The 65,308-nt window shown below is 35.7% G+C and overlaps 1 protein-coding gene across 1 annotated transcript; it reads left to right on the forward strand.

Moving 5' to 3' along the window:
• The first annotated feature begins 27,575 nt into the window (after positions 1 to 27,575).
• Positions 27,576 to 45,592, forward strand: Spaca1 (sperm acrosome associated 1). Its single transcript, XM_015498129.2, has 8 exons — positions 27,576 to 27,695; positions 27,786 to 27,909; positions 33,314 to 33,370; positions 38,348 to 38,449; positions 39,177 to 39,283; positions 40,076 to 40,211; positions 44,521 to 44,641; positions 45,206 to 45,592. The coding sequence occupies exons 1-8, from the start codon at positions 27,576 to 27,578 to the stop codon at positions 45,360 to 45,362; spliced, it is 924 nt and encodes a 307-aa protein (XP_015353615.1). The 3' UTR covers positions 45,363 to 45,592.
• The last annotated feature ends 19,716 nt before the right edge of the window (positions 45,593 to 65,308 follow it).

Below are 65,308 nucleotides of genomic sequence, written 5' to 3' on the forward strand. Positions count from 1 at the left end.
GAATCTTAAAATGGCTACCCATCCTCTTGCCCTGCCCTCAGGGGCGAGCAGTTCACTTACCCTCAGTCGCTCCCTGTGCGAGCCACCAAATGCCGCAGTCTGGCTGGGCACAATCAGGAGCCACTTGTCAAAAGAAACTAACTTTATTTTTAGAACCACACACGCCAAACAAAACAGCCTCTCAGGAAAAACCCTCAGAGCCCCAACTGCCACCACCGGCTTTCCACAAGCCTCTCTCTCCAACCCAAGCCTCTCTCTCCAACCCACAATCCTCCTGCTCTTGAGGCCAATTGGCTGGGTCACGTGGGCGGAGCCAAAAAATTCCCCCAATGAGCAGCTCCGTGGTCTGAAAGGGCAGGGAAACAGCCCAATGAGCATCACCGCAGAGGAGCCAATCAGCTAGATGTTGCTGGGGCCACTGTGAGCCAATCATCAGCCGGCAGCTGGAAGTTTGCTGGGGCCCCTTGGGCTGTGGCTCTCAACACTATCATGATGAAAGGAATGGACAAGGAGAGTCCTACTTTGAAGTTTCAGATTATGCCCTGACCATTTTTGAGCCTGATGCTTCTTGTTCTCCTAATGGCTGCCTTAGGCTAACTTGGTTGGTGAACTCTGGGTGGCAGCCTGGCCAAAAGGTGACTTGGAAAATTAAAACTTAATTCAGTTTTATACCTCTGGATTCTCTTGTTGGATTGATATGGTCCTAGATTGTAAGGATAATGACCACTTGGACAAAGTTGCTGCATGCTGAGTCCCCATGTAGGGAGGAGGACTCACAGGCCAAAATGGGGAACATGAATAGATGTCAGATCTCTGTTTTTACAAAATGTGTTTTTACTCCGTGCACATGGTCCCTATCAGATGAAAGACCTAGGTAACAGTAGTGGATGATTAGAGAAAAGATATTATAGGTATTGAAATGGAACACACCGATTTTGACAATGCAGAACAATCACCTCAGAACCTATGGAAGAAATAATTTAGATGGGAGATGCAGGTGGATAGGGATGGCAATAATGGTCTTTGTCTATCAGAACCACCTTAAAAGCCTTACTCATGAAGGAAAACAGTTGGCATATTTCTCCAAACTGTTGCAAACATCCCTCTTTTAAATAATTTCAAGCATAATTCATTTAAAACTTTCTGATAAATCTACCAGACACAGTAGAGGGTGGCCCCAGCTTCTATACTTCCTCTACAACCCTCCCATCTCTAGATCTCTGCTCACATTTTCAGTCCTTCTATGAAGAAGGTAAGTGCCACATGACTTGTGATTTACACAGACAAGACAGGGTGGACTGACTTCTCTCAACTAGTCCTTCCAAAAATAATGACTAGTGTAAATACTTCCAATCAAACTGGATGCCCTAAGACCTGCAAGCTGGCCTAGAAGCCACATTGGAAGCACTGTCTATCTGTGCTCCTCTTTAATGAAGGAATCCAGCATTAATGTCTTTTTTTCCCCCAGAAAACACAGTGACTTGCACTTTTTTAATCATAAGGGACCTTCAATTATTTGAGAAAACACTACTTTGGCCCTGGAAGGCATTAAGGCCAGCCTCAACTCTCTACCTATGGTTGCTAAGAATTGCCATGGTTACTAAATTTCCTCTCTGTGGGCCAGGGTAAAATCTGTGCAATTGCTAATAGATCCTGCTGTATCTGGATTAATGCTTCAGGTCACATATAAAATGCATATGGAAATGGAAATATCAATGCAGAAACCTGAAACAACTTTGTTTTCTAAGGTAGACCCTGACTAATGGTTTGTGAGACTTTTTACCTGGTTAGGTCTGTGAAATTAGAGGCATGGTTGAGATAAATGCTATTAAATTAGCCTCATTTTTTTGTTTGGAGTATTGCTGATAGTAGCCTTAATTTAATACTGTATGAAACAAATCAGATGGGTTTGATCTCAGACCTTGTTGTTCAGATTATTCTGAATGGTTGATAGAGCATTACATTCACGGGAAAATCCTTCAGAATCCCAAACACTATAGCAATGATGATAGGATACTGTTGGGAAACAATTCTCCAAAGTTCTCGCAAGTTTCTGTATGTCTTTTAAAGCAAAGATGCTAATAGCCCTTTTGTTCTAGACTATCTTCGTAAGCATGTCTGCATAGCAAACAACCTTGAATAATAAAGGAATTATTTTGTCTGGAACAGAGGATAAGCTTATATACAGGTTAGTTCACTAAAAATAATCTCCCTCTAGAGAAATGGTTAGGTCTATTTTCTTACTTGAATATGAAGAAGCTGAATCCAATATAAAAGAATCAGCTTCCCAAATTTCTGGGTTCCCTGGCTATGACATAACTCACTGTGTGTGCAATATCTATCTGGACCATCCTTTTCACCTCTGGAACTTGCCAAACAAGAAATACTGATAGAAACATAAAGCTCATGCTGCTTGTTGCACTTTGAGTAACAAGGTCCTTTGTCTCTGACCCGGAATTCTGCGTCTTCTATCAGCATCATGAGACCACCTGCCAATCTAAATTCTTCATTTGCAAGTAAGATAGAATCTCATGGTTCTTGATGCTGGAAGAGGAGTAATGACATTTGAATGAAGACGAGTATAATAAGAATGAATCAGAGATAAAAAGGGAGACAAAAATGAATTCAAAGTCCCAAGGCAGGAATGATCTGGGAAGGTCTGAGGAAAGGTTGAAAGCCATTGCAACTAGAGGACAGTGAGTAAGAAGGAAGTGGAGTGGGGTGAAATTACACTGGAGAGGTGGGCAATGGCTGGGTCATATGGAGCACTGTAGGCTCTGATAAAGTAAGCTGTTCTTTCTAAGGTTTTTTACTAACATCTGAGTCCAGCTCGCTAATAAGTTAACCACACTGAATCTCATTTTAGATTTATTGCCCTCTAACCCATTTATCTATTTTGTCAGAATTGCAAATGTGACTACATCACTCTCTTGTTTAAAGCCTTTCATTTGTTGCTCAGCTCATGTAGGATAAAGTTCAGACTGATCAACCCCAGAGCTTTATTGCACCAAGTCATTTCTCATCTGTATGCTCTTCATGTGCTTCTGTGTAGGGACAGAACACTCCTTCAACATAATTCTGAGAAACTCATCCTCATCTTACAAAGCCCATTGCAAGCATGTCTTTATGATGAGACTTTCTCTAACAACATCAAGCAGATGTGGCATTCCTTCCTTTGATTACCCTCTGTACCTATGACAATTTTTACCACATAGCAGTTGTTTGATGGACACGTGTTTGACGAATGAATGAATGAACCATGTTCCAAGATTTTAATGTAGTTTTTCATTATATAAATATAGCTTTTACCTTGAGATTACAATCCAGCAGCATTAATACTTCTTTAAAATCAGTTTATTTGGGTATAGTTTACATAAAGTGAAATAATTTAAGTATATATGCTTTGATGAATTATCACCACAATCAAGATATAGATGCTGCAGGGTGTGGTAGTGAATGCTTGTAATCCCAGTGGCTCTGGAGACTAAGGCAGGAGGATCACAAGTTCAAAGCGAGCCTCAGCAACTTAGCAAGGCCCTAAGCAACTTAGTGGGACCCTGTCTCTAAATAAAATAAAGGGCTGGTGAATGTGACTTAGTGGTTAAGTGCCCCTGGGTTAAATCCCTGGTACCAAAATAAAAGGAAAAAAAAAAAAAGACACAGAACTTTCCTAATCTCTCCCAAAGTTCCTGGGGCTGTGTTGCCACATTGAACCTCTTAATTTACCACTACCACCTCCAATCTAGAAAACTACGGATCTGCTCTTGTTCTTGTTGAATAGCTTTGACAATTCTGGAAAGGTATAAAATGAATCATCAGTACTTTTATGTATCCGGCTTCTTTTGTATAGTAAAATGTTCTTGAGATTCATCTATGTTGTTGAGTTGCAGTAGTTTTCATTTTTTTCCCTGCTGCATAGGATTTCATTGTGGGTATATACTATAATTTGATTACTAATTCACCTGTTGATAGACCCTTGGATTATTTGTGGATGTTTTTGAGATTATGAGCTATAGATATTCATGTTCTTTCAAGGTTCATACCACTTCCTTTTGAGTACCTTAAAAAAGTAAGGCATTTTATGAGAATGCATTTCTATTGCTCATTTAATGCACTAATGTTTACTAATGTGCATTGACCATAATACTTTAGTCAGTCACATACCTGTGGCTCTGAATGCTTCTTAAGTTCTGTGGTTTTATATCCCTGGCTTGAGTGAAATTCCAAACAACACAGTAGAGTGAAAGCATCAGATTAGCTCCCTGGGCTAATTATGTGCCATGGCCTACCCCAACATTATTGCCTATTTTCTACTGATATATCAGAGAAGGCAATGTGTTTAGCTACAATAGGTTTCCCTGCTTCCTTGCAGCTGGGGTTGTGACCATGTGATTAACCCTAGAAAGAAAAGTTGTCAACAATGCCTTGTGGGAAATAAAAGAAGAAAATTTTTTTTTCCTTTCTTCCTCTCTCCCCTCCCTCCCTCCCTTCCTTCCTTCTTTACTTCTTCCCTTCCTCCTCCCTTTTCAGAATGTTTATGCTTAACCAAAGCTAACTGTCACTTTATACTTAAAGATTTGGTAGATGTTATAATATCATTGTCCTTTACTCATTCCTTTTACTTTTCTTTCTCTCTCCTCCTTTCCTTTCCCTTATGTATTAGTCAGGGTTCTCCAGAAAACCTGAACCAGTAGAATAAATATAGATACACAGAGATTTATTATAAGAGACGGACTCACACAATCACAGAGGCTAAGAAGTTCCACAATCTAACATCTGCAAGCTGAAGGCCAGAAGAGCCCGTGGTGGTGTTCTAGTCCAGGTCTGAAGGCCTGAAAACCAGGGGCACCAATGTCTGAGGGCAGAAGAAGACATACCCAGTTCAAGCACAGAAAGAATTCACCCTTCCTCTTCCTTTTTGTTCTATGGGGGCTCTCAACTGATTGAATGATGCCTAACCACATTGGTGAGAATGGTCTTTATTCTACCAATTCAAATACTAACCTCTTCTGGAAAAATAGTCACAATCAAAAATTATGTTTTATGAGCTATCTGGGCATCTTGTGACCCATCCAAGTTGACTCATCAGACCTTCCTCCTTTTCCTTTCTCTCTCTTTTCTCATCTTTCTTCCTTTTGCCCCCAGGATAATAGCTTTATATTTTATGTATAAGTTCATAATTATACATAGGTAAACTACAGTTAGTCTTAAATGACTTGAAATTGAAAGGCATTGCAGCATGGTACAGTTGTTTCATTTTGACATAGGGTCTTCCTTAAACTTCCATTCTCTAACATTTGACTTCATTTGCTTTAAATAATCTACTGTTCCATGGTTCTGATTTTCCATTGCCTCCTACACATCTGTTTGGATTGATATTCTGCTGTTCGTCATGCAAGCTTGATTTCACTCTGAAAATGATTTCCTTTTGATGGATGCTCTGGTTGTTCAGGCAAGCATGGTCTTGTGTTTTTAACATTCTCTTCAGCTGGTCTCAGCATTCCAACAGTCATCCCTCAGGGTCTCAGTCGTTTACTTATGTTAGCTCCACACTTCTTTGTAATTAAGTGCCCAAAATGCTGTATTCCTTGGGTTAATCAATATCAGGGCTTGCACGCTGTAGCCGGTAGGCCAAATCTAGGCCCTGGCTTCTTTTTGTATGGCCAGTGAGCAGAGACTTCTTTCCCCTCACTTTTTAGGTATTATAAAAGCAAACAAAACACAAAGAAGACTATGTGACAGACACTGTATGTTGCCAACAAAACCTAAAATATTTACCATCTGGTTCTTTATTGAAAAAAAACTTACCTAAGCCTGATTTATATTAATAAGTTGTTTCTATGTGATACCATGTCATGCAAAACATCAAGCTGTATGTCCTCCTAATTTAGAGATTCTTTGGTATGATTTGACTATAAGAGTAAGCTATGAAGACTATGCAAACTATACCTTAGAGAGATCCCAGGGGAAATCTGAAAAGATAGTTAGGAATCTCCCAAAGTAGCTGCAACTGAGATTCAGTGAGAGACTGTTTATGATCGAGTGAAATGTACCTGACATACAATGGTTGCCACTAGGAGTCCCAAATTGAAAATAACAAGGACTAATGCTCCAAACTACAGGAAAATGGAGCTGCTTCTCATCTTGCCTTCTCTATAGCAAACTGTAGGGGAGCAGCACCAACGATTTATTTATCTGATGACAGGAAACAATTTGTCCAAGTGAACACAGAGGTGGTTAGCTGGCATTAAATAACCCTTTCCCTCACTCATGCCATTCACTGTTTATATTTCTCATTACATGGCAGAACAGAAAAGCCCTAGTTACTAGTTTCATACATGATGACATGCAATTGTCCCTCTAATCTACCCTCTCCTTCAGCCTTTTTTTGTCACTCTATCCAATTCATGAATTTTGAATCTTATGCCACTCATTTACTCATGTGTCTTTGCATAAGTAGGTCGCCATCAAGGACACTTCTCCACTAATTCTGTATATTGCAATTCTCTTTCAAGCCCCACTTTGGCTAAAAAACCTTTCCAGATCCCCTAAGACTTCCTTCATCTGGGTCTCAGAGTCCCAGTGGTCCTGGGCTTGTTTATTGGCTCAGGATTCTTTCATCATGCAGGTACAGAAAAGAATTCACCAGTTATGCTACATAACTGGGGTTTTGATTTTTGGTGGCTATTTTCCAGTCCCTGGCCCCACAGGGACAACCTTCCTCAGGCCTTGCCTGAATAGGTGGAGAGTGTTCCTGACTCCTTTTCTCTAGAAGAGGCAGCTCTGACCTTCATGCCCAGTGCCCAGTTTGATTTCCAGCCTCCTGTGGAGCCCAGGCTTCCTGCTCTTGAATCAGCAGTGCCAAAGGCTTCCATCCTGTTCACCCTCTAGGCCAACACGGTGTCACGCCATCACTGCATGTTGCCCTGCTCTGGCTTTAACCTCCTGTACTTTTTGCCTTTCTTTTGTGGTTAGCTGGTATTAAAATGGTATTGTGCTATCGTCCTATTTTCTCCAGTGTTTCTATGTTTTAGGAGTTGGGTGAAAGGGCAGTGGTGCTGAGAGGGAACCTGCTCATGCCAGCTCATTCTGCCATGTTGCTTGACAGTTATAGGACAGAATAAAGTTCTGTTTAATTATAGAAGTTGGGGGCTGGAGATGTGGCTCAAACGGTAGCGCACTTGCCTGGCATGCGTGCGGCCCGGGTTCGATCCTCAGCACCACATACAAACAAAGATGTTATGTCTGCCGAGAACTAAAAAATAAATATTAAAAAATTCTCTCTCTCTCTCTCTCTCTCTCTCTCTCTCTTTAAAAAAAATTATAGAAGTTGTCATAATTACTAATTCCACTTACTTTAAGCAAATAGTCCTGGATTCACCTACTATGTAATATCACTACTTCTCTAACATGTATATACCTTGGATTTTTGCACAAGGTTGTTTCAGAATTTTTCCAACTACAGAAATATATTCTGGTGAGGAAAAGCTCAGTTGTCAAGAGATGCCTGGGAGAAAATAAATGAGACCAAGGAAAAATTTTGACTAATGAAAATAAGAGTTAATTTTCAGTCATTTGAGCACGTGGCACTTTGCAATAGTACAGATCACCAGGAATATACCAAGTAAGAGTCAACTGTGTGCCAAATAATGTTTAAATTTAAATTATAATTTAGCATTCTGAATACATACTTTTAGCACCTTTCATATTACTAAAATGATCATTAAAACTAGTTAAAAGAAAGAATTATTTACACTGGGAATAGTTAGCATTTTAAAGGCCAAATATGATTTTACAGTCAATGGACTAATTCATGTAATTTCAGTCAAGGTCACAATGGAGGAAGAACTTAGGACACATAGGTAGAAGCCATTTATATCAGGGTATTATTTTATTTCTAAATGTGGATATTTGAAATATCATGGCAACTGGGCCAATGATTGGTAAAGCTCATCTTTTAGTTATCTAACATATTTATATATACATATATTTGAATATGAAATAATAAGTCTATCCTCAGCCTCCCAGAATCCCTGAATCCATTTCTAATAATATTCATGACTGGGAAAACACGGTTAAATATTTTTGACGACAGGATATGTTTACTGGCAATTTCAGGGAGAAGGGATTAGAGTACTGCACGATATCAGCAAGGGATATAAAAGGGGAACTAAAGACTAAAGAGAAATGAAAGAATCCCTTACTTTAATTCTATGTCATGGATCCATGTGGTTTCATAGTCAAATTAAAACGCATCTGTCAAGTACAGCCCTGTCTTTTTCACACATGTGAAACCAGACTCAGGAAAGGTGAAATGACTTGTTCAGGGACCCGCAGATGGAAGCAGAGAAGCAGCTAGAACCCAGGCCTCTCCTCACCCAGCTCCTCAGAAAAAGTATACTGATTATTGGGATAACTTGAAGAGCCCTGTGCAACAGCGCTTGAAGATAATGGGCTCTCTTGGAATAAATGTTTATATCTAGGCATAATAAGCACTACCTGTGAGTGTGTGGCTTTGTTACAGACGGAAGCAGACACATAATTGGTATACACACACACACATACACATCTTTTTATATATATCTTTGTTTTCCCTCTAGATTTTGATTCAAAACCATCTGAATTGTTTCTAATTATTCTGTAATGGAGGAAATTGCAACTCATTTCTCATATTTTGTGCAGGGTGCGTGTAGTACTGAGATAGTATTTATATGGGTAAGTTGGGAATTATGATGGGAAGACCAAGATGAATAGGATAATGAAAGGAGAGAGCTATTTAATTTTCTTAGGTAAACTTTGGGAGTATAACATGGAAAAAAAGCAGAGTGCAGATTTCAAGAGACAGCTGGGATCCTGGCACCCGGGTGCATTCAGCACTGCACTTCTTTCCAGATTGGCAGACACAGTCTCTGCATTTGACATTGTTGTTATTGTTTAGTATCTAGCATAGTCTTTGGCTGGGAAGAAGTCACAGGGAACTTGTTGGTTGATTGACTAATTCTTCACAGTCCAGAACTGCCCAGTTGTAAGGCGTTGCTGGAAGATTTATTCTACAGTTGAGCAAATAAACAACAGTGGGGGTATAGCATTAGACTCACAAATTGCATAGAATATCTCAGATACTTTCTACAGTTCTAACATTGATCTATTAGTATTCTTAAAACATTACTATGGCAACAGTCCCCATTCAGTGGGGGAAAGAAATGCATTATCTATGCAAAGAAAGATGTAAGAAAAGAGTATTTCAGATAATGCTTTTTATACCTTGCAGACAGATGTGCACTGACCTCTCAGCATTATTTTTGCAGAGGACAATGTGTGGAAAATAAAAATCTGTTGAGAGTTACTCACTGACTCTGGAAGATATCATCTATTCAAATACTATGCCAGATAAAATAGCATCTCCTTGATTTAAGACTTTCCACAAAAATGAATACTTTAATCATACTTGGAGTCAATCAGGTTACCATTTGAAAAAACAATGTAAAAAAAGAATATTTTTAGCCAGTAGCTGAAATTGCTGCATAGGTTACATTACTAAGATGTGGTTGTAGGTGTTCATGAATTTGTTCATGTGGCATTTACAGAGCAAATATTTACGGAGCATAGTCTAAGAGAAAGAAGGCTGCTTGTTGTCAATTCTATCAGCAAGAGTTACTAGAGTTTATAGATGCTTTTAAAACATTTACAACCAGATTGTGCTTTTATTGCTCAACAAGCCAAGCCTCTGCGAAGCATGACCTTACTCAACAACATTTCATTTCTTTGCTTTTTTCCCCACAGAATCGAGAAATGATAGGTAAGTTAACTACTGTTTATTATCTGTATTTCAAAAAATGAGAAAACTAAGGAAACTAGACTATATAGCACAAGTTGCAGTGAAAACTGGGCATTTTCCAGAAGTTGTTTCAACTTGATGGCCAAACCTGACAGAAAATTTTATATGAATACTAATATATGTATATTAGTATTCATATATACATACACTTATACGTGTGTTTGTGTATATATGTATATATGTAAAGTGTCCATATAAATACACTTATATGTATATATATGTAAGATGTACACATATACACACTTATATGTGTGTATATATGTACATATACATATATTAATTACATATATACACATGTAGATATATGAATTATATATGTGTACACAAGCATATCAGCATATGAATAATCTGGACTCATTAGATAAATGGATTACTCAAATTTGTTAGTTAAATATGGTTCTTGAACCATCAGCATCAGCATTACCTGGGAGGTTATTAGAAATGAATAATCTCAGGTTCACCTCAAATCTACCAGATTAAAGTCTATCTTTTAACAAGATCCCCAGATAATTCATATGTAATTCAAGTTTGAGAAGCATTACTTTAACAGATTTCAACCAGCCAAGTTGACACAATTTGCCAAAGGAGGGAATAGCTGTTTCAATCATCTATGTGATTTTTAAAAAGTGATTATTTGGAAGGTAGAGGAAGGAATGGTCAGGATGTTGAATTATCTGGATAAGTACCTCAATTCTCAGATTTTTTTTTTCCAGCATAGGAACTTTCATGATGACTGCACAAGAGTAATCACTCATGTCTCTTAAGTCCCTGACAAATTGGGAAAGACAAAAGACAGCTCATTATTTAGATATAAATTACTTACTATATATAAACAACACTAGAAATTTAAAACTTAAAAATAAAATCTTAAATCCCATCATATGGCTTTCAACTTCAATGCCCCACCATTGAAATGGTCAAACGTTTAAATAGTTCTGTTTGTACACTGATTCATTTATTCCAAGTTAAGGAGTGAGGATGGACAAAGCTGTGGAAGTTAGATGGGAAGCATGTGATGTTTGAAGCTTTTATATTCATTCTTTTTTTGGAAAGTGCCATATTGAGCTCACTATAATCATAATTAACTAGTAACAATAATTCCAACTACAATCAAACTTCCTAATCATGATTTGTAGTAGCTGCATCAAATCTCATTGTGTTGCTGCACAAATATTATTTAATCATTTTGCTATTATATAGATATTTAGGTTGTTTTCATGTTTTGCCATTATAAATAATGTTGCAATAAATATTTTTGCACAATAGTTTAATCTATTAAATTCATTTCTATAGCAAAATTTACCAATTAACAGAATTATGGCATTGAAGTAGAGGGAATTGTTTTCACAGTGCACATATAAATATATGAAAAATTATGGATAAGGTGTTTCAGATTAATTCTGAATCTTACATTAAGAGCATTCTGGTTTCATCACATCTTGCAATATAAATGATTATTTCCAAATTTATTAATTCATCAGAATATAGCTTATGACTTTTACATAATGAAAAATAATTGACACTATAATTAAAATGCACTTTTTCAAAGCAAAATTTCCCAAGAGATCTTCTGTTGCCTAGTTTGCAACTTGGCAGCTGAGGTACTGAGACATTGCATTCCATGGTCTTCTGAGTAGGGCTGGAGTTAACTAAAGCTTCTAGATGGTCACTCTCCACCATGAATAGGTCAGTAAATTTTGGAGCAGGCTTAGAATCACTATTTTCACTACTTTGGCTTTCTTTTTTGAAAAAAAGATTCATTAAAATTTGTAGGCTAGGGATGAAGGAACAGGAAAACATTTATTGATAGGCACTGAGTTACAGTTAGATAGGAGCAAGATGTTTTGATGTACTATTGTACAGTAGGATGTCTACAGATAACAAAAATGTCCTGAGTGTTTCAAAAAACAGGAAAAAGGATTATGAATGCTTGCATTATAAAGACATGATAAATGTTTGAAGAGATAGATGTGTTTAACCAAATCTGATTTAAACATTGTACAATGTATACATGTATTGAATCACATGACATCCCATTAATATGTACAATTTTTGCTTTTTTAATATATCACTGGAAAAATAAATTTAAATTATTTTAAAAAGTTTAGGGTTTAGAAAATACTCTGTTTGAAAGTGTAAGGCTATATACATGTCACTGTGGCCAAATCCATTGACTATATACCACTCATGCTAACTCCTAATGAAATCTGTGGACTCTGAGAAACAATGATGTGTCAATGCAGATTCATCAATTGTAATAAATGCACTCTAGTGGGGGATGCTATACATGTGTGGGGTATAATACATATTAGAAATATGTGTACCTATTGCTCAATTTTGCTGTAAGCCTAAAATTAATCCTAACACACTTCTTTTAAAAATTAATATACTTAATATTTAGATTTACAGAAAAATTGAGCCAAAAGAACAGAGTTCCCACATAGTCCATTAACCCCAATCCACTGCCTTGTTTCCACTATTATTAATATTAACATGTTTCATTTGTGTGGTGCATACTTAATGGATCAGATAGAAACAAGGGAAGGATGTCTGCTCTTACTGCCCCTACACAACATGGTTCTAGAAATCTTAGTACAATAAGATAAGAAAATAAATGGTATACATACATTGAAGGAAGATATAAAACTATCTTTGTTCGTATAAAAAACATGATTGTGTATGTAGAAAATTTCAAATAATCAACAACTACAATAAGCCCTGGAACACAAAAGTCATTATAGAGAAAGTTGAATGATACAAGGTTAATATATAGAACAGTGCTTCCTTATATACAAGCAATGAAAAATTAAAATTTAATATAAAAACAATGTAATTTGTATTAGCAGTAAGAAAAAAGCAATAAATATAAATTTAATGAAATATATATGAGATCTATATGAAGAAAACCATATAAGACTGATGAAAGAACTCAATGAATATCTAAATACATGGAAAGATTCCATTTATATAGACAGAAAAACTTGGTGTTTTCAAGATGTCAATGGTTCTCAAATTTATATGTAGATTCAATGCAATCCCAATAGGAATCCCTGCAAATTACTTCATAGATATTGATAAGTGATTTTATAGTTACATGTAAAGACAACAGACTCAGAATAGCTAACAAAGTATTTAAAGGAAAATAACAGTCAGGGACTGATACTACCTGAAATTAAGATTTAATATAAAGCTACAGTAATCAAGGCACTATGAAAAAACAGACAAATAATTCAATAGAACAGAAAAAAGAGCCCATAAATAGACTCAAGCAAGTATAGTTAACTGATCTTTGACAGAGAGGCAAAGACAATCTAATAGAGAAAAAAAAAAGTCTTTTGAACAAATGCTCATCTATATGCCAAAAAAAAAATCTAGACTCAGGCCTTTTGTATTTCACAAATATTAATTAAAAATAGATGATAGACCCAAATGTAGAATGCAAACCTACAAAACTCCTATAAGATAAAATTGGAGAAAATCTAGGATCTTGGCTTTGGTGATGATTTCTTAGACATGATATGATAGCAAAAGAAAGAAAGAAAGAAAATACCCTGATAAGGTAGGTTTCATTAAAATTAAAAACTTCTGGCCTCCAAAAGATATTACTAAGAAAATGGAAAGATAAGACATAGACTATGAGAAAATATTTTCAAAACACATATCTGATAAAGAACTGTATTGAAAGAACTCAACAAAAAACTTAAAACTCAACAATAGGAAACAAACAACTTAAAAATGGGCAAAAGTTCTGAACAGACACCTCATCAAAGAATATTTGCAGATGGCAAATGAACATATGAAAAGATGATCAACAACATATCATTAGCTAATTACAAATTAAAACAACAATGATATACTACAATACACATTAAATTCAAAATACTGGAACACCAAATGTTGGTAAGGATGTGGAGTAACAGAAACTCTCAACCATTGTTGGCAGAAGTGAAAAATAACATGGCCATTTTGGAAAATAGTTTGGCAATATTTACAAAGCTAAATATACTCTTATTATATGATTAAGAAGTTGTATTCCTCAAAAAAGTTTAAAACTATGTATCACAAAAACCTGCACACAAATGTTCACAGCATGTTCCTCATAATGGCCAAAATTTGAAATCATCCAATATAGATGAATGGATGAACTGTCATACATCCATGCACTGAAATATTACTCAGCAATAAAAAGAAATGAACTATCAAGCTATGAAAAAATGTGTAGAAAATTTGTAAGTCAGAGAAGCCAATCTGAAACCATATACACTATGTGGTTACATCTATATGATACTCTGGAAAAGGCAAAAATGTGGAGATGGTAAAAGACCACTGGTTTCCAGGGACTCAGGAGAGGATGGCAAGGGAAGGATCAATAAGTAGAGCATAGGTGATTTTTGGGACAGTAAATTTATTTTGTATAATACTATAATGTTGGATACATGGGATCATTAGTACAAGACAGAGTGAATTTGAATGTGAACTATAGACTTTAGTTAATAGTAATATACCCATAGTAGCTCATCAGTTGTAAAAAATTGATCACACTAATGCAAGATGTTAATAATAGGGGTGTTAAGGTTTAGATATAAGAGGTCCCCCAAAAGCTCATGTGTGAGACAATGCAAGAAAGTTTAGAGGTGCAATGACTGGGTTATGACAGCCTTGACCTAATCAGTGCATTAATCCACCTTAATGCATTAACTGGATGGTAACTGTAGAGTGTGGTTGGAGAGGCAGGTCACTGCGGGCGTGCCCATGGAATAGACATGTTGTTCCTGGTTAGCAGAGGTCTCTCTGCTTCCTTATTTGCATATACTGCATATAGTTCCTTATTTGCATAAATTGCTTTCCTCTGTCACAACCTTCTACCATGATATTTTGCCTTACTTGGACACAGAGCAATGGATTTAGCTGTCCATGGACTGAGACTTCGAAAACAGTGAGTACCAAATCAATGTTTCTTCCTCTAAAACTGTTCTTGTCAGGTCTTTTGGTCACAGTGGCAAAAAACAAATAAACAAAAAACACCTGACTCAAACAAGGGGGAGCTGGAAGGGTGGGACAGGGTTTATAGAGTATATGGAAACTCTGTGTACTGTTTGCTTAAAAATCACAGTACATTCCTAGCATATAAAAGGCCCTGAGTTTGATCTCCAGCACCAAACAAACAAACAAAATAACAACTAAACCCTTTAAAAGTTAATATACTTTATTTGGGGAGTAGTTTCAGATTTACAGAAACGTTGAATGAAAGGTACAGATTTTTTCCATCTATTTCCGATCCCTTGGGAAGGTCATCTAATGTTTATTAATGGTATCTAATAATAATCTCTAGTTATAGTATCTATTAGCTACTTCCTCCTAAAACCTAGAAGGAAAATATTCTACCTACTCTACCTACTAGTATATTAATGATAAATGTTCAGAAAGATTCTAATCACTGAATCAAAAGTTGTATTTGAGGTGTAGAAAATGTGGATTTAGAGCAACTGCAAAACTTGGTCCTTAAAAGAATGTTCCAGTGTCTTGTCCATGAGCTCTAACCTCATCATTTCATAATACACAAAGTTAGACTAACTCTCTATCCGTGCTATTCAACTGGATCTTTCTGAAGATCTGAATTTTCTAGATTTTCATTTATGAAAACAGGAGCACAGGAAAAGAGCCATTACATTGAATACCACTGAATACCCATATGGAGACTTTGGCTTATGTCAAAGATGGAAGAAAAGGAACTGGTTTTACCCTGCATGGCTAGCAACTTGCCCTCCTGCCCTTCCTCCCCCCCTCAAAAAAAAAAAAAGCAAGAAAAGAAGGTATGTAATAACAGTTTGCAGTGAAGTACACTGATCTCTAAGAAGCAGAAAACAAATTAGGTGCACCTATAAATGCCCCCACATATTCCCTTATAGTATCCAGGTTTTGTAGGGAAAGTAAAGCCAGGAAACATATGGTAGATTTTCTGAGTTGAGGGGACAGAGTTGACATTATGTGATGATAAACATATCCACCCACCAAGAAGATATAGCAATATTAAATGTGTATGGATTAAACAACAGAGTTGTAAAATACGTGAGGTAAAAACTTAAAGAACTAAAAGGAGAAATAGATAATCTTAAGTTTGAGCCTTCAACATTACTTTCTTAGCAATAGATAGAATCACTAGAGTAAAACACAAGCAAGCATATAAAAGAACTCAACAGCACCATCAACCAATAGTATTTAATTGATATCTATTAAATATGCAACCCAGCAACAGCAGAATACAGTTTCTTTCCAAGTGTCAGTGGAACATGTACAAAGGCATATCATATTCTGGGCCATAATACAAATCTTAACAAATTTAAGAAAACTGAAATCATGAAGAATGTGTTCTCTGACCACAATGGACTCAGACTGTAACTCAATAACAGAACTAGGAGAAAATTCTTCAAACCCATGAAAACTAAACAGACCCTGATCCATGAGTCAAAGAGGAAATCTCAAAGGAAATAAAAATACTTTGAACTAAATGAAATGGAAAATACAACATGTCAAAATTTAAGGGACACACCTTAAGTATCTCTGAAAGGGATATTTATAGCACTAAATACACTAGGAAAGACAAAGTCTCAAAATCAAGAATCTAAGCTCCCACCTTAAGGACACAGAAGGAAAAAGAGTAAAATAAATGCAAAGCAAGCTGAAGGAAAGAAATAATCAAGAGTGGAATTCAAAGAAACTGAAAACAGAAAATTAATGAAACAAAAATCACACTCTGAAAAGATTTTAAAAATTGAGAAATCTCCAGCAAGGCTGACAAAAAAGAAGACACAAATTATCAATATCAGCAATGAAAGGGGATGTCACTACAAATGCTGCAGATATCAAAAGATAATAAAGATATGCTACAAAAGAACTCTATATCCATAAAATTAACAACATACAAAATGGACCAATCCCTCAAAAAATGTGAACTATCATAAAGCACCCATCATGGGATAGAGCATTTGAATAGCTCTATAATTACTTAGGAAATTCTCTATGAAATTTAAAAGTTTTTCCAAAAGACATATTCAGGTCCAAATGATTTCACTGGAGAATTCTAACAAATATTTGAAGAATTAACACCAATTCTACATCATCCCTTCCAAAAAACAGAGAAGGGAAACACTTCCCAACACATTTCAAAGGCCCGAGAAGGACCTGTAAAGAGGCTAAAAATACAAGTTGCAATGTGGGAGAAAATATTTGCCAACCGCAAGTCTGATAAAGGACTAGTACTTAGCATATAAAAAATAACCACCAGAATGAGTAAAAATAAAAAAAATACTTGGTAAGGATGTGGAGAAACTGGATCACTTATACATTGATGATAGGAATGTAAAATGGTACAGCTACTCTAGAAAAGAGTTTGGCAGTTTCTTTAAAAACTAAAGATGCACTTATCACATAAGCCAGTTGTTGTGCTCCTAACATTTATCTGGGATGAATTAAAATGTATGTTCACTCAAAAATCTGTATATGTTCACAGCGACTTTACTTCTAACGACTGGAAATTGATACAAATCAAATGTGCTTCAACATGTGGATGTTAAACAAACTCTACTACATTCATACTATGGAATACTACTCAGCAATAAAAATAAAAAAAAAAACTATGGATACACACATTACACCGAGAACGGTACAGAGTTAAACAAAAGAAAAAGAAAAACTAATCCCAAAAGGTTACATACTATATGATTCCATTAATACAGCATTCTTGAATTGACAAAGTAATAGCTATGGACAATAGATTGGTGGTTGCCAGGGTTTGAGAAAGAGGCTGAAGCAGCAAAGAAGTGGGTGTGGCTATAAAAGGGTAACAAGAGGGGTTCCTGAGTAACGCAAAAGCTCTGTATCTTGGTTATTCCGGTGTCAAGATCCTGGATGACTCCTTCTTTCCTGCCTCCCTTCTTCCCTCCTTTTCTTTATTTGTGTCACAAGTGATTTAACCGAGGCATATTCTAGTGCTGAATTACATTCCCTGTCATTTTTTTTTTTTTGAGATAGGGGTCTCACTAAATTGATTAGGGTGGCTTTAAATTTGTCATCCTCCTGCATCAGCCTCTGAAGTCACTAGGATTACAGGTATGCACCACCATATACAGCCTGTATGATACACTATTATATTTTTCCATGATGATACCATTGGGGAAAACCAGGTAAAGGGCACAGAAGACTTCTCTGTACTACTTCTTACAACTATATCTACAGTTGTCTCAAAATAAAAAGTTTAACTTAATAAATAACAACTACGTGTTGCTTACCAAACCATAAAGGAAGCTGGATTGGTTATTCTAATCCAAGATATTAGATTTCAGAGAAAGGATTATTATCAAGGATAAAAAAGGTTATTTAAGAAGACAGAAGTTTCATGGGCTGGGGATGTGGCTCAAGCAGTAACGCGCTCGCCTGGCATGCGCGGGGCACTGGGTTCGATCCTCAGCACCACATAAAAATAAAATAAAGATGTTGTGTCCACTGAAAACTGAAAAATAAATACTAAAAAATTCTCTCTCTCTCTCTTAAAAAAATTCTTAAAAAAAAGAAGACAGAAGGTTCATTAATCTTGAGAACATAAAAATCCTGAATATTTATGCCCCTAATAACAGAGTTTCAAGATACATGAAGTAAAAATTGATAGAGCTGGAAGGAGCAAAAGACAAATCCACAATTATAGTTAGAGATTTCAGTACCCTTAGTTCAAAAATTGATAGAACAAGGGAAAATACAATCAATAAGATACAGTTGACTTAATGAATTTTATCAACCAACTTGACCTAACTGGTATTTATAGAACCTTTCGCCCAACAAGAGCAAAATTATATTGTTTTCAAGGCACATGGAATACTTACCAATTTAAGCCATGTTCTAGGCCATAAAATAAATTTCAATAGATTTAAAAGAAAACAACTTATATAAAGTACATTTTGTGACAATAATACAATTAAATTAGAAATTTAATGATCAAGAAAATTCCCAAATACTCGGAAAATAAATGCTATATTTTTAAACAATCTGAATCAAAGAAGAAATCAAAATGAAAATTAGAAATTATTTTGTGCAGGTGGAAAATGAAATCACATATATCAGAAACTGTGGGCTGGAGCTAGAGCAATATTTAGGTTGAAATTTATAATATTGAATGACCACATTTAAAAAATAAGAAGATCTCAAGTCATGACTTCATCTTTTAAGGCATTAGAAAAAGAAGAGAAAGTTAAGTCTAAAGTAGGTAGAAAAAAGTCAGAATGGCAATTATAAAGAATACAAGTAACAATAAATGTTGGCGAGGATGTGGGGATAAAGATACTCTCATACATTGTTGGTGGGGCTGCAAAACGGTGCAACCACTATGGAAAGCAATATGGAGATTCCTTATAACATTTGGAATGGAATGACCATTTGACCCAGTTATCCCCACTCCTCCGTACATATACCCAAAGAACTTAAAAATGGCATACTACAGTGATGCAGCCATGTTTATAGTAACTTAATTAACAATAGCCAAGCTATGGAAAAAACCTAGGTATCCTTCAATATCCTTCAATGGATGAATGGATAAAGACACAATGGAACATTATTCAGCCATAAAGAAGAATGAAATTAAGGCATTTGCTGGAGACTATCATGCTAAGTGAAATAAGCCAAACCCACAAAAACCAAAGGCCAAATATTCTCTCTGATTTGTGGATGCTAATCCAAAACAAGGGAGGTTGGTGAGGGGAAAAATAGAAATCCATTGGATTAGACAAAGGGAAATGAAGGAAAGGGAGGGGGTATGAGAATAGCAAATATAGGAGAATTAATCAGTCGTAACTTTCCTAGCCTTGTATTTGTATACATGACCAGGGTAACTCCACATCACATACAACTACAAGGGTGAAATCCTAAATTGAATATGTTACATGCTATATATGTATAATCTGCCAAAATACATTCTACTGTCATGCATAACAAAAAGAACAAATAAAAAAAAAGTAGGTTGAAGGAAGAAAATAAAAATTAAAGCAGATATCAATGAGCTAGAAAACATAAAAGCAATAAAGTTATTGAAATCACAAACTGGTTCTTTGAGAGGATATCTATAACACTGATAAACTTACAGCTAGTCTAGGAGAAAATGCAAAAATTACCAATATTAGAAATAAGAAAGGTGACTTCACTATGGATATTACATATATTAAATGGATAATAAGGAAATATTATGGACACTGTTTTCCCTGTGCCTCTTACAATTTCCCTGAAGTGGACAAATCCTATGGAAAATGCAAACTATCAAAGCTCACTCTAGAAGAAAGAGATACCTGAACAGCATTATATCTATTAAAGAAATGGCATTTATAATTAAAACTCTTCCCATGAAGGAAAATCCAGGACAATAATTCATAGGTAAAATTTTACCAAACACTTAAAGAAGTAATAATGTCAATTCTACACAAACTTTTCCAAAACACAAGAAAAAGTAACCCTCAACTAATTCTGTGAGGCCAGCATTGCAGTGATACCTAAACCAGACAAAGATATTACAAGAAAAGAAAACTACAAACCAATATTCTTTATGGATACAGATATGAAAATTCTACACAAAATATTCAGCTGAATACAACAGCATGTAATACATCAGAACTAAGTGGATTTTTCCCCTTAGGAATGTAAAGTTGAGTTAGCATCAGAAAATCAACCAATAAAATGTATCACATTATTGATGTTTGACAGAATCCAACATCTATTTCCCATTATTTATTTTTTTCCTAGCAAACTAGGAATGAAACAGAACTCCTCAATCAGATAAAGGGCAACTACAAAATACCTAAAGTTAATATACTTAATGGTGAAAGAATGACTGCTTTCCCTCTTAGATAAGAAAAAAAGACAGTGCGCCCTCACCCACCCACCAGGGAGTTTTGGTCATTGTTGTAAATAAAGAAAAATAAATACAACAGCATCCTCACTGAAAGAGAAGTAAAAACTATCTTTATTCACAGATGACACTGATTATCTATGGAGACAATTAAAAAGTTATCAAAAAAATCTATTAGAGCTAATAAATATTTTTAACAAAATTGCAGGATACACTTTATACAAAAGTTTACCCTGTTTTATATAGTAGCAACAAATAATCAGATATTTGTATAAAAACAATACCAATGATCAAACTACTATGTGTGAACTACTTAGGGGATAATTTTGACAAAAGCTGTAAAGGATCTGTGTGCTAAAAATGACAAAATTTGCTGAGAAGTATTAAATAATACCTAAAGGTATTTACCTTTGAGTCCAAACACTTGCTAGTACAGGTAAGTCTATTGTTCCTGAATTAACCTATAAATTCCATGCAAACCCCTTCAAAATGTCAGGAGACTTTCTTTTTTCTTTTCTTTTCTTTTTCTTTTTTTTTTTTTTGTCAGAACTGACATATGGACTCTGAGACTCATGTGGAAATGCAAAGACTTAGAATCGCCAAAATAATTTTGAGAATCAGAGCAAAGATGGGACGTAAACTACCTGATTTCAAGATATATAATAAAGCTACATGAATAAAAACAATAAAATAAAAGAATAAAATTAGATTAATGGGACAGAATAGAGTCCTGAAACAGACACAAATATCTGAACAATTGATTTGTGTTAATGGTGCAAGGGCAAGTCAGTGGAGAAATTATTCTTCAACAAATGCTGGGACAGCTAAATATCCATGTCTAAAAATTAACCTCAATCCATATCTCTGCCCATATACAAAAATTAACTCAACAGGGATCATAAACCTAAATATAAATCCCCAAATTTCTAGAAGGAAACATGAGAAAATCTTAACAACCTCGCAAGTATCTTGTAGATAGGACAAAAAACCCAAGCCGACCCATAAAAGAACAAATGGATAAAGTGGACTAAAAAAGAAATGTAAAATCTTTGCTCTAGAAAAGACAACATTAGAAGAAAAAAGAACCAAAATACAGATGGAGACAATTAAAAATGGGCAAGAAAAATTGGGCAAGAGACTTGAAAACACATTGCATTGAAGTATACAAATGGCAGATAGGCACATGAGAAGATGCCCAACATCATTAGGCATCAGAACAGTGCAGGTTAAAACTGTACTAAGATACTTCTGTATACCTTCTACACACCATTGTGCCTATTAGAATAGACAAAATGTAAAAGACTCAATGGTTGAGTGCCCCTGAGTCCAATCTCTGGTACTCAAAAAAAAAAATATAAAATTAATCTGTCAGTGACAGAGATCAGTGGTTTCAGAAAAAAGGGGCGAGCAAACTTCCTGCAGTGATGGACATGTTCATTGTTATTGATTGTGGTGATGTTTCACAGGTGCACACTTGCATGTCAAAACTTCCCAAAATGCACACTTTATATATGTGCAATTTCTTGTATGACACTGTATCTCAATAATGCTACTTTTTTAAAAATCTCATTTGGGGGCAAAAATCTTTACTTGCATATCAAAGCACCCAGAATATTTTAAAAGTGAGTATGAGTTTGGGGAAGTGCAAGGTTTTTATTTTTACCTACATCTGAAGCACTCTTCTTCAGAATGCCCATCTTGTGCTTTTAGCTAGTTGAAAGTAAAGTGGAAATCTGAGGTTATTTTAGGTATTTATGATGTTTAGTGGTACCAGGGAAGATTTCCTAAAGACTAAAGATATCCAGTTCTTTGATTCTCAACCTTAGGGCTATAAGAATTTACCAAGTGTTAAAGAAAGAACATATATTCCTATGGGAAAAGATAACTGGGCTTAAATATATCAAAAGATAGTATACTTTTATGTAGCCATGTTATTAATATATATCCTGAAACCATGTGAGTTGTCACACCTGCAAGGTTAGATAGTGATGGTGGCAGGGAGTAGAATTAGAAAGAGAGTTATAAAGAAACTGGAGATTTCAGAAGTAACTGAATTCAGAAATTAGGATAGCAATAGAGTTATTTCCTGGGAATTCATGGTTAGAAAGCAGGGTGAGGGGCACACCTGTTTGGGGGAAATCAGATGAATGAAAGAAGAAAGCAGTTAAGTTGGGTTTGGAGTGGGTGTGGGTAGAGAAGTACTGGAATGGAACTTTGTACTTGTTCCTTAGTAACCAAGAAAATAAGAGTATTTATTTGGTATGCTTATTATAGACTCAAAGATAAAATAAGTAAATTAGGATCACAAAAATTTTAGGGGAAACCCAATGACCCGCATAAATACTAAATTTTGTTTTACATACCAATCTCACTCAGCACATGTAGCTGAGTGAGGCTGGGCATTTATAACCTGCATAACCACAGGTAGGGTACCTTATTTAAACGTAAAAAATATGGTTTATATCACCCTGTGAATAGAGGAATTTGAGAATGCTATGTGCCTTCTATCAAAACTCATGCACAACATGCTATTTATTGCTGTTACAAAATGCTGACCATATTTCTCTAGAATATTATTTAATTTTGATGGCTTTTCAACTCTTCCTATTAAAATAGAAGTTTTAATAGAGAGTTTAATATGTTCTTTCTTTAACACTTAGTAAATTCTTATAGTCCTAAGAATGCCTACAGAGAGGACAGCCTTTGTGGGTAGCTGCATTAGATGAGAAAATACAAGGGTAGGAGAGGATAGGGCTGAAATAAGAGCAAGAAGCTACTGACCATGAAATGGATGAAGAGGATATACTATGACTCTTTGAAACTACTATTCCTACATTCAAAAAACCTGGAGATTTCCTAATTTCTATCACAAAATTCTTTCATTGTATAACAATGGTTTAAACTGACAGAGAATGGATAGAGAAGAACCACCTGGGATAAGAGTGCCAAGGGGTAGGGGGAGAAATATGAGTGGGGGGGAGGAGGAGGAGGAGGAGAAGTATAGACAGGAGAAATCCTGCTCCTGAGATCTTGTGTTCCAGGAAGAAAAAATTATTTTTCTCTAAAATGTGGATGTATCACAGAAATAGTGTGAGAGCCTTCTCAATGGTGGATGACTTTGGGGAATGATTTGGACTAGGTTAAGCATATTAAAGCCTAAATAAGTTTTCTCTCCTGGGCAGCTATTTTCATAAACACTGCTATAAAGTTTCTAATATTACAATAGGACTTAGAACATTCTATTAACTGGATGTACACATATTATTTTTATGTGTATAGAATGTGTCAATGGTTTCATTTTCTGATTGTATGTGTGCTGTCTGCTGGATATTACCACTTGACTTCTGTTGACACCTGTAACTTAACCCCATTAACCAAAATATTTACCAACTTTTGCAATTCCCTTCATTTGCTCCTCTCCTCCATCTCACTAAGACAGCCAGTTACTCTACTTTATCAATCCTTCCTTTGTAATTTCTCTCATATTTGTTTCCTTTTAAAATTTTTATGGTGATCCTATAATCAGGCCTTGATTGTCTTGTGTGCATATTATAAAAACTTCAAACTGTTCTTCCTTTTCAGAGCATGGAGTCCTCCTGTGTGGGTAGAGTGGAGACAGGGGAAAGGGATGACTTTCCTGCCCCTAGGCATATCAAGTGAGTGCCAGCAAGGCAGCTTAGGATGGAGGGGGTGGGATGGGTGGAGTGGCTCTCCTCTCTGCCTCTTAGAAACTAGAACAGAGCAGAGATACTTAGTGACCCAAGGGAAAGGAGGACTGAAGCTGTAATTCCTGTTCCTTGGTATCCCCAGGTCAGAGCAGGGTCTTGGATACCTTGGCTAAAAATTTACTTTTCACTTACTGTGGCTTCACCTAGACAATGTATAAATTTCTTGAGGACAGATACTAAGTTTTTCCTTATACAAATTACTATAAAAAGGCACATTGTTTTGTTGATATTGTAGATATAATCCTATTTCATTATTTCAGAGTCATATATTTCAGTTCCCCTTTAAGATCCATTTGGATGCCCTTTGGAGCTGCTTATATATTAGGTCATTAAGTTTCCTTGAATTCAATTGTATTATTTAGGGTTTATGGAACTTCCTCTACTCAAAAGGGTACTATATAGGAATAGAGGCCCTAAAAACGCTCAATAATTTGCCCTTGACAGTAGTTCAGAACTTCCTTTTAAAGTTCTGTTTGAAAGCATGATTTTTTTTACTTATTCTCAGCATTCAAAAAATTATTTTTTTATTCTTGCCAAGAATCAAAAATTTCTCATTTTAATGTCCCTCATGATCTTGTCAGATGCCACAGTATTTTAGGGTTTTTGAATTCATATAAAATATTCCCAGAGACTTCCTACCAATACCAACTCAAATTTTAATGCTGATCACTTTTTTTGCAGTTCTTGTCTTTTCAACACTAGAAGCCTTTGTGAGAGAAAAATGCAAAAAAAAAACTCTACTTTTGCTTCACATAATCTACTTTTGTTACAAATAAATGGTCCTGAAGAATTTGAGTTATCAGCTTACCAGTTACTCTGCTGAGACTGGATACACAAATACTCCAAAGGCCAGAGTTTATGCCTCAAGTTCAGCTTATAGTGTGACTGCCCATCCTGGATGTCATAGGAATTTAAACACTGAGCCTTAAAGGATGACACCCTCTATGTCTTTTTAAAAACAATCATAAAATCACAAACTACCACATTAAAATCAAATTTGCAGTAACAAAATTTTTAAAAAGTTAATCTTAACTTGCTTTTTTAGTTCCTGAACTCTTGACTCCCAACCACTCCACTAAATACATATTCATTGTCAACTTTGCATTGTAAGAATCACTATGCACTGAATGAGCAGTCAGGCGATCTGGTTATGAGATCCAGCTTTGCAAATAATTTGCTGAACAATCTTGGGTCTGTCATTTACTCTCTCCAGTTCTCTATCTCATTTAATAATAAGAGGTTTGAAGCATTTAGATGATATCTAAGCTTGTTTGACTCAATGCTATGATTCTATTCCTAAAGAAGAAATCTGAATTAATTAGACCATTGAAATTCACACTTTCAACAGAGGGGACTTAACTAAATTTCATTTCTTTCTATAACATAATTGATACTGAATAAGGCAGTGGGGAGTTACACCTACGCTTTAAGATTTTCTACTGATTCAAATGGAAATGCTAAGGTATTAAGGTATTCTTTCTTCTAGCCTGATTCAACCTTAGTAAAAGACATAATTCCTTTTTGGTTAAAAAGAAGAGAGTCTTGGTTTAAACCAACATACAAATTAGTGGAACATATGTCAGAGCGTAGCCTCACAAGGCTCCATCCTTGGCCTGTTGAACTTTTAACATTTTTGACAGTGATCTGAAGGAGACATATTTTCCAAATCAAACTTAGGAAGCATATTTAACAACAGAATTAAGAATCAGGAGGATTTGAAAGAATCTCTCACTGAATTTTTTTTTTTAAAAAAAGCCAATCAAACAAATAAAAACCAACCAATCAACCAAACCAAACCAACAACCCACAAAATCCAAACCAAGAAGATGGAAGTTACCAGGAATGAAGGTTAAGTCCTGTGCCTCACACTTGGTACCCCAAACTTATCAGCTACTCCCCACCAATAAAACGAATGGGGACAAAATTGCTTGAAAACTTGCATGAGCACCTCCTCACCCCGTAATCCCAGTCTCGCTCAATGACGTTCTACATGTGAAAGATCCACAGATCCCAAACCCGGAAAGGACCACGCGAGAGAGACACTGGCTGCAAAAGCAAGAGGCAAGTTTATTGATACACAGGCGCCTGCGGGTGCTCAGCAACACCCCAGCCGGAGCTTAGGTGAACTGGCACACCGGGCTTTGGGGTACAGATCTTTTATAGGGAGCAGGGGGTTAGTTTCTAGCTTAGCCCAGCAACAGCTATTCTATTGGTTCCTCTGAATCCAGCCTCTTGGTCACCCGGGGGGCAAACTTGTTTTTTCCACTTTATGTTCTCGGAAAAACCATAAAATTGCACCCTGTCCTTTTAGTTCCTGTTTTTACCATGTTTGCTTAAGTTTGGCCCTTCCGGGGTTATCTCTATGGAACATCTTGTGGTAACATTATGCGAGACTTGAAGTGCTACGTGCAGCTGGTGGGGTTTTGACATGGGGGTTGTGTAAGGGAACATCTTGCAGCTTCAGGGCACAGGGGTTAGTTTTCCTAATGTTGGGCCTGGGGTCTTGAGGTCCTTCACATGGAGCTGATGATGCTGCACACAATCTTAAAAGGTGAATACGTGATTGCATTGCAGTCACAATAGTGCACAAATCGAAGAAACAAAATGCTCACTTATATTTTCTACAAAGCGAACCTCACCTGCAGTTATGGATCTAGTTAAGGGCACCATACTTAATAAGGCTGTGGCGAATCCTTCTTGTCACGTCGTCCCTAGTTGGATATTTTGGACAGGTAATTTTGCAGCCACATCACATGAATAGTGCTTGAGGGTCTAAGGAGTCCAGTTTGGAGAGAGTAAACATAGGAAGCACTCAAAGGGAATGTCTTAGAAGCAAGCAAGCAAGCTGCGCGAAGAGGCTGGCAGCAAGGGCCCTCAGCACCCCGCATCCCCGCACCCCGGTGCGCGGGTGACCAGCTGCACCGCATGGCTCTGCGCGGTTCCAGGCGTCTGCCCCGGCGCGGCCCCACCGGGATGGTGGTGACGAGCCGTGACGACTCAATGGTTGCCTGGGCGCGACGCAGGGGTTCCTAGTCGAGTGCGGCGTGGCAGGTCTCTTCGAAGCGCCTCTCCTTTGGAGCCGGGGCTGTGAGCGTGCATTGGGCGGCCGTCGGGGCAGAGAACCATGAGCTCCGGGGGCGCGGGCTGCTCCGCAGGGCTGCTACTGACCGTGGGCTGGCTGCTCCTGGCGGGCTTCCAGTCCTCGGGTGGGACCAATGTCACCGCCATCCAGGAACCCCCCTTGGTCCACGAGGCCCACGAGGTCCACGAGATCCACGAGGTCCACGAGGCCCACGATCCCCACGAGGGCCCCGAGGCCCATGAGCCCCACGAGGCCCACGAGGGCGAAAGCGAAGGCGATAGCGAGAGCGACAGCGACAGCGAGGAGGACACCGGTGACAACAACGAAAGCGAAGGGGACAACAACGAGGGCCCTCTGCCTGATAACGAGGAAGCTGGTGAGAGCAGGAGGCTCCTTGACAGGCCCCCAGAGGCACCTGTTGAGGGCAAAAAGCTGACTCTTTATTTGCCCAATAATAATGAGAATCACCTTTGTTACCATTTGTAGAGCTTTCTTGCATATATCAGCCCTGCGTTTATCCATTTTGTGCATCTTATAGCTTTGAAGAAGGATGTGCTGATTGTCCAAGCAAGTTAACCAAATAAGCATATGTAGAAGCTACCTAAGAAATAGTTTTAAATATTGCTTTGGAGAAAGAAAAACTTTTTTTAAAGGGGTGAAGGTAGCTTCCTACCAAGGGGAAATCTTGGTTTTGACTCTTGTTGCAATAATTTCCCCTCCCCATTGTAGTTTTTGTTGTTGTTTTTAAAGTTCGAAATTGCTGGTAGCCCTCTTTCTTTCCACATTTCCCCTTAGGGTGGGAACTCAATGGAATTTATAATTCCCTTTACTGTGACACATCTAGATAGCCCACAAAACTGCCCATGTATAGGCCATGTCAGCTTTGTGCAGCCCCTTACCACTGAGCACTTTCACACTGTTGTATTTTGTTTTATTTGTATGTTTAGCTTCAACAAAGGAATGGTGGCAGTAGAAAACATTTATCAGGGGATTCAACTAATGGCATTGTTAGATAATAACATATTAACCAAGGGAGAATGAGCCTGTGCTTGGTACATAAATTTGCCTTATACTGTTGGCTCATTAAGCAATAAAACTTGACAAGCTGCTGTACATGTTATATTGATCAGTAACTCACATGCTGGTGGGTAAAAGGTCAGTTGCAGGTTTGCAGTCTTCAAGAGGATGATTCCCTTTCCCCATAAATGACCCAGCTGATGCTAAATTCTTTTAGTATTCTTAGCATTCTTTTGTCTCCTCAATCTATATGTACGGAGTGGGTGCTGTGTCTATCAGCCTTTGTTTTATTTCCCAATGATAGATAGTGACCCTCAGCATGGAAAGAAATTGACTATCTGAGTTTAATAGTAGGATCCAGGCTTGAACCGCCTTGATTACATTATAGAGAGTTTGAAAAGGTCCTTGACTTTGGAAATGTGAAAAAGAAAGATGAGAAGGGCAGCATATGTTCTAAAGCAGTGTAGCTATTGCTTCAGTCTATTTTTCAAAGAAATTGAGTGAATGACTTTAGTGTTAAACTAATGAAGGGATACTTCTAGCTGTAAAATGGTAAATATTATTAAGTTAAACCCAGGTGATGAAGTTACAATGCCTTACATTCAAACTCAAGTGTAGATAAGTTACTTATTCTCTCAGTGTCTAAGTTTCCTCATCTGTGGACTTGAGAGACGTATAATTTCATGCATGGGTGTTTTATCTGGGTAGATTGAGAAGCTAGAACTATAAACAACCAGAAAATTTTCAGGACTCTTGTTAAAATTTGCACAGCTCTTCTAATTCTGGAGGACCAGTAAAACCAGGCATCACCATTACTATCCAGTGAACTATTATATTTTTCACTTTTAAATAATTTTACAAATAATTTCCAAAAGTAAGAATAAAGGGTTAGTGAAAACAACTTTGTTAGAAATTTTAATAAAAATATAAACACACCAAAACCCAAATTTTTATTCCTTGTATCTTAGTTTTGAAGGTATTCACAACCTAACTTGAAAGAAGTTTGAATAAAACTAAATGCTCAAACTGTTAAGCATGAACCTGTAATATATCCATCATATAAATACTGATTCCAGATTTCAAGTACATGTCTCATAAAGTCTGGATTATCATTACTCTGGTTCTTTTTGCACTTATATTGTCAAAGCACAATACTTTTGAAAACTTTGAAGGCACGTGTTTTGTTAAAGAGATGAATGCCATCTTTTTGCTGCATAATTGCCGAACACTTTCATTTTCAGTTTATAAACAGCAATTGAAATGATTAATTCAATGAGTTTTTTATTTTCTATTTTTAAACTAGCAAAATTTTATTTAACAAAACTAATTTAGTATAACAAATGATCATTGTCTTTTTATTGGTTTTATTTTTTAAATACATGACAGCGGAATGCATCACAATTCTTATTACATACTAGAACAAGTTTTGATATCTCTGTATATAAAGTATGTTCACACCAACTCATGTCTACATAGACGTACTTTAGATAATGATGTCCATCACATTCCTCCATCATTACTAACCCCCTGCCCCCTCCCTTCCCCTTCCACCCCTCTGCCCTACCTAGAGTTCATCAATTCCTCCCATGCTCCCTCTCCCTTCAATGAGTTTTATTCATTTCTAACCCATCTATTTCTTTCCAGTCACCTTTATTTATACGTGTCATCATAGTTTGTCCATTTTCAAATCTTGTCAAGTAAATCTTTGTGCATAAACATCATGCAAAAAAAAAAAAAGAATACTGTCCACAACCTTTTAGAAAACAGTATGGTCTTGTTGTCACAAAATATTTCAAGATCAAATTCTTCCTATCAAAAATATAACTGGATGAGAACACCATATTTTCTTTCATTCTTAGAAATACAATGCTCACTCCTTGTTTAAAAAAAAAATTATCCAGGATAGTCACCTAAGATACTATCATCTCTCACTGAGATTCTGTTTATACAATCAATTTCACCATTACCATTTTCATCTAAAGTTCTGCTGTCTGTGTTCATCTTCTGACTCATTCAATAATTTAGAAATGTTTTTCTCCATCAATTTTCTTCTCTACCATTATGGGCAAAAAAATGAAAAATTCTAAAGTCTGTATTTTATTTAATGAAAACCAGAAATAGCCTACATGAAAAGTGTCTTTAGACTTGTTTCATATATTCCTGGGGTAACGTGATGCTTTGGGCAAAGCAATAAGAAAACTGATGCAATAGCTATGATTTACTTCATAAATACATCATCATTTTAGGCAATGCCAATCCTTCTTCAATTTTATTATTTTAGTCTTTTTAAAAAATAGTTGTGAATAATTAATGAGTGATGATAAAATAACATCATTACAGATGATAAAATAATAAAATGTTTCAAAATAAAGGAAAATTATGAAGATATTAGGTTTGTATCCTTATGCCTTTTATCCTTTTATATATCTTTAAAATTATATTTATACCATGTGTGTTTGTGTGTGTGTGTGTGTATCATTAGATTTCAAAGGGTCCAAAAAGCTGGGCACAGTGGCACATGCCTATAATCTCAGCACTTGGGAGGCTGAGGCAGGAGGATCACAAATTCAAAGTCATCCTCAGCAACTTGGTGAAGCCCTAAGCAAATTAGCAAAACTCTTGTCTCAAAATTAAAAATAAAAAAGGGATAGGGATGTGGGTCAGTGGTTAGTGGAGAAGCCTTACCACATTCTTGCCTCTTATTGAACTAACTGTTGGATTCTATTCATTTTTTTTACCTTTTTTTCTATCAAATTAAGACAATCCATACAATATTTCTGATAGTTAACTTTTGAGCTCTAGGTATAGGACTTTTTATTCTCCTAAGATTTCCTTTTTTGGCATTTGCCCATTCTTCACCCTTTCATTTTTAGATACAGATTTACCTTTGAACACATTTGCTATCCTTCATAGCTTTGCAGAATTCTGGATTCAGTCAGCATGATATCAGGGTTCTTTTTTTTCAGGTCATTAATAAAAATGTTGAACAGGACAGAGCCCCATGACACATCACTTCTACCACATTCCCGCCAACTGACGAATTAGCATCTGTGCATCATCCTGTTTGGCCAATTATACATCAAACTTTGCTGACATTCAGATCATATTTTCCCTTTTTATTCATTGGTGTATAATGGGAAATTTTTACAAATGTCACACTGAAGTCCAGATACATATAGTTACAAAAAACAAACAAACAAACAAAAAAAAAAACATTGAAGTGACCTAATGGACATTTAATACATCAAAGAACATTAAAGCTAAAAAGGACTTTAGAGTCTTCTGACTCAATCTCATTTTTTTTTTCCTATAATGAAGCTCAAGTTAGAAGAAATTGAATAATTTCTCAAAGCAGTATAGGTAGTAAATAGTAGAGCTAATTGAGTAATGGATTGTAAAAAGAAGCTGTGAGTAGTCTAGTACGCATTCTCTTACCTATGTTTTTTATGCTCAGGCTTTAGCTTTTAACTTATTTCTTATTATGTGCCAGTTGAAAGTATTTAAGCATTTCAAGCATAAAAAGTCAGTTCAAAATTAATAAGTTATGATAGTCTAAATCATTTATTTAACAAGGTCAATAACTGATTTACTTATATGTATTGAGTACCTCCTGTGCATTCAAAGTAACTATATTTGATGCTTGTGAGTACAGAATGAAAAGCTTATGGAACTATTGAGGTTTTACAATAATTCAAAATAGGAAAAATATCAATACCATGTGATATTAATAACTACAAAACAAGCTTAATTTGCATAATTATGACAACTTTGGCATGTTTATAGTGCTAAACAATTTATAGAATTATTTTGTATGCATTATCTTATTTAATTCCTACAATATCAAATCAGATAGGGTTTCCTTTCCAAATGTAACAAAGGTTAACTAGGTATGACAGAATTTAATTAATTTGCCCAAACTCAAAGAGCTTGTTAGTGTTAGAAGTAGCTTTTTGGACTTGAAATTCAATGTACTTTTCTATGTGATTTGTTGCCCCGAGATACATTGCCTTTTATAATTTTTTTTCTTATACCTCATTTGTTTTTTTATAGAAAGATTTCAGTCCTAATCTGAGCTATGAAGAATTGGTTATATAAGATATTTAGTGGAATTCATGCCAACTTCTTCAAATGATTAGAAAAAGAGAACGGGATTTAGAATCAAGAATTTTTAGCTTCTCAAAGTTGTATACTCTGTGATTATCCTGCTAAATAAAGCACTGAAATATGTTCTTAGAACTATTGAAATTTTCCATTTTAATCTGGAAAGTGAGTAAAACCAATCCATCACTTATAACTTTAATGAACAATTGGCATAAGACTTCTTTTTGGATGAAAATTATGCACTGTTTTTTGTGAGTTTTTGAAAAAAATTTTATTTCTTTTAATTAGAAAAAAATTGTTCTCATTTCTTAAAATTCTAAGGCCTTTTGTATTTTTTGTGATTTTCAATAGACTTTTAACTCACCATGTATTAACTGATTAAAAAAAAAAACCTTAAGTTATATACAAGTTTTAAATATAAACCTTCTTTGCAGGTTATTCCCTAGTTTCATGAACTTCCTTAAAAGTTAAGGCTTCTTTTGATTTAGATAATAGTAAATGCATGAGAAATGGCTTTGCTTCTCTGGTTTAATAGAATTTTTTTTTAAAATTACCTGCTGCCCATATGTTAAGTATTTGTATCCCCCATCCCAAGTCAGAGGTTTTTCACTTAGAAAAGTCTTCATATGATTAAATACTGTATCTTTATACTTTATATTTAGGTCCGAAAAAAACAATAGTCAAAGAAGTTGAATTTGGAATGTGCACAGTAACGTGTGGTAAGTAGAAAAGAGCAGGCGAATAATCTAATTTTGGGGGGAGGGAAGGTAAAAACAGATAATGTGGTAATTGTTTACTTGTAATTTGTGTACTTTCATTCATCTCTCATTGCTTTCTATGTCTAACAACTATAATTTACACACAACACTCAGCTGATTTGCTTCAAAACGCAAGATATTTCCAGTTTGCAACCCCCAAGTTTTATTTTAAGCTAACTCCCTATTATTTTTTTGGCACATAAACTGTCTTCACCAAAGTGAAATCTTCTCCATTTCACAGATGTTCATAAGATGAGAGATTTTCCAATGCATCTCACAGATGTCTTCCCACATAATGTGCTGGCAAATCTATCAAGAAATATGCTTATTTGTAATCATCTATTCCAATTTCTCCAATTTATACGTCATGTTTTTTTGGGGAAAAAAGTATTGGCTTTGTGGGAAAGATGATGTTAAAAGAATAAGACTTACGTTGATCATTCTATGGACGGAAATTGGACACAAAATCTCTTAACACGGGGGTAGGATTAAGGCTTATATGCAATTATAGGTCAATGTTTCTCAAACATCTATTCCAAGTGCCTAAAAGGCTTATTAAAACAGTTTGTGGGGCCTACTCAATAGTTTCCAACTCCCTAGACCTGTGGATGGGCCTAAGAATTTGCATTTCAGCTGACAATGAAGCTCAGCCTGATGGTTAAAGGTCCATCTTTTAATTTTTTCTAGGTATTTTCATTCACACATTATAATTATACATAATAGTGGGATTTGTTGTTTAATGTTTATACATATATACAATAAAACAATATAATTTGATTAACTTATTATCTAGTTCTTTTCCATTTCCTCCTGGTCCCCTTCTATTTTTGTGAGATCCCCACCCCGACCTTTATTTATTTATTTTTCTTCCTAGTTTCTTCAAATGAGAGAAAAAATAAGAACCCTTGACTTTCTGAATTTGCCTTATTTTACTTAACACAATGCCCTCAGTTTCATCCATTTTCCTGCAAATGACATAATTTCACTCTTTATGGCTGAATAGAGGACTACCCTTTGATAACCCCTGCCATAAATGAGGGCACTGAGAAACATTAGATAATTAACAATGAAATTAAGTTCATCTTAAATGGTCTGCTGTAGACAAAGTGACAGTGACCAGAAGAAAGGTAGAACAATAACTAGAGGATAAGAAGACAGAAAAATTCATGCAGATCTTGATCAAGATTTTTGGGAGCAAACTTTTGGTCAAAAATTATACCTGAATTGTGTTTATTTGAGGTAGCTTTTTAAAAAAATTATGATAAAATACCTCCAAAATAAAATTTACTACTTTAACCATTTATATATATAAAATCTAGTGGCCTTAAGCATATTCATATTATTGTACAACCATCACCACTATCCATTTTGAACTTTGTCAACACCATGAACTAAAATCTCACACCCATTTAAACTAACTTTCCACTTCTTCCAGTTTCTGGCAACTACTCTTCTTTCAATCTCTTAAAGTAGTTTTAAACCTGGTTTTTACTTTATATAAGTAAGAGTCAAAATTAGGGGAATCTATGTAATAAACATATGATTACTCATTTGTAGCTTATATCTTTCTCTTGCTACTTGCTTGAAATTTTTTGCAGGTAAAAAAATTATTTTTCATGACACCTCCAATAATTAATGTTTTTTTATTTGTTAAAGGCATGCTTTAAAAATTGTATATTTATTCTCTCAAAATTGATTTTTTTAAATCAAGTTTTTTTTTGGGTTACTATGTATCAGGCATTGTTATAGGGGCTGTGGATAAAATAGTGAAAAACAAAACAAAACAAAACTTTTTACCTTCAAAGAATGTATATTTTAGTAGGACAAGACAAATAATATGTTAGTGATAAACTAGGTGGTTATAAGTTCTAAAGAAAAAAATAAACCAAAAATGTAATATTTCAGATCTAAAATGTTAAAAGTATTGTCAGTTTATATTAAGTACATAGAAAAGAAAAAGGTTTTAGTGAAAATTCTATTTAACTCCTAAAAAATATTTTAACACTTAGACACTTTTTTCCAATATTTGGGCAGATATTTAGGTGTTACTTGGAAAATCGCATACCTGCCACATATCTCAGTGAGCTGTGTTTAAATAAGTATATAAAATACCTGCTTGGAAAATATTTGTGCATTTCAGAATAAGACTGTGCCTCAAAAGAAGCACCTATCATAAATTCAAGTGGAGCCATACGAAAGCCATTCTCAGCCATCTCTTTTAATTAATTTGTTTATTTATTTTGCCATCACTAGGGATTGAACCTAAAGTTTCATACATGCTGGACAAGTGTTCTGCTACTAAGCTACATCCCCAGCCTTATTTATTTATTTATTTTAAAAGGCAGAGTCTCACTAAATTGCTGAAGCTGGCCTTGAATTGATGATCCTCTTGCCTCAGCCTCCCAAGATTCTGGGATTACAGGCATGTACCACAGTGCCTGATTCAGCTCCCTCCTAATCAAAAGACACTTTCACCTTCCATCCTCCTGTCCCATAGGAAGTCCTCTCTCGTTACTCAGACTGTGGTCCATAAAATGGCTACATTAGCATCACCAAGGAGCTTGTTAAAAATGCATAATCTTAGACATACTCAAGACAGACGAATCAAAATTTGCATTTTAGTAAGAACTCCATGTGATTTGCATGTACTCTTAAATTTGAGAAGCACTATTGTAAGCCACTGTTCTAATCTTCAACTTTTCTATCCCTTGAGAATGGGTTTTATGATTAATACCTTGTAGAGGCTGAAAGAGGTAATCTGGTAGACAAGGAAATCAAGGAATCTTGCTTAGCTTGTGACCTTGCAGTCTTAACACCAAATGTATTCAGCAGTGTTGCTGATCCAGAATTTATCATCTCCCTCAATTATTGCAATTAAAGCCTGACTCAGAATTCTAGGATTGGTTAGTAAAAGATTTGGTTTCTTGTAACAAAAATTATCTTGCTGGAAATGGAGATTTGGTTATTAATAAGTTATCTTGTCTATATTTAACACAGAGACTATCAATCTAAATATTAAAAAGTATCATTTATGGTAAAATATGATTTTGGATTTTTCTCCAGAAGTTCCATGCCCCCACTCTGAAAAGGTTCACAGTCAAATAAGTTTGCAAAATTCTGTGTACTACTGTGTTTCATCAAACCTAATTTTATTTTCTGTAAGAAGCACATTTTATGTATTCTAAAAAGAAAAAATGCTGTCATACCACAGTTATATTAATGTATTCTGATTTCAAAGATGTTAACATGTAAAATCTTTGCATCTTAGATTAACAAGAATTTATACATAATAGCATACTAATTTATTAGCATATTAAAAGTTTCTAAAAACTTCTGTAGTAAAGACATCACATGAAGAGAGAGAGTGTACAGAATGGGAGGAAATCTTTGTCAGCTGTTCCTCTGACTGGGGATTGCTATCCAAAACATATGCACAACTAAAACCACCTAACACCCAACAAACAAACAACAAATATCCTTGGCTGGGACTGTAGCTCAGTGGCAGAACGCTTGCCTCTGGGTTTGATCCTCAGCACCACATAAAAATAAACAAAATAAGGCTGTGCTATCCATCTACAACTGCAAAAAAAAAATTAAGAAAAAAGAACAAATATCCCAATCAATAAACCAGCAAAAGAACTACACAGACATTTCTCAAAAGATGCACAAAGAGCCAATAAATATATGATAAAATGTTCAACGTCTCTAGCAATCAGGGCAATACAAATCAAAACTACATTGAGAATTCATCTCAAACCAGTCAAAATGCCAGTTATCAAGAACACAAAAAATAATAAATGATGGCAAAGACGTGGGGAAAAAGTACATTGTATATTGTTGGTAGAACTATAGATGAATACAACCGTTCTGGAAAGCAATATGGAGATTTCTCAAAAAACTAGGAATGGAACCACCATATGACTCAGCTATTCCACTTCTTGGTGTTTACTGAAAAGAATTAAAATCAGCATACTATAGTGATATAGCCACCTTGATGTTTATAGCAGCACAATTCACAATAGCCAACTTATGGAATCAACCGAGGTATCCATCAGCAGATGAATGGTAAAGAAAATGTAGTATCTATACACAATGAAGTCTTACTCAGCTATGAAGAAGAATGAAATTATGGCATTTTCTGGTAAATGGATGGAAATGAAGAACATTGTGTTTAGCCATTCTCACAAAATCAAGATTTAAATATTTCTCTCATAGATAGAAGCTAGAACAAAACAAGGGAAAGAAGGAGGGGGGAACTGGATATTATAAAAATATAGACAAAGTCCATGGAGTAGAAGAAGATCAAAAGGGAGGGAGGAGGGACAATAAAAAAGGGAGGAAATGTGGAATGAATTTAACAAAATCACGTTAGATGCATATATAAACACAGCACATGGAATTTCACCTTTACATATAAGTAGAAAGAACCCATCAAAAATAAATAAGTAAATGAGACAAAGGAAGATCAGTAAAGAAGAGAAAGGAGGAGTATATGGAGAGAAAGGAGGGGAGGGAAAATCTGGGGAATGGGAACTGAAATCAAATTCCATGTATGTACGGTTTTGTCAGAATGAACCCAACTACTATGTATGATTATAAATGTGCCAATAAGATAGAAAAAGAAAAAAGAGGTCCTTTTCATTTTATTTAATGTACCATTTTCAAATGCGTAGATGATTGTAGAATGACCAGTGTTTTATGTAATTAATTTGAGAAAATACTGTTTTATGAAATTATTACAAACAAGGAGCTGCAGAAAATTCTAAATGTTATCACTGTGAATTTAGGAGTTAACTTTCTGAAATTAAGAGAAAAGTCTAAACAATTAATAAATTTTAAAAAGGAAGCAAGAAAAGATAAGCCAGACCTGGGTGAGAAAGTAAAGACCTTCTTCAGTTTGTTTTTTTCTTAACATTTGCCCATTTCTTTCTACCTAAGGTGTTGGTGTTAGAGAAGTTATATTAACAAATGGATGCCCTGGAGGCGAATCCAAGTGTATTGTTCGAGTAGAAGAATGCCGTGGACCAGCAGATTGTGGCTGTAAGTATTGGCGGGTGACAGAGGGGAAGAGTTCATCTCAGGGAAACACCCTTACCCTCAGATTGCCACTGAATACAAGGAGACAGCCAGTGGATGCGTTGAAAGGAAATCTACAATTTAATTTCCATTCTCTAGACACTTATAACTGTGAGTAACTTTCTGCTTTTGCTTTACATTTTTCAGTGACATCTAAAATTTAACAGATATATTTATCTGCTGTATACTGGACCCTCTCTCTATACTTGGGGTCTGTGGTTGAGTCTGTCCTCAAGTGGAACACTTTTGATGTTTTGGTCATGGCATTTTATCAGTGGGTTGGTAAATCTTAAATTGGAAACTTTGAGGTCTGTTCAGCATCCAATTATGCTATTCTGACATTTTAATATCTCTAATGAGGTTTCCTAACCAGTAAATTGGAAGCTACTAGCAGACCTCAAAGTTCAGTGTAACAGATCACTGATTGCCCTTACCTCTTCTCTAGAATTTATTCTGCATTAAAAAACTGAGAGACATTGTGTCTCCTCACTTGCTTTTTTTGGTGACTTTATTATTGTCTTCATCACTCTTCTCTTACCCCACTACATTCCAGCTCCCAATTTTAAGATTTGGTAACTTGCAATATCTAATTGATTTTTATGACTGGGAGTGACTTTTAAAAGTAATGACATATGTGAAGCAACTTATAATGCCCAATGATATTTATGTATTTGATTTTTCTTTTGTTCAGGGGGTAAACCAATTTCAGAAAGTCTTGAAAGTGTTAGATTGGCATGTGTTCATATATCTCCTGTAAATCGTTACAAATATATGTGGAAACTTCTAAGGGCAGACCAAGTAAGTAATGAACATATGTAATCTGGTGCTTTCCTAGTGAGTGATAAAGTTTGTATCCCAGTTTAGATAACTCTCAGAAAACTCTATTTAAATGCATTTTGCAAAAGAGGAAAATAATATTGGAATTCAAATTTTTTTCACTATTCAGTGAGATTTAAGACATTCTATATGTCTTAAAGTCAACTAGAAATAGAACTTTTAAACATCCATATAATATGAACTATTTTTATTTTGTAAGTAAGGTTTTTATTTATTTTTAAAGGAGTTGTATATTAATGGCAGTAGCTAATACTAGGTAAAGAATTTTGCCAGGTACTGGGGATTCAACCCAGAGTAGCTTAACCCCTGAGCCACATCCCCAGCCCTTTGTATTTTTTATTTTGAGACAGGGTTTCACTAAGTTGCTCAGGGTCTTGCCATGTCACTGAGGCTGGCCTCCAACTTGTTATTCTCCTGCCTCAGCCCCTTTAGTAGCTGGAACTACAAACATGCACCAACTCGCTCTTCTTAAGCATATAACAACCCTACGGTTGCTATACCATTGTATATATAAGTAACTGATGTGTAGAGAATAACTTGTCTACAGTCATACAGATAGGAAGTGGTAGCATTGAGATTTGAAGTCTGGATTTTCTGACTCCAAAATCCATGTGCACAATTAATTAGCATACTAGGCTCCAAGAGTCAGTGACTCTTCTTTTTTTGAAGGAAGTAATGGTTTTCTGACCTTAAGTGTAGGGAAGAACATTGATACTTTGTTTTTTGTTTGTTTGTTTTGTTTTGTTTTAATAGCAACCTGTTATACTTGCAAATGATTCAGCAATCCTGGATGTACAAAGAGATATCCACCCCTTGGCTTTCCAGTGTGACACCATGGATAATTCTGAAATGGTAGCATCTATTAAATTCATAGTCTATACATCTAATGGTAAGTGCACAGCAATATTTTGGTTTGCTTATATCTTACACTTCAAAAAGCATCAAAATCACCTGGAGAGCTTGTTAAGACACAAGTCTCTATCCAGCCCAACTCAGTGCTTCTGTTTGAGTAGGTCTGGACTAGAAATGGCATGCAAATTTGCCTTTCTGACAAGTTCCCAGGTGATGCTGTTGCTGCTGGTGTCCACAGTGCTGAGAAACACTGGTTTATATCATTGAAGCTTTTCTACCAGATAATAATTAACTTATTTTTCACAAAGTAGCATTAAATGTGGCTCACTTTGGGAAACTGGTCCTTTAAGACCAGGCTTTTAACTTGAAATATATATATTCTTGCATTTACTTCCATCATAAAAGTGAAAGTGGATTAATGGAATTCTCATGAATGCTTACAAAACTCTTAGCACAGAAAAATAATAAAATTAATTTTAAAAATTAAGAAACACGAAGTCAGAGCACTTTTCTTTAAAAATTATCTATTTGAAGAAAATATTTTTTTGATAATGCAGTAATGCATGTCTCTGTATCACAAAAGGCAAATCTTGTCCTGAACATAATTTTACATGTTGTACATTGTTTCCCTTGTGAGATGGATCTGCATTCATGTCCTTTCAGTTTAATCTATGATGTCTTTTGTATTGTATGATGTCTTTTGATCCAGGTAATCATTTCCTTTTATGTAGGTGCTCTTAACCATTTATAATGTTGTCATTTTTGTTAGAGGCGTGGGGGACTTGATCACAAGTTCTTTTGAGAATCCAATCAAGGCTCTGGATCTTCTTCAGAGAAAAATGTTCAATATACAAACATGGTAAAAGTTATATGTAATTTTAAGAGAGCTTATGGATTTCCTGAAGCTATTTTTGTACCCCAGGTAAATGGCTTCAGCTATTGTCTAGAGATACCAAACATAATGTAATGTGGTATCTTTATTCAAATGAGAACAGGGTTAAGTGTTTTGGGGGTGATTCTAAAAAATATAAACTATTTACTATTTAAACTTCCTTTGATGTGCTATTTAGCAACTTAAAAAAATCTTCATGGTTAAAGCTAATAACACTAAAAGGATAATTTCAATAAAGTACTAAAAAAACGACAGAAGAGAGGACCAAAGTAGCAAACTAAAAATTATCTCAGCTAGCCTTAGTTTATGATATTATGAAAGCCGCTGGACCATTCTTGGCCCTTGTCCTCACTTCCTGGGTCCTGGGAGAACTGGTTAGTAGTGAGTAGTCTAAACTACTCTCCACCTTCTCTTGGCTAATGTTGCAAGATGCTACATACTCCTCTCATGATTAGAAAGGAGAATGCATTTGCTAGGATGCAAGTTAAGGGCTGGAGAACAGAACTCAAGATGTGCCTGTCCTTTATTGAGATGAAGTTAACTTTGTAGCCTAGGGGTGGTGGGGTAGCTTTGTTGTCTTAGTGCATGCAGTAGTTGAACAACAAAATGTTCTCAGAACACGATTAGATTCTTTCAAAAATTACAATTTGGGTACACCACTGTAAAAGACCCTTTTGACTGTTTAGACATCAAACAAATGTTTGGGTTAGAAATGTCCACATAGTATTGTATTGGCTTCCATTTTATATATTACCATTTTTCACTCCCACAAGAGCTGTCTTTCATAAATAGGCCTTGTTATGGCTTGGTTTGTGTGCCCTTTCCCCAGAAAAGAGACTTTGAAGTCTTGCCTTTCCCAGTACTCAGAATGTGGCCATAATTGGAAAGACCATCATTGTAGATGTAATTAGTTAAGATGAGATCCTAGTAGAATAGGATAGGCCTTAACCCAATGTGACTGGTCTCCTTGTAAGAAGAGGGGAATTTGAAGAGGGGAGAGAGACAAAGGCAGAGGAGTGCCGTGTGAAGACATAGGCATATGAGGAGACGGGCACGTGAAAACAGACAGAGATTGGACGTATGCTACCACAGACCAAGGAACATGGGGGCTCCCAGAAGCTGGAAGAGGCAACACAGGATCCTCCCTTAGACCCTTCAGAGGGATCATGGTCCTACCATCACAATTCCCCCCTTATTTTTTTTTTTTTTGCCTCCAGAACTATGAAACAATAAATTTCTGTTGTTTTTAAGTCACATAGTTTGTGGTACTTTGTTATGGTGTCCCGAAGACATTAACATATACATAAGCTTTGTTTATATCTAAAAAGTGAGTGTATTGAAATTTGACCTATTTTCCATTAGAAAATTTCAATAGATGTAAAAGCAGTCTAGGTAACCCTTGAGAGAAGATTACTGTTGTAATGAACTAAAATCTTTATATGCCTCATTCTCTACCTTCTCTCTCTGCTAATGTTGCAGGGTAGTACATAAATGGAAACTAATTTTTGCATTTCTCCTCAGGTTTTAGTTCTCAAGGTGTTTTTAATTTTAAGTTTTTTTTTTTTTAAAAAAACCCTCACTTCTATATATCTAACATTATTTTACGATAAAAAGATTTTTAAATCTATCAAAATTGGGATACAAACATGGATGTAATTTTTCCATTATACTTGGAACTATTTAATATCACTGTATTGAGTTTATACTCTAGAATTACTAGGGAAAATGGGGAGTTATAATCCATGGTGTTTAAAGGTCAGAAAAAAATATTCAGAAAAATAATTGAGATTTTTCCATAGAGGAGACTACTTCTGATACACTGGCACTTACCAAAATAGTCAAAACAAAAAATTTTGCAAACATTACATCTCTCTGGACCTTGCTTTACTTGAACCGTATAAAATGATATTTGGGTCTGATGGTTTCTATGGTCCTTTTCAGATTTTTTTATTCAATGATTCTAGAATTTGGGGAACAGAAAGAGCCATAAGAAAGTGATTTAATTCACAAAACAAGTAATCCTTGATATAAATTGGCTTTTCACCAGTTTACAATGTAGCAGTGCTCCCACACATACTGTACACTAGCTTTGTTTCTTTAGTAGCCTTATTTGCAGATAGAGCAGACACATATGGGAGAGAAGGCTTAATTTAAGAGTGGTGTATGGATATTTGCATAGAAAGCAATGAGCCTCGATCTCAGTTTTATATTTTTAACATATTAAAAATTAGAGATGTATCATAATCCTAAGCATAAAACTAAACCCATAAATCTTTAAGAAGAAAACATAGAGGAAAATCTGTGTGATTCAGTAGTAGGAAAAGTTTCTTAGACATGATTCACAGAATGATCACAGTAAAAGGAAATAATGAATGTATTAAGACTTCATTAAAATTTAAAAACTTGAGCTCACTTAAAGAAAATCATTTGGAGATTGAGTAGCCAAGCTAAAATCTGGGAGAAACTCATAAGACATGGACAGCCAATACAATCAGTTTGAGAAAGTCCTTACCGTTTCTTAGAAAACTAAGTATACATCTACCCTATATGACCCAGCAATTCCATTCTTTGGTTTCCAACAGAACTGATATATATTCACAAAATGACTTCTACAAGAATGTTCATAGGACTATATAATAGGCTTTAAACTGAAGCAGTCTAAATATTCACCAGTGGCAGGATAAATAAATTGGAGGACTACTCTGTATAAAAAAGAAAAACCATCATTATATGTAACATTGGGGGTGAATCTCTAACACTGTGCTGAGTGAAAAGAAGCGTTATACAGTGTATGTGCCCATTCATATGAAGTTATAGAAAAGACAGAACTAATCTTGGTGGAAAACAAGAACAGATGCAATACTGTTTGCTTCTGGGGCTGGGGCAGGAATTAACCCAAAGGGGCTTGAGGGAACTTTCTGGGATATAGGAGCATTCTTTGTCTCCATCAGCATGTGGTTACATAAGTGTGTTTGCCTTTTCCAAATCTAAGCAATGTACATTTAAGATCTTTGTGCAATTCATTACACATAAATTTTACGTCAAAGAAAAAATATAAGCAAATGTTGAATTCTAGCTATTGATAGGCCACCTACAGAATTTGGGGGAAATTGTGCTGATGCCTGCAAATTACATGAAAATGTAAGATGAGTTAAAGGATTAATAGTGGGATGGATGGATGAATGAATGAAGGAATAGTAAAAATATTATTGAAACTATTTAGGTGGTGGTAATATAGGTGTTTGTTGGTATGTTCTTTCAGACTTTTTTGTATGTTTAAACATGCATATTTCAGACATGCCAAACAAAGTTCATTAACAATTTTCTTCCTACTAATTCTTTTTGTATTTTCTTAGAGTTGTTTTTTCAAATATAAAGTTTCCATTTAGATTTTCCTTTTTTTTTTTTTTTGTTTCCAGTAGAAATAATCATCAGGTGTGTGTGTTTTCTTTAGAATTGCAGATGAGAAGATCAAGCCGACCAGACACTGATGCAGTCCTAGTTTTTGTGCTGACCATAGGAGTCATTATCTGTGTATTTGTGATCTTCGTATTGATCTTCATAATTATTAATTGGTAGGTGAATGCCCAGGATGCATTGTCACCTTTGATTGACATCCTCCTCATCTCCCCTTCCCTCATCTAGTGAAAAATCCTGGCCATGATGTCTCCAGCATGTGTCTTGAAATTGTCCAGCTCCCTTCATTCCTCTTGTGACAATGCTAGTTCAGGCTATCCCATCTCTTATGTGGATGCTTTTAAAAATGATCTTATGACTTTCTTCCTAGCCATGAGAGAGCGTTTAAATAAAATTCTTAGGAATTCATAAGGCAATTCCTTAAAAAATTATTTAATGAATATTTGTGTTGTTCAATTGTAGTTCTCACAACTTTAAAACTTGATTATTGTAATCTACTAATTCATTTATATGAAAATATATCTAATGTCTGTATGAGCATTACACCCTGGTAAGTACAAGCATTCATCTACTAGCCCAATGCAGCTGGTACATTACAAACTAAAACTGAACTGTGAATAAAAGACACATCTATATATAGAAAATGTAAATAGGAGTCTCATTTAGTTTTTGTTTTCACTTCATATTATGGTTTTTGTTTCGTTCTTGTTTTTTTCCCTTAGGGCAGCAGTGAAAGCTTTCTGGGGGGCGAAAGCCTCTACAACTGAGATACACTCAGAGCTGAGTTCTATGAGATACAAAGACTCAACTTCTCTTGACCAGTCACCAGCAGAAATACATGGACACGAAGATGATGCTTTAAGTGAATGGAATGAATGATGCATGGATGACATATGACAAACCAGAGGATATTAGAGAATATCAGATTTATTATTATAAAAATAAAATATATACTGAAATACTTTAATAACGTTGCAACAAATTTACCACAGTCTGGAACTAATTCAATGTGAGGATAGGCTCTTTAATCAGTGGCACACTTATTTGTGGTACAGTTATCAAAAGTTACTTTTAATTTGTTCTTAATATTTGCAATTTCAGGTAATAGCTTTGGGGATGTTTATCTAGAGGTATGTGTGTGTGTGTATATATCTATATCTATATCTATATCTATATATCTATATATATATATATAATGCATATATATATACATATATATTTTCAATCACTTTGATCATTTTTTAAATTATTTGCCCTTCTAACCTAAATAAGAGAATTGTAACATAAAACATGCCTTGGATATTAGAGTTTTTCCTCCTTGGTGCACTGGATTGAACTTGCTAAAGCAAATCACACCTTAGAGTCTCTGCATTTGACATATACAAAGCATCACTTGTAAGACATGAAATAATGATAATGACAACTGAGGCAGTGACTACTATGTGCCAAGCATTGCTCAAGGCATTTTATGTAAATATTAGATAATTTAATTATGGTTGTATAAAGGAAATATCTAATAAAGAACAGAGAGGAACTTGGAAGTAGCTAAGGAAATAATATGAATTTAACAACCTGTATTTCTCACAGGAACAGTGAATTAAGGACTATTGAATGACTGCTGATAAGTACCTTCATTGCCCTTAGTATGGTTGATAACATCTCAGAGCCAAGATACTTATTTTAGAACATGATAACTGCCTTTTTGTGCTAACAAAGTCTTGATCAACTATTACACAAGATACCCAGATACTAGATAATTTGATTCAGTAGACTTCAGAAATTGCTTTTCAGAGGCTGTGATAGTAGCATAAAATGATTTAATTTTTTCTGTTTAGATGAGTTCTATGCCAACATCATTGATATTATTATGAGATTTATAGGATGCTACCATTAACTCTTTGCACACCTATGCAGAAGATATTTTAAGTGGGCATTTATGTTACACCTCCCTCCTATATTATAGAAATAGTATGCGTGAGGAAATTACCCATCATTGAGAACTTAATTCTCTTCCATAATGGTTGTTAATTCACTCTAACGTTATGCAGCCAAGAACTATATAAAGAAGTCAAGAGTTCCCAACAATGACCAAGATTGGTGAGCATATCTTAGGCGCCAACATCAGGTGATAAAGGCGGTTGATAGACACAGGTTGCAATTTTCTGTAGTCTTGAATGTGGTGTAGAATGAACCAGATAACATTACTGACCTTATTGAAATACATTCAGATTTCCTTCTGTTAACATAATGATAATGTTTCAGTTCAAAATGATTTTCTCTCCAGAGTGCTTCTATATAATCTATATGTTCTCTGTTTCTGTCTTCTTGGTCTTTTAAAAATTGATGTCATTTTTCTATTTTGGTTTCACTTTATATTTTAAATCTGCTTCTTCAGGCATTTTTGTTTCATTCTGGAGGACAATCTTTTTGGAATTCATAACCCATCACTGTTGTGATCCACCATCTGTCTCAAAAAACATAGAATCCATTTACATGGTTATTTAGGCTTTGAGGTTTGTGCAATTTTATTATCTGTGATCACGTCGTTTGTATGATGGAAAACAGTTTGTCTTTGACAGTTTTCTGATTCTTGTTGAAAATAAAACTTGGTTGCTGAATATCAAGTTTTATTAACATTTAAAGGAAATAAAATGAAAAAAGGAAACCTTTCTCTGATACTCAACTTTAACATTTTGTGAAAAATATCAAGTGTATTTAAATAAATGGTAGGTATTCAAGTATTTTTGCTTATTGAGAAGTTAAAATTAAGCAACAATTATTTAAATCATGCTCTTAGAGACATATATATGAGTTTATTATTCTTTGTACCTATTTATAACTATCCTGAAATCAATCATTTTGGCTCTCTAACGTGTATTTTCACTAAAAAATGAAGTACATTATACTAATCTGCTAAAGGAATCTAGGATGAGAAAAGATTCAGAGGTGGAAATGCAAACTGTTGCCTTCTATGATGACAGTAGAATATGTCCTTGAGGATGTTCCTTAGCTGGAAAGGAGTTTGTGTAGAGCTACCTATATTGCTCACTGATTTCTTATTCACTCAAATACATTCTTTTTTTTTTTTCTCCACGAGCATTGTTTGTTGAGGATAATAGAAACATCACAGCTCTCCTTCTGTACATTAATTTTCTCCCTTTCCTGGGAGATATGGTTTTCTTCCAGGCATTACTGAGACAAAACTCAAGGTACTGTTAGACAAACCAGTTGGGGTTAAGCCCTCTCATCAGAGAGGCATTGTAAAATTTGTATTATTTATGCAGTACCCCAAGGTAACTTGAATATGTGCTTTACAAGGAATAGAAATCATCTGACAGTAATAAAATCATGTTCTTCCAGAACAAACATTTTAAGGCCCTAGAGGTATTAGGGACAAGAAAGAGTACAATGCAAGTGATACTTTTTTGTAAACTCTGGAGGAAAGCAACATGCAGCTCACAACATGCAGCTAACATGCCTCCATAAAGGAAGCAAATATACTGGGTTTCTTTGCTGCAGGACTAGGAGCGTGTCGATGTGCATCAGTTGAGTCCTGCAGGGGAGGATGACGTGGGGTGTTGGCCTGAAGTTTTGAGAGCCTGAATTTGGTGGTTAATGATGCCAGAAGTGATGGGGGAGTGGGGGTCAGAGGAAGAGGGGGATGGGCTGTGGGATGGGGGCTGTGGGAAGGGTGTGGAAGAGTTATAGGCAGATGCAGAGTCGTGGGATCCTGGAAGGTGAAGAGAAGCCACAGCAGAGTGGGAGAAACATAGACTGAACAGCAGGAAAGGAAGATGGACTTGGCAGTAGCATTTGGCAAAGACTAGAGTTGAGAACTGATGAGAAAGAGGCCAGTGAAAAAGGTTTTGTGTAAATCAAGGCAGGATGTGATGAGTGTCTTGGCAGCAGAAAGAAATTAAAAACAGATTTAAGGGAAAAATATTTTAAGTAAAGCTAGATATGAGGATATGCACGTACAGAGAACACGAACCCCACAGCCAAGTAAAACTCTTCTCCCCAACTTCCATGTCAAGTAGCATCTATTTTATCGAAGATCCTTCTTTGACCTTCAGTAGCACTGTTTTCTACCTACATCTCTTTTCCTATGGTTTCAATCTTTCCTTTGGATGCCTCTAATTATATATCTCCAATCTGAACAGATCCTCAGAGCTTTAATTTTGGTTTTCTGCTGAATGGATATTTCCTCATGATTGCACAGCTATCCTCTCAGAATATATAAAATGGAAATTTCCTTTAATTATAAATAAATAGTACCCCCTCCATTATTCATGCTCAAAACCTCATCCTTATGTATGCAAGTAATCACCAAGGCCAGCAAGGTCTCCCCAGAATCCATTCTTTCCATCCCAGTTTGGGCTCACCTCTTCTTAACCATCATAGATGGTATCTCTGCCAGCTGCCTCTGGCTATTCAGTGCCCCAGAATACAGATTTTAACATTGGTGAAAACATTGTTTCCATTTTCTATGTGAAGAATTTTACTTAGTTTTCATTCAATGCTTCTTTTATTCTTTGACAGATTGATAGTGTTTTAGCTTTTTGTTGTTGTTTTTGATATAAACAAAAGACCCGACAAGAACAATTAGAGGAGGAAAAGTTCATTTGGGGGCTCATGGTTGAAGAGGTCTCAGTCTATAGATGGCCAACTCCATTTGACGGGCCTGAGGTAAGGCAGAAAATTATGGCTGAAGAGTGTGGTGGAGGAAAGCAGTTCAGCACACTATGCCAGAAATGAGAGAGCTATGTTCCACCAAGGACAAAATATAAGCCCCAAAGCCACACCCCTAGGAACGTATTTCGTCCAGCCATACCGTACCTTGCCTATAGTTACCACTCAATTAATCCCTATTGGCATTAATTTACTAATTAAGTTAAAACCCCGATAATCCAGTCATTACACCTCTAAACTTTCTTGCATTGTCTCACACATGAGCTTTTGGGAGATACCGCACATCTAAACCATAACACATAGTGTAGTAGCCCAAACTCAACTTGGGACTTTGTCTTTTTAGACCCTCGTGTATCTTAAGTTTCAACAAAATCAATCCAATTCCCCTTCAAGCATATGTGCTATGCCTGCATCTTTACTTTTATTTTTTCTTTATGTGGGAATTCTAATATTCTTTTTCCTTCTAACTCTCACTCTTCATTTCCTGTTGAATCTCAATCATAGCCACATGTTATGAGGCAGCCACTCAGAAAACACTCAAGTTCGAATTAGCCAATATAAGAATTTTTATTATCTGGCCAGAGTCTGTCCTTCACAGAGTCCAAGTGACCCTATGGGAGAACAGCCCCAAATTGTCTGTAGCCAGAGTATTTAAGGAAGAAAACCATATCCTATGGAATCTGCAAGTTGCAAGCAAGCAGTATACAAGGACTGAGAAAACAGTTAGCAGAGCAAAAGCAGACAACCACATCCTGGGTTAGAGCACATTTGTGGGTCTACATCCTGGGTTCGAATACCTCCATGGGCATATAAAGTACAGAAAAACAATTTTTTTTAACATCTTAAAAATATATGTCAGTTTCACACAGGAGTCATTAAAATGGAGTCACTGGCTATACCAAGCTATATTGATTTAACCTTATTAATCTCTATTAACCTACTAGCCTATATTTATCTATAACTATACTGGCCTACTGACTTATACTTATCACCTCACATTGTTTTATATCTTATTTCCTGTAGCTTATATTCTATGTCTTACAGTTATATGATTATCCTGCTATTTCTTATGCTTACTTCTAACTTATTACTAGGGCAGTTTAACATTACTCATCTCATAGTACTTATTTCTATTATCCTAATTTACTTATTCTGCTTATTAATATATCTATAATCTACATCGATTAGAATCAGATTATAACACATGCTTCAAGGTATTTCTTCATGAAGTTTCCCTTTTACCACTGTACAGACGAAGCCACTACACTAAGGAGACCAAAGTATTTAGAGACTCATATAAGACAGAGACTTATTTTCTACTGTGTAATGGTCTACAGGTAGGCAGGCAGACTGGGATAGGTAGGCTACTCTTATTTAAGAGAGAACTCAGATCATCTATCCTGACACTCTGTTTTCGTGGTGAGAACACGGATATTGGCAAAATGTGCAGGTCCACATTTCACTGCTGTAAGGCAAAAGAGAAAGCTGAGAACAAAGCAGCTTTCTCCAAAGGGTACAACTTGAAAGTTATGCTTGGCCCAGAGCATGTCTGGTTGGGCAGTATGTACATGCCCACACCTACATGCCAGGGAGCTGTGAAGTCTTAATACTGAAAGGAAGAAGGGGAAATTCTGGTATTGGGGATGGAGGAGGAATTGGCACTCTGTTCCCCAATCACCAAACCCCACAGCAATCTCTACTGCCCTTAATCTTCTCCACTGGTTTCTCACATTGCATTTATGTTTCTTTGCTTATGTTTCCACCTAAAATATAAACTCCTTGACTCCAACTGCACCAAGCTCAATACCTGGCATATAGTGGATGTATAAATATTATGATCCTCACAAATGATGATGATGGTGCTTTTAGATTTGAATATGGTTGGAATTTGTAGCACAAACTGTATGAGCAAGAAGAACTGAATGGTACATGAAGACTTGGTGGGAGGAGTGTTACAAACTCTGAGACAGCTGAAGAGTTGGATGTGCTATTGCTTGAACACATATTAAATTTTTAACCTAAAAAGTGCTTTGACAAACCTTTCTAGTGCCATAAGAGATATGCCCAAGTATAATCAACAGACCTGAGGAGTTTATATGCTTGGCTAATGATTTCATTGAATCTTTACCATGTCTGCGTGAGGTCAGTACTAGCCTTCTTCTGAAGATGGGGAAACAGATTTGGAGGTGAATTGAACAACTCACCCTCACAATATTATGTGAGTTAGTGGGCAGTATATTTTAACCCTGATTTTCTGACTTTAAGCTCTTACCTAACACAAGCCCTTCTTATCCAACACAATGTAGGAGGATGCTACATTTAAGCTGGCAATAAAATGAATAAAAATTTTGAACTTAAGTAAGGGTGATGTTTTGAAATGAGAAGACAGAATTTAAAAGGCAAATACATTGAACCCAATGAGATTGTGTGCCAAATGTGCAGCTAAGGTTAGAAATTGGGTGAGAGACCTAATGAAAGCCATTCTGTAGCATTTTAATGAAAATGAAGTAAAACCCCCTCATTACTTCAAAAGTCTGAAGGTCATGGCTCTGGATGCTGTATTGCTACAGACACACTGTCTGCTGGCTATGTTGACACTCTCAGCTCTCTGAATAGTAACAATGAGCAGTGTGAGGTGACCATGGAAGCAGGAGGAGGGTGGGAGGATATCACAAAAAAGAAAGAAGGGATTATGTGAATAGTCAGGGGTCTGTGACCCTTGCTGTGAGGGACTAGGTTGGGATGCAAAACCCCACAGAGAAAGGTCAGGGTGTATGTGGAAGGAGTTATGTAAATACAAAGAAAGGACCTTTTCAACAAGGGAAATGGAACCTAGGAGCATGAGAAAATAACTTACTACTGATGGCTAAGATGTCACTTACGTCATTAATAAACACAATCACATGAATGAAATTGGCAAAACCAGCTCCAAGCTCATTTCATTAAAAAAGTAAAAGAAATATGAGGTACAGAAATAATTGCTTATTTATTTAAGTTTTTACAAAGATTTACTGTCAATAGACAATTCATTAAACATGTAAGTGTGCTGTACCTTTGAAAATATTACAAGATAAAATATCAATTACAACATACAAATGTTACTAATATAGAAAAATTATCTATTTGAGAAATAAAATTACAATTTAAAAAATCCATACAAATAAATAGTACTATAATGGTCTTTAGACTAACATTTCTAAATGAGTCTCCATCTATAAATAACAATAATGTTACAATTAGTCTAAAGACCATTATAGTACTATTTATTGGTATCCATTTTCTAAATTTGACAAAGATGTCTCACAAAGATATATATATTAAAGAGTATGGGAAAAGATTTTAATTTTTCTTATTATTTTTACTTGTTTCTTCGGTTTAGTCAGATAAAATATTCTTTTTTAAATGGGTTGTTTTTATTATACATGACAGTAGAATTCATTTTTATATAATCATACAAGTGTGGTTGGAATATATCTTATTCTAGTTAAGACCCTATTCTTATGGATGTAATTATTCATGATGATGGGATTCATATAAGTACATAGGAAAACTATTTGGTTTCATTCCACTGTCTTTGATTGCTTAATAATTTAAAGGCTTTGGGCAAAATAGAGAGGTCAGATGAGGCTGGGTGACAAAAGGTTTTCAAGATAACAATTTTAAACAAAAGACTTTGGTTTCAAGTGGTGCTGATTTCCCTTTGAAAGCAACTGGGTCCCAATTCCTCTGCTGTGTTGGTTGAACCAAAAAACTCTGACCACTCTATGATCAAGCAGGGTTTACAGCATGCTTTAATGTTTTTGTTAAGGGAAAAACTGCCCTTATGCTATTAAATTATTATTTTATTGATATAACTCCATAATGTCATCACAAATTCAACATTCTCTCCCACGGAGTTTTTTCTTTCCAGAAAGGAGAATACTGGGAGAAGTACACCATCATTTTATTTAAATCTGATATACAGGATCAACTATCTTTTTTATTTCAACAATGGTGATGATAACATTTATGGTAATGTCAATAATGTATTATTTCTACCTCATTTTGCAAGGTGCTAACCCCGAACACACCCCCTCTAAGATCTTCGACAGGTTGGGAATAAAATTCTCAAACTTCTGTTAGAGTTTTATTTTAGAGAAAATTGTCCCCTCCCCCTTTGTATTGGGAAAACATCTATTTTAGTTTTATGACTAAACAAAAATAAAGCCCAAAATTTGTGAAGTGGTAAGTATAAGAGGCAATGAGCTTCATAGCTCAGTCGCAAATTTGTTCCCTTCTGAGAAGAGCTATATCCTAGCAGAAGCAGTTCTGAGCCCGGGGGGAAGAGAGGAGACTCTGAGGGTTGTGACAGGGCTTGGACCAGGTAGTAGAGATAAGATCAGGCTGGAGCTGGCATTGGGAAGAAGAAAATGACCTGTATAGAGAGACACCATATGGAACCCTGTAGGGCATAAGCTGGGGACCATGGTCTAGCCTCATATAATTTTTAAAAAACTTTTCTATACTTGAATTCCCTTTTGTGATTCCTAGGTTGACAGTAAGAATTGGGTCAATATAACTGTCTGGTTTTGTCTAGGCTTTGGAGTATTGGAATATATTTCATCCATGCTTGTATGATTATATAAAAATATAAAAAAATATTTTAAACAAAAATTATATGAATTTTCTCTGAAAATAATATTCTGTGTTCACACTTAAAGGAAGTGGTGAGAGCAAGAGGGCAGCAGTATGAGGAGACAAGGGAGCAGGTGAGGGGCCAGGAGGAGATAGGGGACAGCCAGGACAACTTATGGAACTTGTAAGCATTCTTTGTGGGTTCCAGAAATAATCAATGAGGGAAGCCTTGTCAAGAGCTGGAATCCTCTAATCAAGTGGTTGGGGAGTTTGAGGCAAAGCTGTGCAGGCCTCGAAAAGAAGTACCATCAGTGAAATAGGGAAGAGTGACAGCTCAGTTAAAATTTTGATTAAAAAAATGTCAGACTTTGCCTTTCTGTCAAAACTTCACATATCAATATCAGCCCCAATGGAATAAATATTAATAATTCTTTGTTACTGCTGATTGGTTCACACATTTCTTCAGATAGTTCATCCTTCATCCTTTTCCTTTATTCTTTTCTGTCTAAACAAAGGATCTCACTCAGGCTTTGGCTGGAGTCAGACCGTCATCTCCTTCTCTGCAACGTGAAGTATCTTTCCCTGGAACTGGTGGATTTCCTTTGGTCACTGCAGACACTTGGAAGGCTACAACCTCTGAGGTCAAGTTACCTCTTCACCCTAATCCCTAATCCAATATAAACACTGAGCTTTCCTTTGCTGTGGCTCCCAATTCAAGAGGGCAAGCAGAGATTTATAATCCGGGGGAAGTTGCATAGGAAAGTACTATAACCTTTTTAATAGTTTGCTATATTGTGCTGGCACACTGATGGTGTGGCTGTAAATGAGAGTTTTCTCCTTGATGCCCATTTCATGTCAGGAAGCCCCAGGACTGTGGATGACCTCAATTTGGGGGCATGGAATATTCCAAAGTATGAGATTGGTTCAGGAGTAAGCACATAAAGTTTGAAAAACTTCTGGGAAATATATTTTCTTTATCTCAGGAAAGAATCCAGCTATCCCCTGTAATTGTCCTGCACAGATATGAAATGCTATGGTCACCTCGATTTTACTTAAGGATGAGGCTAACATGGTATATTCAGAAACAAGAAATCAAAGAGCAAAGAAAGTGGATCCACTAAGTTATGCCAATCCTCAATCTTCTCTGCTTCTGAACTATCATTTATTCTAACCACTGCCAGCACATTTCCTTACTGTTTAAACATATTCCATTACTTACATAGATTTAACCATCCTAGCTCGCAGTACAGTTTCTTGTTCTTCCTCAACCAGACATGCATTGGTTTCACCTCGGTAGTATATTCACTTAGAAACATGTCAAAACAGTTTGTATAACCACAGTGGCAACAAATTTAGAGTTTATCTTGGATGGCTTGGACCGTAATATGGACACTGAAATATCCCAGAGAAATTTTTTTTCTTTTCATTATGACAACAACAAACCAAGTAATCATACATTAAAGATTTCTTTGGTTCTACCTCTGTAAGTCTAGAAATAACTGTGATTATTCTAAGAAAAGTAATATTTCCAGAACCAAGGATATCATATTAAAGTACAAAGCAATGACTGAATGTAGTTCTTGTTTTCCTTCTGGAAATGTTCAATGCAGAGATGGTGTACAATGGAGATATCTGGGGATTGTAGAATGGATGAAGAGTAGCAGGAGGGACCACATATGACTAGAATAAAACTTCATAACTCTTCTGTGATCATTCCAATAAGTTCTTTTCCATTACAACCTAACTTTTCATTGAGGGATAATTTTATACTGAAATAATTTATTTTAAAATAAAATTGATATTTTCAATTATAAAAAGAAAAAAAATACCTCTCTCATAGTTTTATCCCTAAATTTTTGAACCAACGAATTATATTGCTACATTTATTTATTAGTTCTTTTGCTCAATAGCTACCCCTTAAGCATCACTTGCTTTCCATTTTGTCATACACTAGGGGGTCAAGAGGAGATAGGAACAGAGGACAAGGGGATAAATAAAGACATTCAAAGTCTTTGAGGAGCTCCTAGCTTTTACACACAGACACACACAAAACACAATTACTTAGAAGCCAATGCAGGCAATAATATTGTTAAGAACCCAAAGATGAAAGTGTAACTATTCTGCAAAATAATTTATGCTCATATGTTAATACTTTATAAGTGTTCACTCTCCCAAGGATATGTATCTGTAAGAATTTCCTGGATATCATGTTTTAGTTCTCGGCAATTTCAGATAGTGAATAACTTTGAAGAAAACAACCCTCAAATAATATGATGCAGAGAGCTGCTTTCTCTGTCCAAGTATACTTATGACTAGACAAAGACATTTGCATTTATTTTTAGCCTATGGATATAACCATGGTTTGAATTAGGCTTTTATTAACAGATGTTATCTGCTAAAATGGAGTTTCCTACTGCAAAACTTTTCTCAACCTTTGGATAAATTTGGAGGACACAATCATTTCTTCAGATTACTCAAGCACCAGTCATTACATTAAGACTGCACCGTTGTATTCAGACACAGCGGTTCTAAAAGTATTAATTCTGCTTCAAAGGTTTCTGACATATTCAGGAAATAGCTCAGAATATTTAGTTCATATTTATGCATGTGGTTTGGAATTCTCTTTGACAGGTTGAAATGTCTTCAAGCTCTATTATCATGAACACAAGTGACTGTTAGAATGGAATTTACAGGGCAAGGATTATTATATGTCTAGCTTTGGGATTATTTTTATCTAAGAAATTTGCACAGCTTTCCCTTCCATGATTAGCAGTGGACATAAAGCAATAGTGTTCTGGAGAGGAATTAGCATATCTCTTGGTAACATCTTGTAATGGTAACTGGCATTTGGGCAATTGATTCATCAATAAGTGATTTGTGGGAATTTCACCCTGGAGAAGTAGTCAGAGCCATCATTCACCAGTCACAATTTCAAGCCTTTTTAGACGATTGCATGCTGTTATTGAATTTTCAATTCTAGCCCAGGATTTTTATAGTGAAAATGAAAGCTCACAAAAGGAATGGAAAAGGAAAGCTCAGGATAACCCAGGAATACTTTCATGGGAGTGCTGAAATTACCTTCTTTGTGACTGAGCTCACAGTCTTGCATCCTTCTTGGTTTCTGTAAAATTAAGTATAAGCAGAGAGGAAGCCTTAATGAGGATGGGATCTAATCTGATGATGTATTTCCTAGTTTTTTCTAATGGATGTGCTTTTCAGATTCTTAACGATACTGGGCGTATCCAAAACTAACTTCAATCACAAAACCACACAGAGGATACTGTTAAAGGTAGTCCATTTCCCTCATAAGAATTCTGACACAAAGCCGTGTCCATTCTGTTAGGTCATTAGTGAAGATGGTCTCGTAACTTGTAGCCACATAAAACACACTTGTCTGATTTTCAGACCAGTGCTTCCCAGCTTCCAATGTCTAGTTCAAATCATCTCAAGAAACAAGTCACACTGGAGCCATTTATGTCAAGTTCAGCATCTCAAGTCAGGTTGTCTTTGAGAATCCCTGCTGTGCTGTTAGAGTGGCTATCTGTGTCCCTAGGGAACTCAATTTTATTAACAGTTGTCCTCTTTCTCATCAATCTTTTGACATAGAGACCAAAGAAAACCAGGAATTTATCTGAAAAATTGGGGAATACAAATCAAAGAATGTCTCCACTTGGCACTGAGCGGAGCCCACGAGAAGACTCATGCTGCTCAGAGTTGGCTTTAGATTTGAGCAAAGACTTAGAAGTAGTGAAGAAAAATCTACTGGAAGAGTCACAGACACCACTGTTCATGGTTTACACACACTTGGAGAGAGTCTACCAAAGGACAGGGGACCTAAGATGTGCGTCCTGGTCCTTGCTACTCTCTTTCCTTATGCTCTCTATGTCCTAGTCCAATATTGTCACACTCTTGGTGCTTCCTAGAATATAAAAATAAAATTGTCTTTCAGAATCTTATGTTTTTGCTTCAAGATGATCCATGTTCTCTCCTTTTTACCTGGTCAAATTTCACTTGGCACTAATGTTGGAGTTACCTCTACTCTACTTCAATGCTCTTTTCTTCTTGCCTTCTGCAGAATTTTTTACCAAAAGTTACTATGCAAATAAATTATTTTCTGAGCCCCTTCATCCTTTCTGCAAAGCTTTGGCTAAGGATATTATCCATTGACCCACTCCCTGCCTCTTAGTCAATGTCTAGGAACAAAATTTTTTCTCTGTATGACAGGAAGATCAACTTTATCTCTTATGAAGATTTGGTATGCCTTTTTATTCCAACTATTATATTTCCTTCTTTGATTTTATATTCTTTCTCAGCCATGGTAGAGGCTTTTGTATTTGCTTTGCACCTTGTAGCCCAGGACTCTCTTTTGGTTTCCATTTTGTCAGTTTTTTGTAGTTAACATTTTTGTGACCAGCTCAAATTATTTTTAGAAATAGGTGGGACATAAACAAAGAAAAGACCAAAGTGTCATATCAGAATGATGCTTGGGAAAAGTGTTTCTGTGAATAGGCTTGAGAATTAGTGGACAGCCAAGTAGACAGCCTCCCTGGGACCTGTCTTCATTCACCCACTCACAGAGTTTTGAGTACTAGGGAAGAATGAGAATAGCTCTTAAATTATTTTCCTTTTTAAAAAAATCCTCTTAATCAGCTTTTGGGTACAAACTAAATATCTGTCTCCATTGGATCCAGCTCTGTGACTTGGCGCAAAAGGAAGGAGAAGAGATCTAATGTGGGAGACTGTGTCGGTCCAGGGATTTCACAGAGTGGCCCCACACTGAAGTGTCCCTGGGTGAGCCATTAGCCCATGGAGAGGGAAATGTTTAGGTTGCAAAATTCTTCTTGCCTTAAATTCAGTGGCAAGGACTGAGTCAGATGGGAGACACAGGAGAAAGGTAGAATGGATAGAGGAAAAGCTCAATGGTTCCACTCTGGAGACAAGTTAACGACAAGGAAGAAAGCCTGATGGGATGGGACATTTAGTCTGTGCCTGGGTTTTCCTTGAAGTTCTCTGATGCTAACGACGAACAACTATGTATGGTCAGTGACACATACATGGTCCAGTCTACTCGCATCCACGTGTCTCTGCATCACCATTTTTTCTTTTTTATTTGTTCTTTTTAGACATACATGATAGTAGAGTATATTTTGGCATATTATACACACATGGAGTATAACTTATTCTAATTAAGATCTCATTCTCATGGTTGTACATGATGTGGAGTTTCACTGGTTGCGTATTCACATATGAACATAGGAAAGTTATGTCTGATTCATTCTACTGTCTTTCCCTATTCCTATTTTTCCTCCCTTCCCTTCATTCCCCTTTGTCTACTCCACTGAATTTCTATTCTTCCCTTTTCCCCCTTGTCATGTGTTAGCATCTATATATCTGAGAAAACATTTCATCTTTGGTTTTTTGAAATTGGCTTATTTCATTTAGCATGATAGTCTCAGATTCATCCATTTACCAGTAAAATTCATAAGCTTATTCTTTTTATGGCTGATTAATATTCCATTTTGTATATATATCACATTTTCTTTAGCCATTCATCTTTTGGAGGGCACTTAGGTTTGTTGCATAGCTTAGCTTTTGTGCATCACCATTTCTAGCAAGAGCTCTACTCTGAGCATGAAGAAAAACAAAAGCAGGTAGATTCTTGGGTCCAAGCATTTTCCACTGTACTTTTGAGGTCCCAGGTTAAACAGACCACAGCCTTCACACACTATTTTGGCCACTATACTTCCTCTTTATCAACCATCTTCAACCCCTGCCAGGATATTCTGGGGACTCTTTTTCTTTTTCAGGTGTTAGGGTCACAGGCAAAAAGGGAAATGGAAACAGGAAAAGGAGCCCCATTTCTAGTAATGGTGAAAAATTAGGCATGAAGTCTTCAAATGACTGTAACCTTCTGAAAATGCCAAATGCTTCTCAGAAAAATGGGTGTAAAATTCAAAAACTGTTTAATTTTTCCTTAATAACTTTCCCTACTAAGACAATGTTAAAACAAACAGTCTTAAAACAGGGGACTCCCCATCCACGAATGCCATTGACACTATAGCAGCTTTCATTCTCCTGTCACCACCAAGGACAACCTGCCAACTACCTTAAGCTTCAGTTTTCCATTTCAAGTTCTTGTTTCCATAGATGTTCCATTACTCAGTGTGTCCATTTCTAATCCTGGAGCAGAGGTCCCACCAGATCCCCTGCCAAGAGGTGACCATGCTAACCCCCATTTCTATGGGGGTGATGACGGTTCCCTGAAGGCTTCTATTTCTGATATATCTATCCTTCCTCTGCCCCTGTGTTGGAGTCCGTCTCTACCTCCAGTTGTATCCTGCCATGTCTACAGAAGCTGCTGCATTTCTCATCAGAGGACCACTAAGTTGTTTTCATTTGGCCCCACGGGGCACCTGGAAATCTCCTCTGCTCTTTTCCCTCTTTTCATTTCCTTGGAATCCATTAGTATTTCAATGAGTTATTTCCAAAACATTCCAGGTAGAAAAATCCCTATAAGGCATTTATTATCTCAACAGTTACACCTGTTTTGTTTTGTTTTTTAAAGTTTCCTGTGATATCTGAATTAGAAAAAAAAAATCCAAACTAAAAATTTACGTAACTGTTCATTTCCTTAAATTGGATTAATGTTTACTTTGGATAAAAGCAGACAGGAATATCTTCAAAATGCAACATACTGTAACTTAATTGGATACTCAGAAGACAACCCTCTGTCTTATTCCCCTCTCTAACTCTACCAAGGGGAGGAACATACGGGGAAAAGCTAGAGAAAAAAGTAACAGGTCCTAATTATATAGAAAGCAGGATGGGAGTCATCTTCAAATTGGGTATTGCTAACTATTCGGTCTCCACTGGTGAGGGGTTTTTTTTGTTTTGTTTTGTTTTGTTTTATGCATTGCTTCTTGACATTTTTGCCCATTACAACTGCAAAGAGTAGGAATGAGGCATCCACACAGGACTGCTCAAAAAATGCCACTGTGGCTTCATCTGAAGGGGAAAATACAGATAGTGGAAAAAATTATTCTTTGAGTCATAAAACATTTTGGTGGAGGTTTTTAGGGCAAATCTCTGAGTCTTCCTCAGTTAGTTTATTTGTTTTTCCTCGAGATAACCTGGGAAGTATCACAGTAGGTTATACTCTGGGTTAGAATACAGACTTCAGTGGAATTTGTTTGGATATTAAATAAAACTGAAGTGTTTAAAAAAAAAAAGACCTGACAGGAAGAGTAAGAAATAAACATTGAATTCTTAAGTACATATTTGCACAGTGTGATTCTGGCAACATGATGGATGATTAGACAAACCTGATTTCTTTTTAATACTGAATAACATTTTCCCCCAGGCATTTGTATGATTTTGTTCTGTCTTGTATAAAGTTTTCCAGTTATATAGCATGCAAAACTGTAATTAAATACACACAGAGACAGTTTGATGGACTCAAAATCTGCTGTCCTTAAGTTGTTGCATTGAACATGACAAGTCATTGTTGCAAATACCCTGGCTTTATAAACATGAGATTCATTCACTGCATATTCAGTTTTGATTAAGATCCTTCTAGTCCTGAAGTAATATAGTTAGCCCACACTAGTGTCACTGACAACATACATTTATGACATATTATGGTACTCAGGAGGATATCAGAAATTTGTGAAATATGAGCTCTGTATCTTTTTTACTTATTATTTATGACAGCCTTAGAATATTTAAAATTTGCCAAGAAAATAACTTCTCAGTTTGTCCCCCCTTGTATAATCACTGGGGTGGATAATTGGACTGGCAATCATCTGGGGGTTTCCAACCCCACAGAAAAATCAGACATAGTCTGGCTATGGTAGTTAGTGACACCAGGTACAGAAGAGATGGAAAGTTAGGAATGGAGAAGAAAACTTGCTTAGTACAATGGGAATGTGCCTGTTCGCTACTACTATTTTTATATGTCATTCCTACTAATTTCTTCTTAGCAAAGAACATGAATATAAAGTTTTTGACTCTATGTAGGATGAACTGTACATTTTCTGCCGAGAATGGCAAATATATTTATTCAATTCTAAGATGTTCACCAATTTTGTTAGATTTCACAGAAAATGTTAGAAATATTACATTAGGTGGGCATGGTGGCACATCCTATAACCCCAGCAACAGGGGAGGCTGAAACAGAAGAATCGAAAATTCAAGACCAGCCTCAGCAATTTAGGGAGACCCAAAGCAATTTAGCAAGGCCCTGTTTTAAGCACCCTGGGTTCAATCCCCAGGTACTGAGAGAGAGAGAGAGAGAGAGAGAGAGAGAGAGAATGCTAAAGACTTTTCTAAAAAATTAAAAGTATCACAATAAATGAAACAAACATATGAATTGTAAGGTATACCTCTATTTCAGAAATGTTGAAATGTGGGGAAAAGATTTTTAAAATTAAATTAATTCAGTCCCCTGCATTGTGCTAAATGATGCGAAAATATAAGAAACATGAAATCTATTTGAGTAGCTAAGATATGAAAAATGAATCAATTAAGAAAACAAAGACTCATCATTCAACCAGATTTTTGGTAAAATGGATGTTTATAACTTTAATTTCAGATTTCAGAGAGTGGATTTTCTACAGGTTATATATTACTGAAACTGTGATGAATAATGAAAATAAAAAGAATTTTAGGAGGGCCTGAAAAAACAAGAGATAAGGGAAGATTATTTACATCAGAAAAGGTAAATCAAGAAAGATCACGGAAGTGTCTTTCTTACTTATCTGCTTATATATTCCTTGAATTTAAATTCAGAGTCCTTTCAACACAAAACTTTAGAGAAAATATTCCCTTCAATCTCCCACTTAAACAAAAAAACTTTAGTTCCTTAAAGTCACATAGTGAGTGTAACACAATCTGCAAAATAATTTTGATCCTCATGCAATCATTAAGATACAGAAAATAGGGCTTTAAAGGGGCATATTGAACAATTAGAGCTCAGTACACTCTCACCTCTCTTTCTCCCTCCCTCCCTGTGTCTGAAAACTGATTAATCTTTAAGGCTTTCTGACGGTTCATAATAAGTGTAGGTCTACATATGTTCCTTTGGGACTGGGCCATCTGGGAATCTCACATATGTTCTTGGGATACTGTATCTCAGCTGTAGTCTAAAGTATTTCTGTTTCTCTATAACCTACATTTTAAAGTTATAATTGCTAAACTATTCAGCATATTGCCTAGTGGTTTTGAAAATGCACTTGGCAAAGCAACCAGGTGGCTGGGTAAGGTTGGGAACCATGATGCTGCCAAATTAACTCAATTTAAACTTAAAAAAAAAAGCAGTGAAACTTCAGTGTTATGTTTTAGAAGTAATTTTTGAGATTTTTCTGGTTTAGACCGTTCACAGTCGGTCTCCTACAATCTCCCCAGGTTCCTACAACCATTAACCTACTTTCCATAGGACTAGTTGGGGAAGCCATCTGAACCTCAAGTTTTCTCTACAGGAAGGTTTTTAAACTATGAATTCAAGTTATTCAATATGTAGAGAGTTATTCAAGTTACCTGTTTCTTCAGTGAGCTTTTGTAGCTCATGTAATTTAAGTATTTGTTTATTTCAGAAGTCTTGATTTCATGGACACAAGAGTGTCTATAACATTATTCTTTTAATGTCTTTATAATCTTTAGTGACGTCCCTCCTTGACTCCTGACATTAGTAATTTCTCTATCCCTCTATCCCCCCTCCTTCCCTCTCCCCCTTTCAATTATAACTGGAGGATTAGCAATTTCTGTTATCTTTCCAAAGATCTATCTTCTATCTTCGCTGACTTCCTGTATTACTTTTTGGTTTTCTATTCACCGATTTTTTTCTAGCCTTTATTATATTCTTCCTTCTGCTTACAATGGGGTTAATTTGCTCTTTTCATTTTAGTTTTGGAGGAAGTTTATTTCATTGAGCTTGGTCTGTCTTCTTTTCTAATGTAAGAATTTAATAGTATACATTTATTTCTGAGCACTGTTTTATCTATATTCCATGAACTTTAATACATTTGTTTTTAATTTTTATTCAATTAAACAGTATTTTAAAATTCTTTTCTTATGTTTTCCTTGACCTAAGAGTTATTTAGAAGTATGTGGCTTAATTTCCAAACATTTGGGGTATTTTAAAGGTATTTTCTGTTATTAATTTTTAGTTTAATTTTATTATGGTCACAAAACATACATACATATTGACCTACATTCCAATACATTTGAAATTACTGAAACTTGTATTATTCCCCAGAATATGTTCTATCTTGGTGAGTATTCCACATACACTTGAGAAGAACCTATACATTTCTATTTTTAGGTAGAGTAGAAATTCTTAAGAAAATTTGGGTTAGCAAATCAAATCTAGGAATTATACAAAGGAATCAACATCATGAGAAATCCATATCCCAGGAATGCAAAGTTGTTTTAATATTCAAAAATCAAAGACTAAGTCAGGTTCATTGATAGTTTTTTGAGGTCTTTCGTAATTATAATAAAATTTCTGTCTGCCTATTCTATACATTCTGAGAATGGAGTGTTAAAATGTCTAATTTTGTTGGTAAAGTTTTCTGTTATATAAGTTTCTTGTTATTAGGTTTATACTTAGTTAAGATTGTTATATTCTATTTTTTTCTCTTTCTCTTCCTCTTTTTTTTCTCTCTCCCTGTTACTGGAGATTGAACACAGAGGTACTCTACCACTGAGTTACACCCCGAGTTCTTTTTTCCTTTATTTCTTTTATTTTTTAATAAGTTGGTCAGGCTAGTCTCAAATTTCTGATCCTTTGCCTCAGTCACCCCAGTTGCTTGAACTACAACTAATTACCATGGCTTTAGGCAAAGATTGCTATATTCTTTTGGTGAATAGACACCTTAATCATTATGAAATATCTTTAACTCAGTTATAAGTCTTTTTCTTGAAATCTAATTTGGATGATATCAATATAGTCATTTCTACTTTGCTTTGATTAGTGTCTTTATGGTTTTCCTTTTCTATCCTTTTATATTGATTCTATATCTATCTTTATAAGTTGACTTCTTATAGAAAACCCATAGCTGTGCCTTATTTTTATCTAATGTTATGATCTCTGACTTTTAATTGAAGTTTAAATCAATTACCTTAATTTAATCAGAGTTTTATTCCATTTAAATTTAATATAATTATTTTATGGTTGGGTTTGTATCTACCATATTGCTATTGGTTTTTTTTTTTTTTAACCTAATAAGTCTTTAATTTCCTGGGTATTTTTGGATCAAGTAAACACTTTTTCTTTTTTTTTTTTAATTTTTTATTGTGGGTTGTTCAAAACATTACAAATTTCTTGACATATCATATTCCACACTTTGATTCAAGTGGGTTATGAACTCCCACCTTCACCCCATACACAGATTGCAGAATCACATCAGTTACACATCCATTGATTTACATATTGCCATACTAGTGTCTGTTGTGCTCCGCTGCCTTTCCCATCCTCCATCCTCCCCCCTCCCCCCTCTCTCCTCTCCTCCCTCCTCCCTCCTCCC

Source organism: Marmota marmota, unplaced genomic scaffold (assembly GCF_001458135.2).
Source record: "Marmota marmota marmota unplaced genomic scaffold, marMar, whole genome shotgun sequence".
Classification (NCBI taxonomy): domain Eukaryota; kingdom Metazoa; phylum Chordata; class Mammalia; order Rodentia; family Sciuridae; genus Marmota; species Marmota marmota.

What these genes read in the sequence shown, in the direction of transcription:
- Spaca1 (XM_015498129.2), top strand. Translation starts at nt 27,576, where the DNA reads ATGAGCTCCGGGGGCGCGGGCTGCTCCGCAGGGCTGCTACTGACCGTG. An exon ending in AACTTCTAAGGGCAGACCAA is followed by an intron (nt 39,284 to 40,075) that starts GTAAGTAATGAA and finishes TTGTTTTAATAG; the next exon opens with CAACCTGTTATACTTGCAAA. An exon ending in ATCTTCATAATTATTAATTG is followed by an intron (nt 44,642 to 45,205) that starts GTAGGTGAATGC and finishes TTTTTCCCTTAG; the next exon opens with GGCAGCAGTGAAAGCTTTCT.